The sequence below is a fragment of the Atractosteus spatula genome, chromosome 7 (assembly GCF_055471065.1).
Source record: "Atractosteus spatula isolate fAtrSpa1 chromosome 7, fAtrSpa1.hap1, whole genome shotgun sequence".
Classification (NCBI taxonomy): Eukaryota; Metazoa; Chordata; class Actinopteri; order Semionotiformes; family Lepisosteidae; genus Atractosteus; species Atractosteus spatula.
In genome coordinates, this window is record NC_142712.1 from 50294915 (window position 1) to 50363189 (window position 68275).

Consider the following 68275-nt stretch of genomic DNA (forward strand, 5'->3'; position numbering starts at 1 on the left):
TACACTCAAATAATCCGCTTTAAAATCACTTCATTAGCCATACACAATTTCTTGGATTAGGAATTTGTCTTTTCGCGTACCCCAGCTTGCTCTCCATTAATTATCACGTGTTGCGCTTAATTCGGTGTAATATCTTTGTTTTGAGCTACAAGGTTTATTTTGACAGCGTGGTCTTTAATTCATTCATTCATACAACAATAAAGAAAGATAATAGGCAGTACAGTGTGACATCTTGCCAACTTGACACGCTGCACAGGGATCGTACACCCAGAACTGATACTAGAAAAGAAGAAGATACCAGAAGACCCGATGATCCAAGAATTTAACATCCTCAAAGGCATTGACAAACACAGTGGCCCTCTTCAAGAGGTGAAACACGAACCAGACGTGGTTCATTTTAGAACAGAGAACGGGGCAGGGACGTCTTTACAAAAAGGGCTGTGGGGGTGTGGAACAAGCTATCCAGCCATCTGGTTGAAGCCGATACCCTGGCTTCCTCCTAGAAACGACTGGATGAGATGCTTGGAGTGTTAAGGTACTAAAGACCAAACGGGTCAGACGTGCCGAATGACTGGTTTCGTTTGTAATCCTTTTTTATGTTCTTATGTTTCTTTATACCTTACTACAGTACAGTTAATTTAAACTGTCGAGCCAAAACTCGCCGGGAGGGGGAGCTCTCCCCAAAGACGCCGTCCCCAAGCTCGCAGGAAGACTAATGTAAATATTTTCGTGACGTACACCTTCACAGTCATTGGCTGTCAGCAAATAGGGAGAAAAAATGTTACTGAAACATAAAGAGACTATCCACCCATAGAGAAATTCTGGGTATCAGTGGAAGGAGGAAGGCGAGTCTTCATCCGCCGCTTACAGCTTTTTTTTAGCAATAGCAGGCTTTACTGTGTAACAGGCTGTACTCTTGGGTAGGATAGCGGCACTATTTCTTTGAAATATCATTGCATTATTAACTCTTGTCTGGGAGTCTTGCACTAGTAGATACCCCCCTCTCACCGCCTGTAACTCGTCAGTTCGTGATTTATTCAGGGGTTCCTGTAGTCGCGTAATTTGTCGCTGATTTTCTAAAAAATGCAAAAGAGGAGGAAGCCGGAGCCGATTCAGCTCAACCCAGCTCCGGATGGCAACACTGTCAACGGTACCAGCGCCACGGAGTAAGTTCTAATCTTTTAAAAGCTACAATGACGTTTTCCTACTTGTTTCGGAATCGGGTGATCTGTGTGACTCTGCTCTCTGCTCACTAGCGCCGTTTATCTAAATATCCTGCTTGTTGTTTTTTTTCATTGCGAGGCTCTATTTTTTAATTTCTTGTTGTTGTTTTTTTAAATGAATACATATGACATTGGGTGACTCCCCCACCCAAATAGGGTGACATTGGGTGACTCCCCCACCATAAATAGGAGAAGCCTACGAGGACCCGAGTGGTGTCGTGACAGCAGGAGTGGTTCCGCTGAACCGCTCCATTCCCAGGAATTTTAATAGGAGTTACAGAGTGGAATGCTAAAGGGTGTCCTGGGGTTCCTGCTGGTTTCACTGAGGTTTAACTAGTCCAGAGCCCCTTTGGATCTGTGTGTTTCCTGCGTGTGTGTACATGTTACTGGATGTTTTCCTTCCCTCCTTCTCCCGCTGAGTATTTTAAAATTGTCGTTACTATTAATGTTGTTGATGCAAATCCTCAATACCTGCTTGCAACGCCTACAACTTATTGATCCACTTTGTTTTCTCTGATGGTGTGTACATCTTTCTGTTGTGTGTGTGTGTGTGTATACACTTCCATTAATGTCAAATCAGTAATCTGTGCTAAAACATATTTGCATCTATGTCCGTATTTGTTAAGGACACAAAACACCTCTCTGTAATAGAGCCAGATGTAGCTGCAGTGAATAGGTACAGTACATGAGTGGGGGTAGTGTTGTGTGGTAAGTTTGGCACTTGTTCTGTTTGTGAATGATACAGCAACCATGGCCTGTGGGGTTGTAGCTCACCCCTGGCACAGAATCTGTCTAAAGGATTTGTTAGTACTGGGAGATGCTGAGGAGCACTGGGCACAGACAGCCTGGATGTGTCCCCTAGGTCTGATGTGCAGCAGCTGGCCTGGTCACAGCAGAGTTGCGATGCCCAGTACCCCTCCATTTCTCTTTCCAGCTTTTCGCTTGGGCAAAACAGGGGATAAAAAGGTGCCCTCTGGAAAGTTGATGAACTGGGCAAAATTTTACAGCCTCCAATCCCCACACCCTCCTTCTCTGCGAGATCAGCCATTGTGGCCGAGCAGGGCTCACACCCTGCACATGGGGCATAAAGGCTCTTGTGCTGCTTGGCTTTCCTGGTTCCCATGCTTCACTGGCCACTAAGGGTGCGCAGAGGCCAGTAATCTGTTGTTCAGCTGGGCCTACAGCTTTGAGTGCTGGGCTGACATTGTACCATGAATTAAGCAGGCCTTATCGAAGGGCAGTGCTTGTCTGTCTTCAATCTACAGCGCTCTGTGCAGAAAGCATCGCTCTCCGCTTGGAACGACCCACAGATGTTTTCAAGGACAGAAGTCCAAGAAAATATGCGACAGGATGAAAAGGCAGCCTGTGTATGCAGCGCTTATTGTAATGGGTTCCCTTGTTTTGTGGTGGAGCAGACTATTGCATGGTCATACACATAAGTCCCTGCTCCTGCACAGGATAGTGTGGTGTTAGTGTCTGCTCCTGTTTGTGCTTGGTGTTTTTGAATGGCCGTGTTGTCTTTGGATCAAGACTATGTGCTTTAGTATGGCAGAGTTCTGAATGGAAACAGTAGGTGAACAGTTCAGCTCAGCCCTGGTTTGCACCCGTGAGGAAGAAGAAGGTACAGTCTCCTCCGCTCTATGGTCCACAGGTGCTGCAGACGTGTTTTGCTCAGTCTCTCAGACTGGAGCGTCTGGGCCAGGAGCCAGCCATGAAGATCACTCCCTGTGATTTTATTGAGACTGTCATAGACCATGCAGGTCTGAAGCAGGGAGCCCTGTTTTTACACCATTAGATTATTGCCTGGGGTTGAATTGCAAGGCTGCAGTTTGCTGCGTTTGCTGCTTATAGATGCTTCTCATTATAAGGTTCAGCTCTGTGTTAAATGTGAGACCTTGCGTTGTCAGTTTTGCGTCTGGCAGTACAGGGACCAGGTTTAGAGTGAAGACTTTGCATATTTGTGTGTCATGAAAATTGCGTTTCAAACATGGACAAAGTGCACATGCAAAACGCAATATGAACCGTGGACTAATGGATAACCCCATTCTTTTTGTTGTGACCATTTTATAGTCTTGGAGTGGGCGGTTGCCAGGAAGCTCTAAGGGGTGAAATAATGAATTAACCAGCCAACGAGAATTTAAAATGTTCAGGAGAGTAACAGGAATATGAAAATGACATCTTCTGCCTTCATCTGCGTGTGTAAAAACAATCGGGGTGTTGTGTATCTCACATACCAGCTCAATGCCTTAATTTCCTCCCCCTGTGACTCACGACAGTGGAGCTGCACTCACGCATTCCTCCCACATTGCTGGGGCAGGTTGCTGCGTGCAGCGCCTCTGGAATGTTGGTACGGAGTGCAGGCCGGAGTTTTGAGCTCTGGAACTCGGAACAGGGGCTTAATAGAATTCCTGCTTCTGACATGAGGAATGCTGCAAGTCTGTTGCTGCCTGTGTGTCAGGAAAGCAGGACTGATCCCCCGAACAGTCTCACAGCTGGGCTGGAGGCACGCTGCCCTTCCCTTAGACCCACAGCACTAGCCAGAGGAAGCCAGAGCATGACATAAAAAAACATTACATGTTCAAAAAGACTTTTCTTAATGCTCCAGAGTTGGTTTTAAATAGCACAGATCTTTTGCGTGCGCTCTCAATTCAAAGAGGCCTTTGCCCATCTATTTCTGATTTTGCAGTACATTCTAAATATATTCAGGGCTGTTGGGAATTTTTAACGAGGTGAGGCGTGAATCGATGCTAAGACTCTGTGGCTGCTGTCGTGTGTTGGAGACGCCTCCAGCTCCAACAAAATCACCTGTATTTTGCTACCCAGGAAAATAACCCCCTACATTCTAAAAAACTGCACAGAGGGATTTTATTCACTGACCCTTTTACCGCAAGGCAGCACCTGTCCAGCTGTGTGCAGGAAAGAGCTGGAACAATAACCTGGCAGTGACTGCTTTCTCTCCCTGGCAACTGATTAGGCCAATCTTTCTAATTAAATCTCACCTAGCAAAACAGTTGCCTTCCAGCTGGCATCACTGTTCCTGAGGACTGGCGGAGTCTAGCATGTGATTTCAGCTGTCTTGGCTCCTCTGCATTGTGTGTAGCCTCTCTCTTTACACACTCCGTCCATGTGGGAGTGGTGTCAAGTGTCTATATAACAAGCCAGCATAATCCTTCAGGGTCTGGATGGTTCATTAGAATTGTGGAGGATTTTGTTATTTTTTTTGCTCATTGGTTCCAGAGGAGGTACAGTGCCTTACAGTAGGATGATCTTTAAGCAGGCATTCTTTGCTTAGACAAATCTATTTAATTTATAAAGAGGTGGAAGCCAGTCTGTTCTCAAGAGTCCCCATGTGGTTTAAGGTTAAGAGGCATCCACTGACCATTAGAGTGATTTATATCCAACTCGCGTGTATTTGTCATATGTTTATTATGCCCTAAGATGACACTGAATGATAGTGTCTTTTTAAGGTATAAGATGACAGCAGCATATCACCCTGCAACTCACAGCTGGCAGCCCACCGGAGCTCAGCAGGTGTGAGCCTGGTCAGTACCTGGATGGGAAACCTCCTGGAGAAGCTAAGGCTGCTGATGGAAGAGGTGCTATTGGGGCCAGTAGGGGGCGCTCACCCTGTGGTCTGTGTGGGTCCTAATGCCCCAGTATTGCGACGGGGACACTATACTGTAAAAAGGCGCCATCCTTCACATGAGACTCAAAACCGAGGTCCTGACTCTCTGTGGTCATTAAAAATCCCAGGGGGTTTCTCAAAAAGAGTAGGGGTGTTATCCTGGCGTCCTGGCCAAATTTCCCATTGGCTTTTACCAGTCATGGCCTCCTTATAATCCCCATCTTTGAATTGGCTTCATTACTGTGTTCTCCTCCCCACTGATAACTGGTGTGTGGTGAGCGTACTGGCTCACTATGGCTGCCATAGTCACATCATCCAGGTGGGGCTGCACATTGGTGGTGGTGGAGGGGAGTCCCCATTACCTGTAAAGCGCTTTGAGTGGAGTGTCCAGAAAAGCGCTATATAAGTGTAAGCAATTATTATTACTGTGGTTTAGCCAGCAGACAAGTCTGTAGAGAGAAAAGTGGTCCACCTTTTACAGATCAGGACTGGTGCTGCGCACAGCGGATCACCTGCTCCATTATGTTATAGGCATGAACAGAGAAGAGAAGACAATAAGGGTATCCAAGAAGAGTATTCAAATTCCCCTAAGCATTGGCACAGTCACACCCGTGGATTTCTTGATGAAGCTGGTCCCCAGGTTGTGTTTAAGAAAAGGCTGGAGGAGATCCTAGGATCAATTAGCTGCGAGCTACCAAACAGGCCAGACAGCCTCCTCTGAGCAGTTTGTGTTGAGATTCTAACCAGCAGTCTCCTGGCTGACCCTCATACATTTCCTAGCAGGAAGGAGTTCTGCACCTGCAATCTGGGTTAATAATTAGCAGGAGCAGGAATGCTGTTTGCACTGTACACTGTGTGGCCCGTTCTGCCCTGAGACAAGCACAGCTGCAGGATTTATATATGTGTACATGCGTGTAACAGCACAGCCCCACCTGTCTCAGGGTTATCTCGAATTGTACTGAACGAATAAAAGAGTGGGGTCGTGAGAGAGGATATAAGTGTGAACACACCCTTATTGCACCCTACTCCACAAACTTGTTAGGGTAGTGCAGTAGTCAGAAGACCTTACCATGGTGGGCAAGGGCCAAAGCAAAGAATAGGAACCATTTCCATGTACTTTATCCAGTACCAGCAAGCATCAGGCACAAGGAAGAATTCACCCTAGGTAGGAAACCAGTTCATTGCAGCGCACACAGACACAAGCATGCACAAAGTCACACTAGGGACAGTTTTTCCCAGAAGCCATGTCTCTGGACTGTGGGAGGCAACTGAAGCACCAGGAGGAAACCCTCACGACCACAAGGAGAACACGCAAACTCCACACAGACAGCTCTTCAGCTCTGGAATTGAACCCAGGGCCCCTGGGTTGTGAGGCAGCAATGCAAACCACAGCACCACCATGACACCAAGTTTAGGGCCCGTGCTGTATAAAATCCATTTAGAACAATAGTGTGTTGGGGTAAAGGATGAAACAGACTTGCTGAACTTGAAAATTCTGGCAAAGCAAATTAAAAACACAGGTTAGGCACGGTAAGGCCATTGCTTACTCTGAATTAAATTCGGGGCTTCTATTTGGGGGCTCACCTCCTTCATCTCCAGGCCGTGCTGAAGCCCTGCCTGTCGCCTCCCCTGTAGCTGTACGAGCGCCAAGGCATGGCTGCGTTAGTGCAGTGTGGATTCCAGGTGGACATTCTCCTCGCTTACCCCACAGAGCTGGCCCTCCGCCTCTCCTCCCACACGCGCGCTGAAGTGTGTGTATCACACCCCACTTCACCACGCGGCGCCCCGAGCCCCTGGTCCCAGCACGATCCACGCCACCCCCGAGCCTCTCGCTGGCGCGCTCGCCCGCGGTTGCCATGGCTGCAGCGAGCTGCTGTCAAGAGGAAGCCATAACCCTTCAAGCGCTGGCGAGGCAGGGAGGCACAGAGGAACGAACTAGGGGAACGGAAATGGAAACCCCACAAGAACGACTGAGTGGGTGATGACGGGGGAGAGGTTGCCGAGAGGTTGATTATTCCTGAGAGAGGCCGAGTACTTGTATGTGTATGTTCTAGTTTCCTCTGTGATTTTTTCTTATTGTAAACCAGAATAATCTCTCATCCTTTTCGGTGGGACATTTTAGGAAACAGACTATCAGGAAACAACACATTTCTTCTTTTAAAAAAGTATTGACCCTTTCCTGCACCCTGATTTTGCCTGTTTATTTAGAGCCTGCTGGAGCGTCAGCTCACTGTGACTGCTGGAGTCAGTTACCCCCCCTCCCCCTAATGTACATGTAGAGCACACACTTCTTCAATGCTTCCAGATCCCATTGTGATGTAAATGAGCAGATCCTGGCAATACGTTGCTTAGATAGAGGGAGGGTTGCGGAGGGCTGGAGTGGCACCTTCACACGTCGCACTCTTGTCGTGTGTCTTGTGGAAGTAAACATCACCTCCTTCTACAGACAGATTTCAGCACTGGGAGCCAGCACAGCAGGATACTCCTTCATTTCCATGTTCAAACTTCTGAAGCCTCCCTCCGGACTGGATATTTCATAGCAGTCTTTGGAATTTCAATTAATGACCCCCCAGGCTTCGCCTGTACACAGCTGATAGCCTTAATAAGTATGTTCCCTGCTGTGATGTAACTGTCGTTTGTCTGAATCTAGACTAGTCCTCAGTCCTGTGCTTGCTGAGCTGTCTTCCTCCTGGCTCTGGAAGGTGAAGGCTCCTCCCAACCCGACCAAACCCATTTCCTCCTGTTGCTCCTGTTGAAGGCGATTCAAAGGCTGCTGTTCTCACGCATCTCACATCTCCAGCAGTCCTCCACGGCCACCCCCTCAGTTATATATAGAGCTAGGGGTCCTGCCAAGATTCCCTTTCCTTCCATTTCCCCAGCGCTGTGCTGAGACAGGAGAGAGGAGGAAGGGGAAGAGGGGAATGGGGAAGTCAGGAAGGTCTTCATTTCCATCGAGGCACTCTATTAACTACAGACATAAAGAGAATTGCAGCCAAAGATTAACGTTTAAACAAAAAAGGGAATAAAAATGATAACCACCTTTCAGTCTCATTCATTCCAATTCCAAATAATTCTTGGGATTTTTAAACAACCGTTTCTCAATTTTTACAACAACTCCTGACCAAGATATTTGTTTCCATTTATGCCAGCGTTGTGCGCTTGTATAGCTTCTTACTGGAGCAAAGGTCAGGGGAGGTCACACTCTGGGAACCCATAGTGCACTGCTCCATAGCAGTCACTGAGGAAATATGTGTCCATGACAACCGAGGCCACGGAGACACCATGCAGCGAAAATTAACAGTGTCCAGCACAGCGCGAGTCACTCTGGCGGGTGGACTGCGCTGACGTGAGGCGAGGGCAGGACTGGCCTTTCTGTCCAAAGTGGGCATCTGTGTTTGTGCTCCTCCCCTTCCCACTGACCAGCGGTGTAGAGGCACCAGACAAACCGGCACTCAAATGCCTTACTCTGAATCGCAGTGGCTCCAGGAATCCCAGGCACGGCACTGTGAAACATGCTGCTGGGTGACCACAGCGGTGTGGAATCCTGCTCTTCCATTCACTGGGGACTCGAAGAGGGGTTTTCAGAGATCACTGCGCCAGATCAAAATTTGTTTCCAATTTTCTGAAAAAGGATGTTGAACTTTCGCGGGACCGCAGTGCAATGCGAGAGACACGAGGATTGGATAATGGGGAACGTGTCTTGGACAAGGGAGATGTACACCAGAGGTCACTCCGATGGTCACAGAGTGGCAGTGCAGTGTGGAGAAATGGGACTTGCTTCACATACACGTGAGACCAAAGCCCAATAAACTCAGTAGTTTTCGCAATGCAGTCGTTTGAATAGGCCAGCAAACACTAATAGGATTGAACAACATGTATGTGCAGGTATGTTTATTGAACTGAATTTATCATTCCTTTATCAACGTTTTTTATTTCTGTAGCCGCTATGGAGGCTCATGTTGAGCCGGAGGCTGTCCCAGCAGGTGCAGGGCCCAAGGCAAGACTACGCCCTGGACAGGACTCTAGTCCTGTTTACTCCTGGGTAAACCACACAGGCCCATTTAGAGATGCCAATTAACCCATCCAGCTTTGGAAGAGGAGAGGAAACTTGAGCACTTAGAGGAAAAAAAAGCAAAGGTGAACACTAGTAGAACATGCAGACTCCACACAGAAGGCACTCCAGTCCAGAGTTGAACCCAGGACCATAGAGCTGTGAGATCAGTGCTAACCATCATGCCACACAAAATTAAATGAAATATTTAGAGAATATAAGTAAATAAACAAGAACCTACTGTACTTTTGGAGTAGGACCAGTTTGCACCCGTTGTTTGCCAGGATAGACTTCCAATATCCTGAACTTGAAGAAACAGTTAGAAAATGAATGGATGGAGGCTTTTGGAGTCAATGGGTGTTCATTTGGGGATTGTAAAAGTGGAGCGAGGTATGCACCGGACCAAAAAGTCCTTCCTTTGCATCATCTGGAAGTGGTTTTGTTACCATTTCCCCTGCGCAAGGGTTTGATATCTGTTGCAATGTCCTCTTGCTGCTCAGGCCCTGTTTCAACATGTGATTAACGTTGAGAGTCTGCACGAATATGTTACCAACCATTAAAGAAAATCAAGAGACCCCTCCACCTCTGTCTCCCGCAGGACGAATCTGGAGGCCCTGCAGAAGAAGCTGGAGGAGCTGGAGCTGGACGAGCAGCAGAGGAAGCGTCTGGAGGCGTTCCTCACCCAGAAGCAGAAGGTGGGGGAGCTGAAGGACGACGACTTTGAGAAGATCTGCGAGCTGGGCGCTGGAAACGGGGGCGTGGTCTTCAAGGTGTCGCACCGCCCCTCCGGCCTCATAATGGCCAGAAAGGTACGAGCCCCTGTGGTGTCACTGCCGGTCCCACACCGCTCTAAAGGCGCTGTCATTTAGAACTTCCTGCCTCACGTAAGATAAGAGATTAGATAATATCCCTTTATTTGGCCATATACAATTTCTTGCATTAGGGATTTGTCTTTTCGCACACCCCAGCTTGCATGATCCACGAGACACACAGACAGGGAGAGGAGCTTGTGGTCAGAGCGCAGGGTCAGCCATTTATACGGCGCCCCTGAAGCAGTTGGGGTTAAGGGCCTTGCTCAGGAGCCCAAAGGAGGGATTTGAACCGGCAACCTTCCAGCCACAGGCACAGATCCTTAGCCACAGAGCCAGAGTTCTTTGCCCCATTATGACATCACTTTTTATTGCCATGTGTGATGAGGGCGGTTCTCCCTGCTCCTGCCAAGATACCTGCTCCCAGCACGCACAGCGCTACTCCTTAGACAGTGGATCACTCCTCTGTGTCCACAGATCGGTCCTGTGCCCCAGCAGAGTTTGGCACTGCCTGGCTTTCATAGGGGGTGACGTCAGCTCTTTAACTGGCTCAGTGGGCTGAGCCCTGTGACACATACACATGCAGTGATCTTCACCCCCATTCCGGTAATGCAGACTCCCCCTCCCCTTGTACTCTACTTGTCTATCAACAGGAAACCTGGCTCTCCTTAAGAACCTGGACAGAGGAATTATCCTTCTCTTACTCTTCATTAAAAGCTTTTCTCTTGAGACGGTATGTTCCTTGCAAACGCAGTGTTGCAAAGGAAATTGATTTTTTTTTGTACATTATCTGTGTTTAAAGCTACTGTAGATACTCATCTCTGGCTTTCTGTTTTACAAAGAATCAGGAAGGTGGCAGAGAAGGAAAGAGCTTTTGTTTTGTTGAAGCTTTTTTAAAATCGGCACATTTTGCTCCGTTGAGAAATTCTGTCCGATAAAATGACCAGAGGTCAGTGAATGGTGAGCGATTACATGTCACGCATGAGCCGTCGTGCAGTGAGTGTGCGGGTGCTTTCTGTTCCAGCTCATCCACCTGGAGATCAAGCCTGCCATTAGGAACCAGATCATCCGGGAGCTGCAGGTCCTGCATGAGTGTAACTCCCCCTACATCGTGGGCTTCTATGGTGCCTTCTACAGCGACGGCGAGATCAGCATCTGCATGGAGCACATGGTAGGGCCGGTGTCCACCCCTCCTGAGCTCAGGCCTTGGTATGGGCCTCACTGGTTAGCCAGAATAGACAGGGCATCAGGGCAGCTCTTCTTCTGAATGTCTGTGGTGGGAAAAGTTTATGTTGATTTGACAGACACCTGTATTCACGGTCACTATCAAGGGCTAAGGCTGGTACAATAAAGTCTCCTTGTACACTAGGAGACATGATGAAACCACAGCAGTGTGTCAGGGACGTTGCAGTTTCCTCACTTACTCTCTCTCTTTCAGTTTTCTCTCCCTCTTTCAGATCGTTTCTTCTCTTCTCCTCTCTTAGTGGGATTGCTCTGATGCTCTGCTATATGTAAGGGAATGAGTAGCATCCTGGGACAGTGCTACTCCAGTCTTTCCTGACACTGTGTGTGCGTGCAGAGCTCCCAAGAGAACTAGGTGCCATCCAGCGCAGTGAAGACACTCTGACATAATGACACAGTAGTATAAGAGTGTAGGAAGAGCCTTAAATATTCTTCCATCTGTCCCGCAGGACGGGGGCTCCCTGGACCAGGTGCTGAAGAAGGCAGGGAAGATCCCTGAGCAGATCCTGGGGAAAGTCAGCATTGCAGTGAGTGGTTCAGGCTGGGATGGGGCTATAGGGCACTTCCCGGGAATTTAGATAGATGTGATCCTATATCAGGTGGAAATAGGCACCAGATGGGAAGCTATAGTGCTAGGGATTTTTTTCAACGCCCACAGAGGCCATTTCCTGCGGCATCCTACGCAAAATGAAATGAAATCAAGTCCCTAAAGCATGTACAATCATAGCTTGAGCTCTTGCATGGTGATGCTCTAGCAGATGTGCTGATGTGGCCACCCTGTCACTGTTTTTGTAGTGTTAAGGTCGCAGCCCTTAAACCCTGGGCAGTGGGCCTGCCTGTCCCATGCTGTGACAAGAATGCCTGTCAGAAAATGACAGGACGGACTGCAGTTTGCATGGCAGCAGTATCCCAGGCATTGCTCTCCATGTGCTTCTGGCATGTGCGTGGAGTTCTGTGACAGCTGTTTCTGCTTCACAAAGCATAACTGCATAAGCATAACAGTCAGTGCACTTGTATGTGCGGACTAGACAGGGCAGCTGTGTGTGGAGACTTATCCACTGAGTCCAGCCAGCTCTTCTGCACATTTGAGTAAGCTAATGTATGAGGACTCGAGCTCGAGTCATGAGCCCCCTCCTTCTCTCTCCCCTCCCTGCCTGTCCAGCGGTCCAGTGGTTATCAGTTGAGTTGATACGGAGAGGGGCTGCTGGGAAGCAGATCTGCAGTTGATCTGTCTGCTGTGTTTCCAGGTGATCAAAGGACTGACGTACCTGAGAGAGAAACACAAGATCATGCACAGGGGTGAGTCAGTGTGGACAATGGGGATACCTACTGTACTGTAATTGCGGTGTCCTAAAGCAGCCCACTGGGAGGTGTGTGATGGCTTCCTGACCTCTGACCTGCAGGATGGGAGAGTCCTGGCTCAGGTGCTGAAGGAGGCAGGGAAGATCCCCAAGCAGATTCAGGGAAAGACTGCATTGCCACGACAACAATGGCAAGAATGCAATAAAGAGAAATAGTCAATAATCCCTTTTTTAAGCTACACTATTTTAAGGGTTTTGATTTATTACTAGGGTTGAGGTATTTTAACTTACAGGCGGTAGCTAATTGTGAACCAAGACAACACAGCCTTACACATAAAAATCAACAAAGCACACATTGTTTAAGTATTAAATTCAGAGTTAGCGTATTGTCAGAGGCCATTCACCAGCGTCAACCGGCTGCAGACAGTAAGAGATAGTATTTCCCAGGATCAATACTGCTCCCCTCGAGAGTACAGAGCTTCAGGAGAGCTGAGCTGCCTCGCTGGCGTGATCGAGGTCTCGGCCTAGTCTGTTCCAGAGTGACAGCAGGTCTTGGGGCGCGAGATGTCTCCTCCCCATGGTGGATGTGTGTGTTTGAATAAGAGGAATTCTCATAATGGGTACTCCGAAGGGAGGCCATGCACCACTGACAGTTTGTAGGTATACTTTGAGTCCATTTGCAGTGCCAAGCTCGGTCTTCCATAGCCAGGATTGTAACAGCCGGGTTACCCGTCTCATCGTTAAAATAGCTGACACTTCTCATTTTCCTGGAACCAGTAAGGAAGCCCAGCCATGGCCTTAGCATCAGCTGCAATGGTGTGACCCAGCCCTGTGTATAAGACATCTGTCCTGTGGGGCAAGGTAGGGAAGGGGTCAGTGAATGTTTCTAACCGCCAAACCCTTAATATCCTTTACCCAGAATATGAAGACTCTTGTCTCTTTGTAGAAACGGCTGGATGTCATCCTTGGATCAAATTGCTATCCAATAGCCAAAGGGGTTAGATAGGCTGGATGGTCTGCTCTCGTCTGTAGCTAACTTGTACACTATGGAACAGAAGGTCGTGTGTTGTACCTGGGCCAGTGCCTACAGGCACACTGTACAGTGCAGACAGATGACAGAGAGAGCTGGGCGTTGCGACTGTAGTGTGTAAGAGGCAGCCCTGCTGTTTGACACAAGGCTATGCCCCCCCGCCACCGTGCCGTACAGCACACTGCCCTCACAGCAAGTGTCTCATAGTATCAGCTGACATTCTCCATCTGTCTCAACTCCCACTCGCCTCACAGTGTCGTGTGTGTGTTTACAATGGCTACAGAAAGGCAGAGTCAGGAGGAGTGCTCCTGGCAGTTCACATGCGCTACATAAAAAGAAGTGATCAAAAGGCACTAGAAAACACGAGCACGGGCTCAGAGCAGGCCTGCCTGTCGGTTGCCTGGTAACCACGGGGACCGTTGTGCTCTTGAGCACATGGAGGGAGGTCTCCGCACAGACCTGTGAGTAAAAACGCGCCCCATCACTCCCGCTGACCAGCAGCTCTCGTTCCTTATAGCTCTCACTTCTCGCGGGAGAGTGGGGTAGGACACCAGTGTGATTGATCGCGATTCCCTTTTGGCTGCTGGAAATGCTAAGCCGTTGCCACACAACCATGGCAACCCTTTACATCAGGGGTTTCTACAGCTGGGTGTCAGCTGCCTTGTGACATAAAGATAATACTGCACAGAATGGGGCCAACACACACCTGAGAGCTGTGAATCCTGTATCTGTCCCCTGGCTTCTGAGCCTCTCTCTGCGTTCCAGATGTGAAGCCATCCAACATCCTGGTGAACTCGCGCGGAGAGATCAAGCTGTGCGACTTTGGCGTCAGTGGCCAGCTCATAGACTCCATGGCCAACTCTTTTGTGGGCACGCGGTCCTATATGTCTGTGAGTTACCGTCTTTCCCTATCCTCTTCCCTCGTGGTTCATATTGTGGAAGTACTAGACTTCCTGACAGTTTTGGGTTAATAGTATTGCACAGTGGGAGCTGTAGGATTTAATTCTCTTACTTCCATTACAGGCTGCCTTTTTTGGGCTTCTGTACATGATGGATGCCAGCTAAAGCAGAGTAATGGATTGTTTTTTTACTTCCATTCGGCGGCTGACAGGAACTGCTCTCTATAACCATGACAGCCAAGCTGACTGACGCACTGAAGGGCTCTTTACACACAAGTGCAGCCTCATGCATATGCATTGCAATTATATAACATTGGATGCGTGTGATAATCAACAGAGACTGCCTGACAGGGACGATGACTGTGGCCTGTAATCTCTCCTGCTGTTCATAGATTTGCCTCCATTAAAGCCCTGCCATCCCTTAAAAGGATGTAAGTCTATTTTGTGTAAAGAGCCTTCCAGTAAGTAGTAAAATGAACAGTTTTCACATGGAAATAATATACCTGCATCAAACAATGAAGTACAAAGTGCTGAACACATAAAAAGAGTAGCAGTCTGGCTTTGTCCTTCCTGTAAGGTCTGTCACTGGTGCAAGTGTATTTGTATTTGGCTCTAGAAAGTATACATGGTAAAAACTTACACCCCTCCGGTGTGGGTGGGTGTCCTTGAGCACTTCATGCTACACAGTGGATTGCCGAGATTTGTTTTTCCAAATCAATTGTCATGTGCAATAACAATTTCCCAATAGGAAAATGCAGTTAGGAATGTTGATTGAGGAATTAAGGCATAAGAGGGAGACAGAACCCCCCGATGCAGAGAGAGGAGAGACCAAGGTGCAGCTGCACAGGCAGAGATGGGGGGCACGGGTGAGATACATTCAAGGAAAAGAGAAAGGCTCACTATGCTATTCACAGTCCGTTTTTTTCAGGAAGTGATGTATGATCTGTGTAATTTCTAGTGCAAATAGGACACGTCCCAAGACAGGATTTGTATAGAGCAGCCCGGATAGGTTTTATCTTACTAGATATGCTATAGGAAACGTGTGCACTAGCTGTCCCAGCGGAGCAAGCCACAGTGTGGAGCAGCAGTCAGGTGTCTGGATGTGAAACTGGAAGATTGTGGGTTAAATCCCATGTGGGCTTTGGATCAAAGCATCTGCCAAATATTTGAACAGCACCGTTATTTTGGATTTCACTGGTGGTAATGATTTGTAAAACAAAGAGCTCATTACCAAGAGAATGCCGTAAATTATACCAAACCTGCCCGTTTTTTTTTTACATTGAGATCTAAGTGGTCCGTTTTCTCGGCAGTCAGGTTTCATAAATTCGTTGCAGAACAGCTGTAGTCTGTGATTCTGCTACACCTGGAATGCAGTAACTGTTTTATGTTCTAACTCCAGCATCTCCGACAATTCCCATTCTCCCTCTCCTGTATTCCTCCCTGCTGTCCACTGTCAATCCTTCCTTCCTGTTGTTCGCTCTTCCCGTCTTTCCCTGACCATCGCTCCCATTGTTTTCTGCCTGTCCAGCCGGAGCGGCTCCAGGGTACCCATTACTCAGTGCAGTCCGATATCTGGAGTATGGGACTGTCCCTGGTGGAGATGGCAATCGGCCGCTACCCTATCCCCCCGCCTGATGCCAAGGAGCTGGAGCAGATCTTCGGTTGCCCTGTAGGGGGCGACCTGCCCTCCAGCGAGGCTTTCCCCAAACCCAGACCTCCTGGCCGCCCTGTCAGCTGTAAGTCCCCCCCAACCCTCATCCTGCACCCCCCTTTTTCTCAGCTCCTGCTCAGTTGCTGTCCTGAGTCCACCCTGGGTCAGAAGCGATACAGCCCCACAAGATGAACTTTGTGACAGAAAGCATTGGCATTTTAAGGTGTGGCAGCTGTGTTATTGATTGATTCAGCAGGAAAATTCCCTGACATTAAACACCACCTTCCTCGCTTTCCTTCCAGCATACGGCCCGGACAGCAGACCCCCCATGGCGATTTTCGAGCTGCTGGACTATATTGTGAATGAGGTGTGTAGCTTCCTGTCTGAATTTAAAGTGTGGGTACAGGTAGACTGGCCAGAAATTCTAAAAACCCCTTAGTAGTCTTTTCATATTTATAACGTATATTCTCATATACTGTAATTTTATACATCCTGTACCTCAAAACAGGAATTTTATGGGACAGCTCTGTAATTATCAAAAATATTTAACATGGAATAGATGTAACTGTCCCGTTTTCTCTTGTTCTTGGGTCATTCTTTTTTTACAGCCACCTCCAAAGCTGCCAAGTATATTTGGTTCAGAGTTTCAAGACTTTGTTAACAAGTGGTAAGTACAAGAACTGTGTCACTTCTTCGAAATTTTTTAAACATTTTCAACTCAACAGCATAAGTCATTTGGAGCTTCAGAACACACCATACAGTCTTCTCAGTTAGGGAAATCAGCCCCTGACCTATTCACTGTCTCCCATTGCTGGGTAAATCACACTCCAGTTTCTGAACTTCAGATCAAAACTACTTCAGATAGAATGCATGCTACTCTGCCCCCTAGTGGTCCAATAACAAACTCACCAATGCTGACAGTGTGGAGAGGAAGTCCTCTCATTTGCACACTCTTAATTGCAAGTTTCCAAGAAACCATAAGCAGTGTTGCCGTTTTCCAAAAATAACTTAAAGCAGTTGAGGGTTTCCAAACTGTGCGTGTTTTGGAAAATTTTGATTGCGCATAATTATAGACCGCTGATAACCTGGACATGAAAAATGGATCAGGATTTAAAAAAGCCAAAGAGCATTGGAAACACAAAGCAATTCCAGAATCCGTTTTGTAACAAACCATGGGAATATCATTTTCCAGAAAACATGCAATGCTTGTAGAAACAGGCACACGGAATAATAACTTGGACTTTGAGAACTGAAACAAAGAGGGGATCATGACATTTTTATACTGTCAGTTGTAAAGGCTTGGTTCTTTTTCAGCTTGGTCAAGAACCCAGCAGAAAGAGCAGATTTAAAACAGCTCATGGTAAGCATTTATTTCATCCTGAACTGGCCATCATTGAATGATTTAGGACAATGGGCTTTACACTCGAATGTTTCCTATTTACAATGCTATTCACTATTTGCAACGGAGACACTACTTAAAGCATTTCTGCAGCAGCTGTGGTGCATGCAGAGAACTTTCTTGTAGCGAGTGCAGTCAGTTTAAGGAAACACTCCATGTTGCTTTGCAATGGCAATATTCAGTGCATCAGTACTGTAGCACTTCAGATTTAACTTCTGCAAGAGAGTTAACAGACTTGGAATAGGGGTTCTGTAATATGTTAATAAAGCACATCCTGATTCTTTGTTATACAGTGCTTATAATACATTTAATCACATGTGCACCATGTTCCCCTTGTTTGAAATGATGAAGGGGTTCTGGGACAACATACCCCCCCCCAACTTCTAATTATAGGTTAAAGTTAAAAACTTCCAACTGGCTCTATCATTTGACATTGGGATAAAAATGGGAACTTTTGTCTTCCCCAAAACAAGTGGTATCGAGATTGAAAAAAGAAGTCAACCTATCCAGAAATGCTAAAAACCCAGTATTTAAGATTGTTGAGACTGGTTATTAAACCCCAGTAACAAAATAAAAGTTCTTAGAAATTCCACACTGAGCACAAAATCATGAACTTTGTGAAAGTCCTGTAAACCTCCATGTCACAGACTTGCATTTGAGTTCCCACAAACCGCAACATGACGCTGCCCTTCCTGCTTACTAGTCACCATAATGACTAACATACAGGTTGTGCAGCACACCACAGAAATGTTCCAATGATCTACATGTAGAATTACACAGTTTTTGTTGGTGAAACCATATTAAAATCAAAAGCAATATTCCTATTGGATTAAAAGAGATGTCGTAGGGGCCCCACATCACCGGAGGTTTTGTCAGAATATTGTGAAAAGCATGGCTGAAAATTCTTATTTATGTGAAATTGAGGTTTAACATGTTGCTGTGTACATTCTACTTTTACTGCAGGTTGAAATACACTTATCAATGCTCATTCTAACCCCAAAATATAAAAAAGTTGCAGTTCCCCTTTAAAGCACAAGTGGGAAAGGCATTTACTCACACTAACCTCTTTCTGAGGAAGTTCTCACCACTGTGTGCCTTGACTTCCTAGGTGCATGCTTTCATCAAGCGGGCGGAGGCAGAGGAGGTGGATTTTGCAGGGTGGCTCTGCAGCACGATTGGCCTGAACCAGCCCAGTACCCCCACCCACACCGGAGGGGTGTAAGAGGAAAAGGGGGCTATGCCACCCATCGCTGCACGTGTGCTTCAAATAAACGCCCCCCCCAACCTCCCGCTTATTAATGTATTTCAATCTTTTAAAGGAAAAGGGTCTTGTCAGATTGGTCAATGTAGATATTCACTGCCTCTCCTTTTCTTGAGCATCTTGTACAAGCCATATTTCTGACCATATTAATCAGGTCTGCTCTCTTCCTCAGGCATGTCAATCTGTAGCCTAGATTCAAAACCCCCCAAATCAAGGCACTGTTCTGCTTTCCCCTCTCCCTCCTACAGATGACAACGACAGACCCATTTCCTTTAAAAAAAAAAGACGCAGATGAGAATATATTGTAAAACAATTGTGTATAGTGTCTTAAGTGTACAAGACTCCCATTGTTTTTTTTTGCTATTTTAAGAAAAGTCACGCAAATATTTTAAACATTTAATGTGATCAAATAAACTGATGGTTTATCTGTTGAAGTCTCTTGGCTTGTGTAGTACAAACTCTATACTCAAGACTGAACTCCAGCTTCCAGCAGCATCTTTGTATTTCAACTAAGGACTACCAGCAGACTTTAAACTTGTATTTTACCTACTGCTTTTCACTTTTTTAAAGCGACTTAAAAAAAGAGCCAAAGTTTACAAAGTTTTTCTTCCAATAGTTTATTGATGGAAATGCTGCCCCTCACTGTCTGTATAAACTGGACTTTACTTGGCTGCAGGTTTAGTTTTCTCTGTCTTCGCAGTCTTCTTTGCCTTCTTGGGTTTCAGCATTTTGGCTTTGATCTGCAGAGGAACCAGGATATTGCCATTTTACAGAAAGTTTTTCAAGGCACTTTAAAACTTAATTTCAGCAAACTGGGAATAAAAACCATTGAAATGATGCAGAGAGAAACAAGGCTGAGTCCAGATGCTGTACCGTTTTAATTCTAAATCAATAACCAGTATACTCACGGTGGGGTCACGACGCAAGATAGCTTGGCGCTTTGCTGTCTGGGCGTAAGGGTTCAGCTTCACCATCACTCTCAGGTTCTTCAGAGGATTCTTCTTCAGCACCCTACGGTGAATCTTCTTGCTGCAGGAATAAGTGAAAATGCTTTTAGATAAACTGGCAAAACTCACAAAGACCACAAAGGAGGCAATATGTAACTCATTTCAACATTAACTACATATGCGCTCACAAAACCACAGGCCGGACAATGTTTTCTCAGTGCACTCCAGATCTTTCATGCAAGGCACAAGGCAGAAGCACACAATTTTGACTACTCAAGGAAGTCAGAATAAAATAATACCTAAGGTAATTCATTCCATTATGAAGCTGCCGGTAAGGAGATGGAATACAGGGCTCAGAACTTCCACTGAAATCACAGGTTTCAGAAACACGGACCATGAAGTGGAAACTCATCACAGCCTCTCAACAGGAGGTGAACACTTCCGTCAGCTAGCACCAGGTAAGCAGGGATGCGCTTCTGCTACACAGCTGCTAGACCATCAGCTTTGCTGGTAAGAGTAACCATAGGCATTCCATTGAAAGCTTGTGCGCTTTACGCTATGTCGGGGTTTGCAACTTGAAGACCTAAACATACAAAACAACTCTTACCTGGGAGGACGAAGGGCCTTCTGGATCTCTGGGCTCTTCAAGATTCGGCTCAGGTCTGTGTTGGTCATCTTGTGCATTGGCAGGCTAGAAAGCAATATTAAAACACTTATAAGCAAAAGCCAAAAGAGCTGTAGAAAATGGGAAACCAAAGCCCCATTCCTCTGCCATTACTGCCTAAAAAGTAGTTTAAAACCACAAAGAAATCACAGTGGAGATAACCTCAGACATCTGGAGACACCAACATGAAAATAAAAGCTCAGAACTTCCACTGAAATCATGGGTTTCAGAAACACGGACCATGAAGTGGAAACTCATCACAGTTTTTGTGGCAATATAAACACCAGAGAAGGTTGTTTTAAATCTGAAGCACCGATGAAAGGAACTATTAATATAAAAAGCCAAGCACGTTTTAAATTAGCATAAAACTGGAAATGTTATCACCCCTTCCAGAGTGGAGGAAACAATTCTGCCTGTAAACAACAAAGCAGAAAATAAATTGCCTATGTCCTATGACTATAAATAAAAAAATAAAATGCCCTATGACTAAACTACAAGAACCAGAGAAGACTTGTCTTTTGACTTTTAGTATTTCTGCAGGTAACGCTGATGAGACAACTTCTTCTGCTAGTGCCTTGCAGTCAATAGCCAGCTCCACCTCAACCCCTCCCAAAACCCTACGCCTGCACACACTCACTTGTAGTCAACCTTGAGAGAGGCAGCTTTGCGCCAGGTGCCGTACAGCTCATCCAGCTTGCGGAACGCGCTCTCTGTCCAAATGCAGAAGCGGCCCACATGGCCACCGGGGGCCAGGCGCAGCAGGTTCAGCCGGTTGACGTTCTGCAGGGTGATGCCTGGGAAAAAAATGCAACATATGAAGTTATTAAACCCTCATTACCTGCAAAGTGCACGGCCTGTACTGGGAGGAATACAGGCAGCTGTAGAACAAAACTGAACAGTTCAACAAACAGCAATGCACTCTTCTTAAAGCTTTGAGCAAAGCATGAAAAGATTCCCTTCTCAGCTACTGAGACCATTATATAATGCCCAGATGGTACACCGTAAAAAAAAAAACACGGCAACAACAGTTTTGACTAAGGGATGGCCATGTTAGCACGTTCTTACTCAATCTCTGCAAATCTCAAGACACCAAGCAAGGCTAGGCCTGGTCACCACTTCAGTAGAAGTAGAAATGACCTCCTCTCATTTGTAATCTTTATATTCCTACGGCAGTGCCGGGATTGGGGACAAAAGTGCTCAGAACTTCCACTGAAATCATGGGTTTCAGAAACACGGACCATGAAGTGGGAACTCATCACAGCTGCAGCTCTCTGAAAGAGAACACCCCAAGAACAGCCTGGGATTTCAATAACTACCTGGCAACTAGGAACATTCCTTCTAGTGCAGCATCACAACATAGGTTGAGGTTTAGGACTTGTTCAGTACAAGCGCCGAGACTGGTAATGCACGAGCTAGGCTCTGACAATGTTGCAAAACAGTACACCTTTAGTCCTGTTAATCCACAGGGGTCAATACAGTGGTCTAAGTGAACACACCAGGGATATTTCTGAAGGCCTTGGTGACTCCGTTGTCCTCATTGTACACGATGCAGGGCCCCTTGCGCTGGATACGCCGGCGGTTCCTCATTTTTCCCTTTCCTGCACGCATCCGCTGGGAAGCATACACCTGAAGAAAGCAGAACACCAGGGTCACGTCTGTGGTGGGACAACCTGTACTTCACAGTACGACCATTGACCACAATCACGCAACAGAGAAAAGCGGCATCATAGTACATAGCTGAATTGGATCTAATGCACCAACCTTTTCTGAATATCACACAAGCTTTAATTGCTTAATTTCATGCTACTGGTTAAATGCTGTAGGCTTCTCCCATTACCTTTTGAGGAATAGTACACGTACAAAATATCCTTTCTGGCCAGCACAGGAAAGAACTACAATCTAATTACAAGTGCATGTAAAGGAGAACAAGACCTTGCTTCCTACCTAAATTTTATAACAAAACATCCCTAACTGTTCAGATACCACAATAAGCAGCTGCTGACCTTTTTGATGTCGTTCCAGGCCTTTAATTTCTTCAGCAGCAGCACAGCCTCCTTGGTCTTCTTGTAGCTCTCAACCTTGTCATCCACCACCAGGGGAACTTCAGGGATCTCCTCGATGCGATGACCTGGAGAGGCAGACAGGGGTCACATACCGATGGCACACTCTGCAGTGCTCTATGCATGGATCATACACTCCGACAATCTGGGATTAGGAAACATCCCACACGTGTATCAGGATGCTAACGTATTAAGATAACAGTCACCCTTAATCACCTGTTTTCAGTTCAAATATTGCTTGATTTGAGGAACCAAGAATAGACATTGGTAAAAAGCATATTGAAGAAAGCAGTACAACCCACTGTATGCAACTCATGTCGCAACTCTAGCTATAAGAACTAGCTTATGAGCATACTATGTAGCCACACAGTTCAAATTCCCATCCTGAGCTAATTAACCAAGAGAAACTAGTCAGAATTACTTATAGATTCTAATTAAGTCCACATAACAGAGAAGGTGCCTTCTTAAATGCAGCCAGCCAAACTGCTATCAGTTTTAATTAACAAGTATATCTTGCTCAGAATGAAGTGTCATCAACCTCCTGTGCCAGCATGGTGACAGCAGGCAACTGTCGCTGTTCACAAGGTATGACGCAAATTACACCATCACAGCAAGAGAACTAACAACTTACACACACAGTCAAGGTATATATAAAACTCTCCTGCACAACGCAGATACACCAGACTAAGCATACAACTGATTTAACCCTTCTTAGTGCTTAGTGGGATTTTTTTTAGCAAATTTGGGAAATTTGTTAACCGTTAATGTGCAAAAACAGTCTTGAAAAGCAATGAGGTAAAATTCAGCATGGTACATTTCTCCAAAGTTGGAATTTGTTGTTCTGTCTTGTACCCAACAATCTATCGATGAAAAAGTGAATGGAATTACACAAAGCAATTCTGCACTGAGATCTGTTCGTTCTCAGTGCCACAAAACTTTCTCTACAGTGCGCATTACTGTAAAATGCACAGAGGGTCACCTGCAGGGACTCACCTTTGGACATGACCAGAGCAGGCAGAGCAGAGGCTGCCAGAGCAGAGCAAATGGCATAGCGCTTCTGGGTAACGTTGATCCTGCGGTGCCAGCGGCGCCAGGTCTTGGTGGGGGCAAACATGCGTCCTCCGCGGCACATCTGCGCCAGAGTCAAGGAGCAACACACACAGTGCTCGTGTGGCAAGCCTCTGGGCACATGATCTCGCCCCACATGCACTCACTGGGCATTAAAGAGTACAGCGAGATAGAACAGGCAGGGCACGTACCCTATGTGGTCTCCTTAATAAATACAGCAATACTGTCCTACACTGTGGACTTTGCTCAGACTCGATATTCGTCAGCCCTCTGAACCAGCATGGTGACAGCAGGCAAACTGTCGCTGTGCTCAGGGTAAGACGCAAATTACACCATCATTGCAAGCCGCTCCTCTCCCTAAAAGGAGAAAGTCATTTTTGAACTCCCTGACACTTTCCCTGATGTGGAGAACCTATAAATTCCCTCACTGCTGGCTGTATCTTGCGCCTGCTGCGTCGAGCTCCTATCCCAGCCACCTGACTGCAGACATGTTTTCAATACAGCTTCTCCACATCCACTGGGCTTCGGCTAGACTAGCCACCCTAGTTTACCTACCACAGGCCCACATTTTTACCAGTACAGAGCTATCTAAACACATTTATGCCATTCCCAGCTTGCAGTAAAGTGCACGGAAGTGATGGCAAGCAAGGATACATTGCCAAAGGCTCCCTGGCCGGAACGGTGCGTGCCGCCGCCGCGCACGCGGGGAATTCGAGCCACAGCTCTGCCGGTACCCCAGGATTCAGCGCTGGTCTGGTGACCTGCAACAAACCAAGAGAATCAAGCTACAACCTCAGCTTAAAACAGGGCTCTTACTATCTGAGATACAGAATGCGAAGGAAGCAGTTGGGAAACCTCAATCCTTATTTTTGTAACACGAAAAGCAAGCCTTATGTTGAACTAGCATCAGAATTTCGGCAAACTGTACATCACACTCCAGTTTTTGCCTTTATTTTCCATGTCTTTCAACTGTGTGAGATCAATCACCAGACAAGGCCATAAGAGGCTGCTGAAATGACCGATCAATTAATCAAAGTGACTACTGATGCACACTTTGGTCGTAGCATCACACCTGAGTCAAGCAGACTTTGAGAGATAGAGAGAAAGCTGAATCCTGCAAGTTTCCTACAGGCTAGCAGGAGTAGCAGGCTGCTCTAACTGGTGCACCGCTACAGTTAAGAGGCAAGTGTGGCCTGAAGGGTAAAGCTCATCAGAACTTCCACCGTTATCACGGGTTTCAAAAACACGGACCAATGAAGTGGAGTCTCATCAGCAAAGCTTTTCCTTCTAGGAGGGATCCAACCGAGGCCCATAAAATACTTTAATCATGTGGCAACAGTACCGTACACCCATGGAAACAGTACAAGAGAAAAGGGCAGAAACCACTTACCACAGTGAGGTTATGTTGGAAAAATAAGATAAGATCACTTTATTGGCCATTTTCAATTTCTTGCATTAGGAATTTGTCTTTTCGCATACCCCAACTTGCTCTCCATGAGACACACAGACAGGGAGAGAAGCTTGGGGTCAGAGTGCAGGGTCAGCCATTTTATACGGCGCCCCTGGAGCAGTTGGGGTTAAGGGCCTTGCTCAGGGGCCCAATGGATTCCCCCGCCGGCTGTGGGATACAAACTGGCAACCTTCCAGCCACAGGCGCAGATCCTTAGCCACAGGCCCACCACACCACCCCAAAATGTGGTGCTTTATTTGAAAGAATACCAATGGCAAGCATTTGTTTGGTTTTTTTTGGTCCCAAGGATGGGCGAGTTGTCTCTTTGAACAGACTGGTGTTACCAGGACTAAGCCTCCAATGCACAACACCTGTCTCTGCCCTACTCACCTGCCAGTTCACTGACGGCGTAGGGCTGGCGGTTGTTCTTGCGCATGTTGGTGTGAACGAAGTTCACAATGTCCGGGCGGATGGGAGCCTTGAAGATGGCAGGCATGACAACATTCTTGCCCGAGGCCTCTCCTTTCTCGGAGTAGACCGAAATCAACGGTCTGGCGCAAGCCTGTAGACACAGGGTACCACAATTTAACTGGGCTGTTAAGACATTGTTATAAAAAACTAAGATTACAACTCGGAGCCCTGACCAACAATGTCAAAACCCTTGGTCTTCTGCGTTATAAACCGCTGCCAAAAGTGCAGCATTTATATAGAAAACTAACGGTAGGTTGAAAGCCTGATGTCTCAACAAAAAAGTACTAAAATGACTTCACATGCAGCAATACACAGTGAACTTGCTCAGACTCGGTATTCGTCAGCCCTCTGAGCCAGCATGGTGACAGCAGGCAAACTGTCGCTGGGCTCAGGGTCAGACGCAAATTACACCATCACTGCAAAGTACACTTGTGTGTTACCCTTTAAACAAAAAAAAACACCAGCTGGTTCTTCTTGGTGATCTAGATACGTTCAACTGTAGCTCAGCTGGGTGCCACAAAACTTTCTCTACTTCTACAGGGGTAGAAACAGAACATGAATACGATGTTCCAGGGCTGTCCAAAAGACTTCCTGTAGATTTTCATGTTAATACAGCTCTTATTGGTTTAACTGGACCTATCTGACAGTTTCCCACAGCTCTTCGGGTGGTGCTACTTTTCTGAGACCTAGGCGCCAGTGCAATGTACAAACTCCGGGAGTTCAGTAGAGTACTGTTAACACACAGCAGCCTAGGAGGAAGGCTAGGATTTTCACAACAAATCAAAATGCGAAGCAACACAAAACAGAAAAACGACGTTTTCTTTAAAACTTCACTTGTTGTGAACACCCCCCCAATACGAAAAGGGATGAAGCAGTCGGCTATGTAATGTTTTGGGAGGTTAATATTATATTCGCGAAGCGTATTATTTGAGGACTCCAACACGGCATTCTATAAAAGTACGTGATTTCGGAATAAAAGTTTTAAACCAAACAACCGTGATAAAGCGTGTCACCCCCCTCCCCCACGCCGTCTCAGCCAGACACATGTCCATGCAGCAACGTTTTAAAATGGCTCCTTCCTTCACAGGGAGATTCTAAACGCCAGCTTTGTACTAAATAACGTCGCGATATCAATTTTTAGGATTCACTACACAAGGTAAACTGATATGGCTGCGTTCCAAAAGATATTTTACACGTTACTGACCATTTTTGATTAGCGACTATCTCGGCTCGCCGGGAACCACACTCCTCACACGATGGCGGCCACAGGAGAAAAGGAAGAGGAAAGCACTTCTCGGACAGTATATACATCCGACACTGACCGACTTCCGACAAGATCACTTTCTGCCACCTACGTTCCTATAATTAAATTCTTTGTCACAATTAAAGCAGCGAACGGTTTAGACTTATTTTTTTAAACACGATAACCTATTCCTTTTTTGTTTTCATGTGGTGAGAAAAGAGCTTTCCGAGAAAGCATGGACTATTTTATTTCTCAGGGCACTCTCCTGGCGTAGGAAAAATTCCGGAAATCCGAACTACTTTCAAAGAAATATTTGTTCGCTCTAAATTTATTTTATTATTTTGATTTTTACATCAAATTATTCTGGAAATACACTGAATAAATCTAATAAATATTTAAGAAAAACTATTTTCTTAGTTTCGACGTCGGGCTGGTGACGTACGTATGACGTTATTGCCCGCGCTGTTTGGATCAGGCAGGTAGTGTTCTGGGCTGTGGCTGTAGTTTAGTTTGTTCAGTTATTTTGTATATACAATAAAATATTATTGAAAAGATTACTGTATTTGAAAGACAGTAAAGATGGTAATGAAGATAATCACCGAAACGAAGAAGTTCGCTCAGTTTCTTTTGTGAGTTGTTGTTATGTGTTGCTTAGAGCATCCATTTCTGTATGTCATGGTTTTGAATACAAATCGTCTTGTGGAAAGTGTCATTTAAGTTACAGTGTTCAATTGTATAAATTCCATACCCAGAAGCTATACCTGTAAACCTTTCCTTTAATCTTGATGTTGTATATCATCCTGGACTCGTTGCGATATTGATACCTTGCTAATGGAATGTTTTCAGTGCTTTGCCGTGAATGAAAGTCGAATCGCCAAAAAAGTGCCCGACCTGGTCATGAATCGAGCTCCGATTCCTCCACGAAAACACGCCAAAGGATTTTTTATTTTTATTTTCTAAAAGCCAGATTCCGATCTTTGTTGTGTCTTAATATATTGAGTGTTTACGCAGTGTCGTGGGATCAAATAGGAAGGTTCTCTTAGAGCCTTGAGACGAGTAATTCACTCAAACTGCTCTAGTAAATGTCCGGCTGGAACTAGAGAACATGTAATAAAAATATCATTCTGTCTCTAAAAAGCTTTTATCTGTACAGCCGTTAATAAAAGGGACATAAAATATTTCAAAATTTAATTGTATTTAGATTTAAATCGACGATGAGACTTGCATTATTTGTAATAATCTCGGTTGTACATTACCTGAGATTTGCTACCCACCCGACCCAGTTTAAAACGCGCTGACAACCCACTGAAGCGCAGTTTAACTGTAAAATGGCTGTCGTAGTTCTGTTGATGTGATTTTAGTTACTACGACTACAGGTTTTACCTGGTTGTGAGTTAAGTGTTTGTGTCATACTTGTTTAAAATGTTGTTGACTTCTGAAAGCACTATTTTTCCAGGACTGAAAAGAGTGGAGAGTATAACAATTATACCATCAAGTGCCTCTGGTTCAGCTTCTCTGTAGTCCAATAGCCAGTCCTGGATGTACGTGCAACAAAACCCCACCAATCAGTCAGTGTTATTCTTGTTTAGTGCCTTTCAGTCCAGAGTATTCTCCTTTACATAAATTATACATCTGAAATGCACAGGCACAGACAACACAATAAATCCATGTAGAAATGAGAAATTCAAGAAAGAAATAAATGAGTAATTTAGGCCCGTGAAAACATGTTTTTAAGGTGAGATTTAAAAGCATCAACAGAATAATCCCTCACCCTCAGGAAAGGTCAGTATAGAGGAACCGATCAGCCCGGCTCCTAACTTGTGTGTTTTTGGGAAAAGGGATGAAACCAGACCTCCGTTCACATGGGCACCCCAGGCCAGAATGGAACCCGGGACCCTGGAGCTGTATCTATGTTAGAGGTGTTAACCACGACACTGTTGTCCTCAGGAACTGTTAGGGGTTCACAGCTCAGATTTCAGACTTCATGTAAATTCATTTGTACTTGGGTTGTGCAGACTTCCATCTGAATCTGACTTGCTGAATTCACAGGTATGACCATGTTTTAATTAATTTAATGCAATGAATTTGTTGGGTTTTTTTTCATTTAAGGGGTTATCAAGAGGAATGTAAGGACTCAGTAGATCCTGTCTTCTATGAGGTAAAACCCTTGTGTTTTGAAATGGCTGTCGTAGCTAATTCAGAATATATTACGGAGAGCCACACACAACCCATGTATTGAACTATCGAGCTGGACCCATTTATAGGATTTCAAGCAATATGTCCTTCAATAATGGCCATGACAATGACATTAGTTACATTCGTAACATTATTGAAATAGCAGGCATTATTAATAATCCTGCAGCTCAAGTGGTGTATAACATACCTATAGGTAGCATGGTTTAGCATGGTAGTTTCTGTGCCACGTGTTGCTTCTGTTTTTACTCTGTATGTATTTAATGTCTTTTTTTATCCTCGTTTGGGTTCTTGTGTTGTCTCATAGCAATGTCTCCTCTTCTGTTGGCCACTCTGAGGCCTGCACTGTTGGCCCTTTTCAGTTCATTGATTCATTCATGGATTGACTGAATATTTTCCTGTTTTTTTCCACCCACCGTATTTAATTGCCAGGATGAGCTCCAGATCCAGATCACAGGCCAAGGAAGCAGAAGCCCGCTGCGCAGCTTCTGGAGCGGGAACCAGCCTGCGTTCATCTGTGAGAGAGCGGTGCGTACTGCTGCCGGCTTCCTGGGCACCTCCACTGGTTTGCCCTGTTCAGGCCACGCGTGCTGAAACCTGCTTTAATTGGTCCTCTTTATGACACGTTGGAGTCTGCGAGATTGTCCTTTGTTTCGGAGTAGATAGATACTCTATTAATCCCGTGAGGGAAATTGCAGTGCAACAGCAGCCAGGCAAAGTCAGCACGGCACAGTACAGCGTAATGATAGATAGATAATACTTTATTAATCCCGTAGGGAAATTGATGTGTTACAGCAGTCCAGCCCAAGACAAGCAAAAACAGACATCAGAATAGTTATAAAACAAAAGACAACAAAATAAATAAATAAAAAATAAATAAATACATAGGTGTGTGCAAAATGTGATGATCATAGTCACTGTAAAAACAATAAAATATGTGCAAAATGTGCATAGGTTTATACAGACTGATTGTCCAAAAAGTACAATGGAGCAAACATGCTGTCCATAGACGAGCAAATGAAGGGCTAACAGTCCTAGCCTTGGGCAGTGTTATACACCCTGACAGCCGCCGGGAGGAAAGACCTGCGGAAACGTTCCCTTGAACACCGTAGCTGGAGCAGTCTGTTGCTAAAAGTGCTCCGCTGCCCAGTAACAGTCCCATGAAGCGGATGAGAGGTGTTGTTCATGATGGCTGTGAGCTTGGTCAGCATTCTCCTCTCAGCCACCACCTCCATGGGGTCAAGGCTTATCCCCAACACAGTGCCAGCCTTCTTGATAAGTTTATTGAGCCTATTTGCATCTTTTGTCATGATGCTGCTGCCCCAGCACACAACAACGTAGAAGATGGCCGCCGCCACCACTGATTCATAAAAAATGTGTAGCAGTGTTCCACACACACCAAAGGACCTGAGCCTCCTAAGAAAATAGAGTCGGCTCTGACCTTTCTTGTACAGGGTGTCAGTGTTACCAGACCACTCCAGCTTATCATCCAGGTGTACCCCTAAGTACTTGTAGGAATGTACGCCCTCTATGTCCTCACCCTGGATGGAAACAGGGTTCAGCGGAGACTTATTCCTTTGAAAGTTGAAGATCATTTCTTTGGTCTTGCTGGTGTTAAGCTGGAGATGGTTAAGATGACACCACTCCACAAAGTTGGTAATCAAGCTCCTATATTCCTCCTCCCTCCCCTCTCTAATACACCCCACAATTGCAGAGTCATCCGAAAACTTCTGCAGATGACATGTCTCAGAGTTGTACCTGAAGTCAGAGGTGTAAAAGGTGAACAGGAATGGAGCAAGGACAGTCCTCTGTGGAGCCCCAGTACTGCTAACAATCTGTTCGGACACACATTTCTATATAATACAGAATATGCAAAAATAAAACAGAATGTGCAGTGCACAAAGAAGATGTATTGCACAGTATAGATATATTGCACAATAAACAAGTTGTGGGGGAAAAAAGGTAAAATACTGAGAGATTCTAATCTGAGATTCTGTTTTTTTTTGTTTGGAGGTTCCAACTCCTGCCTCTGAAGGTGAAAATGCGGAAGATTGTCTTCCCAATGCGTCCTTGCTTATGACAGATGAAGAAGCGACACCCCTGCCCCTCTCTGTTCTCAAAGCCAGGTCCTGAGCATTTTGCATGCTTTATATTTTTTTACCTGTTTTTAGACAATAAGCTTTGCTTAACTGTTTTTGCAATTTACAGTAACAACACCTAAATGGGATTATCAGGGCGAGCAACAATCTCGTGAGCTACTGAATAACCCCGCTGCTGAAGTGCACCAGTGTGATCGACTTTCTTCATTTTGAAGATAATTTCTTACTTCTTATTAGAATTATTATTGCTGTTACTTCCTCCTGTGGCACAGCCTCATAGTGCTTCTTCAATAATGTAAATGCAAGAATGGAGATTCAGCAGCTCTTGAAAGGGAAGCCTACACCTGTGTCCTGCTGTTGTTTTTGCAGGCAGGTGATTTCGTGGTACGTACTGTCCCAGAACCCCAACGTGCCGCAGCTGGCGGGCGCGGGGGAGCCGGGTGCAGCCCTGTACCCCCTGTGGGTGCGCTGCGACATGTCTGACCCCGAGGGCACCTGCTGGCTGGGGGCGGACACAATCAGGAGTGGAAGCAAAGTCACTGCAGTCAACCTGCACACCGTCACCTGCAAAGGTATGGTCACGCGCTGCACCTGGGGGCTGTTGATGGCAGCACCCGAGGTCGCGCTCCGTCGGCAGAGGCCTCTGAGTGGCGCACTTGCACAGAGCTGAGTAAAAAGATTTGTTAAAAGCAAAACTCTGTTCGAAGAAGAAAAAGTCTACTTAAGTAACTTGGGTGGCACGGTGGCACAGTGGTTAGTGTTGCTGCTTCGCAGTGCTGGGGCCCTGGGTTCAATTTTGGTCCAGGGGTGATGTTTCTGTAGTTCTTTACTACTTGCTTGCATGGAGTTTGTATGTTCTCCCTCTGCTTGCTTAGGTTTTCGTCAGGGTGCTTCATTTTTTCCTCCCACAGTCCAAAATCATCCTCGTGGGTTAATTGGTCTGGTGTGAGTGTTTGTATGTGTGTGTGTCTGCCCTGCGATGGACTGACGTCCCCTCCAGGGTGTGTCCTGCCTTCTTCCTTTTTCTCCTGTGAATTTTTATTATTTCCTCATTGCTTGCTGTGCTTGGCTCTGGCTGTGCTGGATAAAGTGGGTTAGAATATGGTTTAGAATGAAGTTAAGTAATTAAAGAATGGGTATGTTCTTCTGCTTGTTCTGTTTTTGCTCTTTGCTGTGTGTCATCAAAATTGCCAAATAAGTTCACTTCAAACTATTTACTGTCAGTCTTCTTTCCACAGGTCCAGCCATGAGAAAAGAAACTTTGATTACCCTGGATGAACTGAAACAGGCTCACAAGAGCAGACACCACGCATCTACTGTAAATCCTTTCATCACTTGTTGTTATACTCATTTCAGTCAGAGCAATCGAATGATATCCTCGGGATTAAGTTGCAGTTTGGCGTTGGCCCATGAAAGGCAGCGTTGTTAAAGAGCGTGCTGTTCTGCCTGGCCTGCAGGTGGCGACCAGGGGCTGTGCGCAGTACGACCTGTTTGGCTCCACCGTGGTGGAGAACACCGTGATCGAGTCCCAGAGCAGCGTGACCGTGGACTTCACCTGGAACAGTGTCGAGAGCATCCTGCAGACACCCCCACTCACCTCCACCGCCACCCTGGTCAGCCATTTCCTCTATTTTCAGCACAAACCAATGATTATTTTCCTGGTATTCTAAAGGTGGTTTGAATGTAAGTTTTAGTGGAAATCCTGAGTGGGGAAAAATTGAAATAGTGGATTCGAATCACAGAGGCACTTCAGTAAGGACTCTTGCACTGTATTAATAATAACTTGCATTTCCTTTGCACTTTTCATGCCAGAAGCTTTCAGCTGGGGCCAAGAAGAGTAGAAGCTGAATTTACGTTCTTGTTTTTATGCAGAACATCAAGGTGGCAAGTGGAGACATGCGGAGTCCTGTGTATCAGCTGTACAAGGAGCTGGAGTTCATCCAAGTACGTAGAAAACAAGCGTGTTCAGAGACAACCTGCATCTTTTTCAAAGCCCCTCTCAGACTAAACAGCCTGCGCTACATATTTATAGTCCCTGATGTCAGAAGTATTTTTATGTAATGGTTATAGAAATGCGCATCTTTCAAACTGGTGAAAATAATTAATCTAAAATGTACTGAGGTTTATTTAAACGTGGATCAAAGGGAATTACATACTAGAGGTATTTACATTTCACTTCTTATACATATATTGACTAATTTGTTTTGCTAATTATTAATTTACACTCAAATTAATTGCTGTGCTTGTTTTTTCCTCTTTATCGCCAATGGCAGGTTTTAGCTGAAGGCTTGAGAACAGGCGTAACAGAGTGGCCTGAACCGCTTGAAACCAATCCAGCTGTGGAGCTCACCAAGGCTCTTATAGAGGGTAATTAAATGGCCACAAAGGTCTGGAAGTGAGGGCTTTTGCGTTGTACGGAGTTATTCCTGAGTGCTTTTTGCACAACTTGTAAGGAATACTCTTTAGGGCTCCAAAAAGTGGGTTGTGGGTTCACATCTCTTGTGGAATGTCAATTAAACTTGCCCCAGTAAATGCACTGCTGTATAAATGGATTTCTTCAAGAGGCCATTGTAAGTCGTGATAGGTGAAGTCTTATCTTAACGTATGTCTATACCTGAGCCACAGCAGCTCATCAGGCCAGAGCTCATCCTGGGTTCTGCTGGGTTAAGAGAACTAGAGAGCAAGTGACTCCCCCCTAGACAGGACACCACTCCACCACAGGGATCACCCCTGTCATGCTGGTCCCCTCTGGTACAGCTGGGTGGATTGGAGCCACAGGGGTAGAGTACTTCACTCAAGGTACAACAGCAGTAACTGCAGCAGGGATTTGAACCCACAGCCTCTGTTATGATTTCAAAGGCTTACTCTATGCTGACTTCATTTCCAGTAAAATAAATGTTGTCTTTTTCAATATCTTGAATATTCTTTGCTGAATGTTGTAGATCTAAGGAATAAAGTGAAGTCCGTTCAGAACCAATCAGCGAAAGAGAAAGAGGTAAGTTTAAGAAAGAATAAAATGATGCTTTTCTCCTTCAGTCTGACTACAGGTCTGAGTACTCATGCAACACTGTCGTGTTTTGTAACAGCCAAAGAAAGAGATGAATGATTCGAACACTGTGGACGGCTCAATCCGGATCGCTTTCCTCACGGAGCGGGGAGATCTGGATTTCGTAGAGCAGCTGTGGTCAAAAATGAGGAAGAGTATGTCACCTATATTAAAACAGGAACTGTGGCATTTGACCTTAGGGACTCAAGGTGTTAAGCTGATAATGCAAAACAAGGGGACTGGGTTTTTGTTTAAGTGTTTGCTCCCTAAATTAATTAATTGATGGGTTGGGCTATGGGTGTCTGGAACAAGCTACCCAGCCACATTGTTGAAGCCGATACCCTGACTTCCTTAAAGAAATGCCTGAATGAAATTTTTGGATTAGTTAACTAGCAAGATGGGTCGAATGGCCTCTTTTCCTTTGAACCTTTCTGTTCTAATGGTGATTATAAAGCTGTGTTGTATTGTAGCCTTCAAGAAGTGGAATGATAACTAAGAAGTGGGTGAAAGGGGTCAGCATGGACTTGTGAAGGTGATACAGTACTTAAGAGCATTCCTGTGTCACAGCATTCTAAAACATTGCACAGCTGCTACTTTCTATAAAACAACTCAATGCCATGGCAAGTTATAGTTTTCTTTTTCTCTCACAGGCGTGACATCTTATCAGGACATTGTGGACTGCCTAACACTGGTAATCCAGGCCTTGAAATTTGGTGACATTCAACCTTGGGTATGTATAAACACCTCGTCCTGTGATATTGATGGCTCCAAGGAGAGGCAGCTGTTAGTGGCTGATGTAAAGAAGTGTAAACTTTTTATGGATTTGATTACATGCAGGGTCTTATATAGCTCTTTACATGAAGAAATTCAAATGCTCTAATGGGCTGAATGTTCTTTTGTCACTGTAACATTTCATGTCCTTGTGACTTAAGTTGCATAGCAGTATTGTCAGAGCTGTGTGTGATGTGTTAATCCTTGTCAGATTCACAGGGGCAGCAGCAGCTCCCTCAGTAAGCTCGTCCTTCAGTCCTACCATGGTCAAATGGGCTCTGTCTCTCTCACTGGACTGACTCCAGTCCACATGCTGCTGGAGGTGGGCCTGGACAAGATGAGGAAGGACTACATCAACTACTTCATAGGTAAAGTGTCTGTGGGATGCAGGCCTATCTTTTTGCAGTCTGAACCATTTCAGGTTTTGCATGCTGCATATTATTATACAGTATGTAGGTCAATGCTATGTACAGAATGCTTTATTTTTTATGAATCTGAAAATTAAAGTTTAACCTTGCAAAATGCTGTGCAATAGGGGCTTCTTACTTCAGTTTTTGACTGCCACTGGTATATATACGACTATTGTTATACACTGATTTCCTACGTAGCGTGCATCATTATGGCTGTGACAAACATCATAAATCACTGTGCCTCAACTTTATCAATAATAAAGAATACAAAAGCAGGAGCAGAGTGAAAATAGAACAGATGTTGTTAACTGAATTTCTTTTTTTATTTCAGGGCAAGAACTTTCAACATTAAACTACCTGGTAAGTCTTGTCATTTGAAAGATGTGGAATCTGATATATATTAATTGAATAATGTAGGTTTCAGAACAGCATTGTTGATGGAGCTCTTGTTTTTTCTTCCAGAGTTATTATCTCAGCTCAGAAGTGGATCTTCAGGAGCAGGTGGAGCGAGTGAAGAAACTGCACCATCTGCTGGAGATCGTGGTGAACTGCAGCACCTTCCTGAGCCTCTCACACCAACACCTCTTCCCTCTGACACAGTGAGGACTTCTAAAGTGCTTCCTCTCACTAGCATGGCACAGCATTCATCTGTCTCTCAGTGTCAGGCCTTAATAAATCCAGCTTCAGGTAGTGAGCTGCGGGTGGACATTCAAATGCATATGCCTTTTCTTTTTTTTAAGGTCCTGCTTGCAGTTTTACAAAACACACCCATATGACGAAGACCACTCGTTTCAGTTGCAGATCAGACCCACAGTGATCAGCAGCTTCTATCAGAAGTAAGAGATCTGTTATATGGGGACTTTTGGGTTAGAGAAGCTGGTAACTGTAAAAGCGTAGAACAGAGTACTACACCAGTGCCAGAACATGCCAGTCACGTCTTCATACAGAGGTGGTGACTAATGATCTGAGTGCATGGTCTGGAGATGATGCCTTTGATACCAGAGCTTTAATCTTTTGTTTCATGAATTATTTACTGTGAGGTTTGGGTTAAGATTCTCTCGTTGTAGATGTTTCCTATATACACTGAATAAATAAAACATCTGACATGCGTCCAGCCACAGTTGCACGTTCTGGTCGCCTGGGGTCAGACCGAGGTTGCATTCGTGGTCGGTGCTGCTGAGTGGGCCTCTGTCCTGTCCTGTCCTGTTCTCAGGGAGCACCCTCAGACCTGGAGAGTGGAGGTGTCCAGTGGCCACGGGCCACAGGAGGTGAAGACCACATGGCAGCTCAGCGACAAGCCCCCAGTGGACCACGTGGCCTTCAACATGGCAGGTAACAGGCCAGGGGGCACATGTCCAAGACACTCCCTGATGGCTGTATTTCAGTGAGGGTTTTACTGTGACTAATTCCATTGTGGGCACTGAGGGCGATGCATATGCAACACAAGCCCTGTTTTAATATCAATTTAAGTCTAGGGGAAACTTTTTTTTTCTGAAACATAACATTTTAGCAGCAGGGATCATGTCTTTTTGCACGTGACCATTCTTGTTTTCCAGTCATGTTGCTGAATTGGAATACACGGGCCGGGACCGACTCGCATCCTGCTGGTGCCCCGGGCAACAGCTGTTCAATGAAGCCAACCCTTTGTCAGTCAGGCTCCTGATCTAGTTCCCAATCCCTTTAATCCATATTTAATTATTTCGAACCACTGTATTGTTGCTCTGTCATCAGAGCCTCTTCCTCTGCGCGAGCAGTTGTTTCTCTCTCTTAACAGAAGTTCTTCAACACTTCTCTGCTTCTCTGCGCTGTGATACAGCGATTCCCCTTTTCCCCTTTTTGCTTTTTCCTTTCTTATTTTGACCATTTTTTTCTTTGCCCCATTTTCTTCCGGTTTTTCCCTTTTTCTTTGTACCACTGTTCCCCTTTTATCTTTGTACTTTTTTCCCCCTTTTCTGGAAATCTGTATTTCAGCGTTGGCTCACCAGCCTCCCCTCTTTATTATTTTTCGGCTGGGAGCCTGGTTTGTTTTGAAGAAAGCTCCTCGCGAACTGTCCACTTATCCTGCCTGTATCAACTCCCACTTGTACTTCCTGATCCTGCCACCCAGCAGCGTTTCTGTGCCATCTTAAGCTGCACACCGAAACCCGCACTTGGGTTCGGCCATTGATCACACTGCAGCACAGTCCACCGCCAGCTGCAGCATACCCACCGCAGCAGTAGGTGAACTGTGGGGTTTAATGCGTTCGACCTGACCGGTAATCCTTGATTGTGTTGCAGATGTCCCCTTTGAAGTCACTGTAAATGGAGAAAATGAAGAGCCTATGTATTTCACCACAGTCATCAGCTGTAGCCAAGTCAGCTTTACTTGAATGATTTCAAAGGTATGTTAAGTTTCATTTAATTCCAATGATTAATAACTGTTGTTTTTTATTAAATAACACTGTAATGCAGCATAATATACAGGGAACGTAGTTTTCCAATTTAAAACAGTTGTTTTCACCACTTCTTGTTCCTCTGAGATATACATGTACAGTATACAGAAACATTTTAGCTTTGGAATAGCTTGACATGCACTGGTTATTGTCATTTAAAAAAAAAACTCTTGTCATTCATAGGATTTCTCCAGATCTGTTCTGTGTTCAGTTGTCTCAGCTAAAGCAAGATCTGTTTTCTAAAGCAACCAGTTTGATTTACCTCACATCAGACACCAAACCTGTAGTCACTCTTGTTGGAATCAGAATATTTTGGCAAATTTCCCTCTGCATTGTTTAGTTAAAAAAAATAGGAAAAAACGCATCACGCTGGGACTTTCAGGAATGCTACTCATGAAAAGTACCCTAAAGAAAAGCAGTATCGAGAAGCACCACCACTTGCATATATATATATATCCAGACTATATTGCTGGTTATTGTTTTTCTTGCATTATTACACAAATGTCAGAAGAGTTTTAGTGTGTCTGTTTTTTTACTGTGAAATGGAGACTTTCCCGCTGGGTTTTGTATGCAGTTGGCCACCTGACAGTGACCCTGGTGTAGCGGTCATCTAGTTGCGTCTGCGGAGAAGAAACATGAGGAACACGGCACTGAGCAGGATACAGAGGGTGCACACAGTGGGGACGACGATCTCTGTCACCATTTCCATGTGGCTGATCAGGGGATCTGAAACACAGCAGCCAGCCATTAATTTGACAGAGGGCCTCAAGGCTTCTTTTCATACATAACACATTTCATACACCCTACAACTACAGAAACAGGATTTTTTTAAATCTGTGATGTTTCGGCTTTCCTTCATTCTTCTTTTCACTTCATCACTGTGAGACTTATCACGTAAGGCTTTTTGCATCTGCCTTTGTTCACTGTGTCTTCCTGAAGACTAGCGCGTTTAACACACACGATGCTATCCAGCTCTCAAAGGGTTAATTATACATTAGCGTGTGAGTGCATGCTTACCATGAATTAGTCTTAGAATATTGGCAGCAGTAGTCCGCTGTTCCTCTGATAAAGGAAAAAAGGAATTACTGGGAAGGTCAGTTTGGAGCACATTAACCCTTTGAGGACTGTGATGGCTAATTGGTGTAGAAATCGCCTGAGGAGAAAAGGCTGCTCATTTTGACTAGCCAGCCTGCAGACAATGATGGAGATCAATGGGAAATATGCTGATTGTAAGTAATATGATCCCTACTGAAGGGCCCTCTCATTTCAAGGCATTATCAACTAAGCACCTGTGACTCTTATTGCACTGTTCATGTTCCCATCAGTCCCCAGAGGCAACATTTAGACACGTGACTGAAGAATGATTACCAAAAAGACTTCACACTTCTCCACTCTCCACACATATTTTGCATGGAAGAACAAGCCAATTAAATAAGTGACTGAGAGCAGTCCTTCCAACTAATGAATGTAAACAATTTGGATTCAACGAATTTCAAGTGCTTGCAAGATGAGAGATTATCTAATCTTTCATTTGTAGGCAGCATAATTTGGATCTGTTTTGGACTGTAAAAGCACAACTAATTGTAACGCACATACAGTAGTACACTTTTAAAAATGACAGTGCAATTCATGTGTAACAGGCAGGGAACAGCACTCTTCTATAAAATTCACAGGGTCCTCTGCAGGGCCTCAGTAGTAATTGGAATATAGAAAGCTTGGAATTCTAGGAATGGCCTGGCTTGAGAGATTGAAATAAGCATCTGGTTGTTTTTAACCAGGAAGGGTTGATTAGAAAGCCCTCAAAGAGTTTGATGTGAAAACAAACCAGTGAGCTTGTTTCAACATTTCATTTAAGATGTAGTGAAATAATGCTCGTAAAAAAACAAAACAAAAGGCACAGCACACTGAAAGAGTGGAACCACAAATACGAGACTGGCGTATGGCAGCGATGTTGTTTTGTGCCCTTCATAAAATGATCTGCGTGTTTTTCATCAAGGATTTGATGGATTGCAAGCCCAATTCTGGCTAGAATTTTCAAACTAGGTTAGGGTGCAAACAAAACAACATGCCAGCATGCTGTATGTTTCATATCGCCAACGTGAAAAACCAAAACAAGGAACCGATTGTCATTTGATCCCTAGTACCTAAACTTCGTCATGCACTGGCCAAACCTTTGGCATTTCTGCATTTTCCTGATTTTCCTTGGATTTTCTTCTAGCTGGAGGGGCAAACAAAGAAAAATCCTGTTAGATGTCTAGGACCGCGTCCATCGTTTTAGCCTCAGCTTCAGGGCTCATGGCTGGTGCCTCGTGGATGATCATGAAATTGAGCATATTTTTTAGAAAGCGATGATCGTGATACACAAATGCAGATGGTGGGGGGGAATCTCACTGACCAATTTGCATTGACTAAAGCTCAAAGGCGGGGATGGAAAACACGTGTATTAAATTAACAGCTTTGTATAAATGTACCCAACTTGTTTGTTTCCTTGTTTTCTTGCTAGTAACATCAGATGTTACTGATGTTTTGCACTCTAGTTTTTACATCTCTGATTTGGATAAAAGTTACCATGTGGAGAATCTAGTGTACAGTGCAGTATAAGTCCTGTAAGAGCATCAGGAAGACCGGTGCTAAATACCATGCTAGCCCCTCCCGCTGGGAGGCAGAATATTTCTTTTGTTTGCCCCAGCTAGTTTCACTCATCATCTATCCTTGTCCCTCTGTTCTTGTGCTTCAGCTTAAACAAGTGGAGTTTTATTTACTGACCTGCGGCTAGAAGCTGGTTGCTGGTTGAGCACGTCTCTGTGGCCTTCCGCTTCCAGTTCTCCACCTGTCGTGATCAAGAGCTCTATTGACTGCGCAGCACAGAACAGCAGTGGCATGGAGGAGTCTCTTCACTCTCGAAGGGTCATACCGCTCTCGCCATGCCCAAGGCCAATTACAAAAAGACTGATGTTGCCTCTTTTTTTTTTCCAGGTCATTCCCTATGGTAACACTATATAAAACCGCCCAGCAGTGAGTCACCTTCGTGGATATGCATGTTTTTACTAAGACTGGGGGGGAAATATGCAGCTTCTCTTGCGAACATTTTGCAGGTCTGTCCAAGCACGAAGCTGAAATGCCTGTGTTCGTTAGGAATCCCAGGCAACCAACAGAAACACAGAGCACTTACTCCAACGAGCACAGCACAGATATCCTGGATGTGTCTCTCTGCTTCGCCAATGCGATCAGTTATGGGGAAACAGAAGAAAAAACAGGCTGTGCAGCGCAAGGTGGGCAACAGTACAGCGACAGCCCTCCCCACATCAAGGCTGCTTGTATTTTTACAAATTACTCTCCAGACTAATTTAATTTTCTAGGGTGAACACTCAAACTTAATGAGTTTCCCACAGCGCTCACTTTTACTTCTTGTCTTGTATTTTTGAAGTGTAATAAAATGCCATTTGTTCTGTGCTGTTTTGTAGTTGTTTCAAAATAATTAAAAAGAAATTAGTAATAATAATAATAATTCATAATTGCTTACACTTATATAGCGCTTTTCTGGACACTCCACTCAAAGCGCTTTACAGGTAATGGGGACTCCCCTCCACCACCACCAATGTGCAGCCCCCACCTGGGTGATGCGACGGCAGCCATAGTGCACCAGAACACTCACCACACACCAGCTATCAGTGTGGAGTAGAATAGAGTGATGAAGCCACGTCATAGATGGGGATTATTAGGAGGCCATGATTGGTGAGGGCCAGGGGGAAATTTGGCCAGGACGCCAGGGTTACACCCCTACTCTTTTCGAGAAACACCCTGGGATTTTTAATGACCACAGAGAGTCAGGAACTCGGTTTTACATCTCATCCGAAGGACGGAGCCTGTTTACAGTATAGTGTCTCTGTCACTATACTGGGGCATTAGGACCGAGGTAGACCACAGGGTGAGCGCCCCCTGCTGACCTCTTCCAGCAGCAACCTCAGCTTTCCCAGGAGGTCTCCCATCCAGGTACTGACCAGGCTCACACCTGCTGAGTTTCAGTGGGCTGCCAGCTGTGAGTTGCAGAGTAATATGGCTGCTGGCATAAGGAATTAGTAGTCGATGTCCCTTGCCTAATTATTAACTTAAGTGCTTAAGAATTGTAAGAATGCGGTCTGAGCCGAGATCCGTCCCCTGGGAATGTGGGTACAAATGGGAAGTGTGCCTCTTTTGCCCCCCAGCGCAGTGCCTGCGGCTCTTACCTCCCTCTGGTTGGGGAATCCATTGGAGCTGATGATCCTTTTGTAGTACTGGACGGAGGCCTTGGGGTAGCGCGGCTTGTTCTTGTTTCTGAAGTCCACGTAGTACAGGCCGAACCTCTCGGAATAGCCCTCGTCCCACTCGAACTTGTCCAGCAGCGACCAGGCCGTGTACCCCTTCACGTTCGCGCCATCCTTGATGGCTGACAGCAGGAGGGACAGACAGACAGGTGGGAGCTGTAGCTCTTCCTGAATCTCTTTTATGGAGAGACTGTTTTTAAAAAAATCTAAATGCCTGTGGACTAAAACTAGGACTTGGGCTGGCGAAGCCCATTATCAGATAATCCTCCCAGCCACCCGAACTTCCAGGCTGAGATGTTATTTACTGTTTATATACTGTACATGTTGCCAGGTGGAAGACTGGTTTTTGCATACCTTTCAGCATCTCATTAATGTAGTCCTTATAGTACTGTATTCTCCAGTAATCGCAGAGGTCTGTACACATCATCTTTTCTGACACTCCATTCTCTGTCACGTAGACCATAGGATTCCCATACTGAGTCTGAACAAGAAATGGTCAGCGCTGAGGTGATATTGAAAATGTCATAAAACGCCCCCCCCCAAACATGGTTCGTTACAGCCTGATGCCCATAATTGACTAACTACAGTAGAATATCGTCACACTCCTCTTTTTGGAAAAAAAATCGAACGTGTCATGTGTTCTGTCTTGTATACATGAAGTACAACGCCGTGTCTGTAAGCATTCCCGGTTAAATGCATATTGTTTTCACCGTTTCTGTGACGCAGCTTTCCAAACTTTTTTTTTTTTCCGTGGTGTTAATAAACTTCCGTAGCATAAGTCTTTACTTTTAGCAATGATGTCCTTATCCAGAGCTATTCTCTGTGGAGGACCCACTCCAACATGATCTTTTGGTGATGGCAACACGTAGTTAAAGGTCCACCTTACCTTTATGGAATGGTGACCTGCAATGAGAAATAATTCTACAGGAATTATGAAACCTCTCACGAGAGCCCCTTTGGTGTGGGTTTTAACCGCGCGTGATCGGTGTGTGAAGGGGGCAGTGGCGGGGGCGCACTACCTTGATGAAGTTGAGCAGGCGCCGGAAGCCCCAGGGCACCGAGTAGAGCCACTCGGACCCAGGATCAGGCCAGCGGGGGTCCACCAGCTCGGCCAGGTCTCGGTCAGTGAAGTAGCTGGGTCCTTCGCTGGACATGTAGTTCTTCTGGGAGATGTAGCGAGTGGTGAAGTGCCCGACGCCCAAGAAGTCGCAGGTGCCCTTGATGTAGCTCTTCTCCTGGGATGAGAAGACCGGCAGCCTGGAGCTCCCCAGGCCCTGCTGTGCACTCTTCCTCCCTGCAGGAAACGATAAAGTCACCCCCGAGAAGAGGCCATTCGACGCGCCTTAGTAGTTCACTAACTTGGTAAATAATTAGAACACTGATCCAGGCAGCTTATCAAGCATGGATAATGTTCCACTGGTCTCAGACAGCAGTGTCTGTTGCAGTGCTTGTATTGCTCATACCTGAGAAGATAATTCAGTCAGCATCTATATTATTCATCATTAACAGATGAGGCTATAGATACAAAGCTCATTTGTCCAAAAATGTGCTTAAGGTACCATCGCCAGAAAAGGCTTAAAAAGGCGTAGACAAAATCGAACAAATCCGCATTGGTCTAGCTTATCGCTTGATCTACAGCACTGTAACTTGCCAACATAGTCTTTCATCACTTGAGGGTAGTCGCCGTTAAAAATAGGAGTGGCAAACCATCCGAGATAGAACTGGACGTATCTCTCGGCCGCCTCGATGTCTTTCCGGCTGGTGATGTCGACTGGTTCTCCCCAGTCCGCGGCCAGAGAGATTCCCACGAGGCCTGGAAGAAAGGACAGGACTCAGCCAGAGCATTCCAGAGCACTCCTCCTATCCTACAGAGGGCTGTGGTAGTGGCGCTTGACAGTTTTGCACAGAATGTGAGTGGTTTCGGTTTAAGGATGTAATCTGGAGCATTTACTGTTGGGCACATAGTTACAACAACGCAGGTGTCTTGACAGTTTGTCCTGATACTGTCTCCAGTTTTTCCTGCAGTACCATTGACCCAAAAATGACCAAAAAACGTGTTGGGAATACCGTCCTGAAACAGCATACCTTTCTGTTTCCTCCGCCACTGCATATCATACGTGTGCCAAACCTTTGCGTGTGCCTGAAATTAGAAGAGGAGACCAAAAGTATAAATTAGGGATTATTTCATTTGAAAACTCGCAAGGGGCAAGCTGTCATAAACTATAGAAAGTATCAGTGATTCTTACTGTATTTATTTCCTGCAGAGCTGTGCACACATTATGATTGAATGATTTGGAAGGTAGCTTGGTTTGACAGCAAGTTGCTGCTATCACCAGACCTCACCTTTATAATGTGATGAGCTGCTCTGTAAGGGCCAGTGCCCCTTAACCTCAGCCCAGGTGCGTGTTCCCCTGTTTCGTAGCCCTCCACGGCTATAGACTGCAAAGAAAAAAGGATCCACATAATACAACTTACTCAGAAAGAAAGGGGCACACTCCAGTATTTCAAGCCTGTGCATTCAAACCATATTTTCAGAACAGAGTTTGGTGTTTGACATACCCATGGATTGTTGAATGTGATCCAGTATTTCACTCGGTTTCCATACCTCTCAAAACACAGGTTGGCGTAGTCATTAAAGTAGTTGACCATGCTTACATTCTGCCACCCACCGTACTTCTCTTGTAAGACCTGTGAAAAGGCCGAACAAAATGGAGTGCTTCAGCAGGTTATTTTGAAGTGCAGAACTTTCATTTCCCGTATTAGTGAGCAGATGTGACTGCTCATTTCTTTCCAGATGTATGCTGGAATATAGGGTCTTCATGTCAACAGCACTGTGCTGTCTTGAGACAGCGGGGTCTTCACGTCCCGAGCAGCTACCATCCACTCATTCCTCTTGAATGTGACCTCATCTCAGGAAGAAAAGCCCAGTTCCAGACAAGACATGAGGTAGACCTGGGGAGTTCTGTCAGCAGGGATTTCTGCACTAGCAGGCAGCCTTGCTAATTCCTGTCCACCCTGCTTGATCCAAACAGTATTTCACTCCTCTCAGGCACTCTGAAGTACTCGCTTGACCCAGCTGCTGAACGCCTGCAAGAAAGGCTCCCTATGTAATTGACCAGGAGAGCCATGGCTGCCCCACCCCCTCTCCAGCTCTCCAGCTCTCCACCCACCTGAGGGAGGTCCCAGTGGTACAGGGTGACGATGGGGGTGATCTGGTTCTCCAGAAGAAGATTAATCAGGTCGTCGTAGTACTTTATCCCTTTCTCGTTCACGTGGTCGGCTAGAGAGAAAATGCACACTGGCCTGAAAAGCTGGCTCTTAGCACGTCTTTGACATTGTCCATCTCGCTCACAGAAGTGTCATTTTCTACCCCTTCCTACAGCACAGTGGCTTAAGAGCACAGTTTACTGCCAGTGTGCTGCATTAAAATTGTAGACCCGCTTTTATGTTGTAAAACTTTCTTGCTTACATTGCTTTCTGTAAAACCTTTAAATCATTAATGAAGACCCCACTGAAAACTGTAGTGCATTCTCTGTAGAGTAGAAGAGTTTATTGTCATACAGTATGTACATGTGCATTGGAATTCTTATCCACGCTGATCTGTTAGGACACGGTACAGCAGACAACACAGTATGACAGACAATACCAATACCATGTAGACAGTGCATTGCAAAGTAGTAAGTAATAAATAGTGGTAGTATGTACAGTTGCAAACTAACCAGAACAATAAATACATGGTAGCCCATGTCAAAAGCACACAGTGCAGAGGTGAATTGAGCTCTGAGGCACTGCACAGTTAGCTGTTAAGGATGTGCACTGCAGGCGGGTAGAAGTCGTTCTTAAGCCTAGTGGTCTGTGCTTTAATGGTGCGGTACTGCCTGCCAGAGCGAAGGAGGGACAACAGTTTGTGGCCAGAACGGTTGGTTTGGGGGAAAACTGCTATTGCTCCTGATCGTTACAAGGTGTGTCAGTACTGAAAAAAAACATTAAGTTCATTTTTCCTGCTCTGGTGCTGAATAGCTTTTTTTCCCCAATAAAACGCCGACGTATTTTTCTTACTTACATTTGATTCCTGTTGGCATGATTCTAGGCCAAGAGATAGAAAAGCGGTAGTGGTTTAATTTCAGCTCCTTCATGAGCCCAATGTCCTCCTGGGGGAGACAGGCAGAAAGAGGAAGTGGAAGACGGCAGGCTTTACAGCTCCCCGGACCACAGCAGGGGCTCCGGTCCTGGAGCTCCACAGAACCACAGTCGTCTGTAGGCGGAGGGGGGATTAGAGGGACGGACAGATTGCAGCTGAGGTCTTTCTGTTCCTTTGCTGGTTTGCCCTGTGTGGCGTGCGCTGAGGGTTATCCAGGGGCAGCTGCAGCTGGTGGGGAGCAGTGGGCCGCTCTCCCGGTCCCTTACCTTGACCTTGTAGTAGCCGTCGCAGGAGGAGTCTCCCGTCTCGTTGTGGAGCACTTTGCCCTTCTTGTGGGAGAAGACGTCCCAGATGCTCATTCCTTTGCCATCCTTGTCCCAGGCTCCTTCTGTCTGATAGGCTGAACTGCCGGCACCCCACGAAAAACCTGGGGACACGGGGGGCAAACACAGAGCAGAGCCCAGTATCAGTGGGGCTCCTCACACAGCCCCGCCCGGCTCCATAGCGAACTGATCACTTGGAGAGCGATGATGTGTGCAGAGGGCAATCTCTATTGGTTATGCTAATGTCTCACTTGCATGTGCGTAGTCTAGGTGACAGTGAATATATTCAAACATGTTTTACATAGTGCCTGATCCTAGCCAGCACAGCCTTAAAATGACTATTGCATCAAACCTGGATTAATATAACAATACAGAGCTGCTGCTCAAGCCTTATTGACCTTACTGTGTTAATTTCAGCCTGCTCCAAAGCCGATGGCATAGTCATTCACCACCTACACACCTCAGTATGCTGTGACCCATATACCAGACATGCTTGGTAGTGTATAATTGTTTTATTTTTGGAGAGGTTTTGGGGGCTGTGCAAACACCATTGTAGTTATTGGGTGAGTCTAGGTGAGTTCACTGCTCACCTTAATGATAACTTTCAAGCTTACAGCTCTGGCAAAGTCAGTCTTGCAGACATCAAAAAGCTGCATGTGTGGTCTGTGTTTCATTTAATCTCACTCTTACAGCTTGTCAGGAACAAAGCCACACAGAGATCTGACCTTGAAGCAGCTGGTTTCAGGACAGCACATCTTGTATAGTAAGCTCGCGTTCAGTACGAATTGCACTTCCGCACCTTCAACAACAAACGGACCACTGGTGCACGCAGGAGGTGAACAGGAACGTATACTGTCTCCAGGCAAGGGGCTGTGCAATAAGCACCGGCAGTTGTATGAACTGGTGGTGGTTGCAGGTGGTTGCGTGAGTTTCCCAAGAGCCTTACCAGTTGGAAAAATTCCATAATAGAAAGAGCCGCGGTCGTTCTTTGTCCAGTCGAAGTCCTCAGCCGCAGACAGACACAGCACCAGCACAAGCACATGGCTCGCCCCAAGGGCGCAGCGTGACAGCATGGTGTCCAGGGCTTGGTCACACCTGCACAGGGGGAGCACAGGCACTGTCACACTGTCACACTGTCACATGGCCTAGCCCCGGCAAAGCCCCTCGGCTCTGACCTACAGGCATGCCTCATCGCCGCCAGGCGTGAACTCGGGGTCTCTCTGAAGGTCTAGCAGCATGCTGGATAGTCCAGTTCCAGCTCCTGGAGAGCAGCAGGCCAGAAGCCTGTCATCCAGTCTCTTATCATCATCCCCCACTCTCTCAAACCTGGAGACTGTGTGTCAGCTGAGATATCCAATGAACCGGCCAAGCAATTCGCTCAGTTCGTTTTGGAAAGCAGAAGTGTCTCTAGGCCTGGAGGAGCAGGGGTGTCCACTAGAGCTACATTCAGTGCCACAGATCTTTACAATATTTATTTTCTGCCCCGTCCAAATGGGTCAAGAACATGTTTGTGGCTTCCGTGTTTCTTAGAAAAAGCTTGCATTGTAACTACTCTTGTATCAGAAATGGACTATGCAGATGTGAAAATTACTTTTAATGTCAATTAACAAACTAAACATTCCGAAGTCCTGCTGCAGTCACTGAAGACTACTGGGACGGTGGGCCACCCAGTAATCTTCAGCTCTGGTCACCCCAGGTCGAGAATCCCAGTCGATCGAAACCAAACTCACCACTTTGCTCTGCATTCCTTGTAAACCGGCACTTGAAATCAAGCAAAACTCTTCTCTCTTCTTTCCTTGTGGCTGCAGGAATGCAGTGAGAGTCGACACTTTAATGGCATTGAACTGTCTTTATAGAGGTCTTGATCAGCCAGTCAGGATGCTAGATTGTTGGCGGCACATTTTTTCAAGTTCAGCACAAATAGTAAAAGTGAACAGATGAAAGGATAACTTCAAGGGTTGCCTCCCTGGAATCTGTTATACAGGTATACTGTATTTGTAAGTCAGGAATCAGAAATGGAAGTCAGTGTACTACCAAAAGGCTTGATTTATGCAACTCTTTGCTCTATGGGCCACACAACACTCTTCTCAGGAAGTTGCAATTTATCCAACCCTCTGCAGCTAGACTTCTAACTCACACTAGACCCAGGCTACATTATCACTCCTACTCTCAGATCTCTTCATTGCTTGCCTATAAAGTCACACATTCAATATAAGATCTTGTTATTGACTTGTGAGGCTCTTAATAATCCTCATGTGTACACTCCTTCCCTTAGGCTCCATTCAGTTGAAGGTGGTCCTTTGCTCATTGTACGCAGGACTCAGTTTCAGACTGTTGTTGACTGTGCTTTTTCTGTTGCTGCTCCATGTTTATGGAATACCCTTCCTCTGACTCTTCGAGAAGCAGAGTCTTTGGCTGTTTTTAAATCTAACCTTAAAACTAATCATTTTACTATGGCCAGTGTCTGAGCGTCTGACAGCTTGACTTGCACGTGCTTATTTGTTTTGTCTTTCTAACATACATTATCATTCTGAACGGCATCCTGGGGTTTGGAAAGCTGCTTTGTCAATTATTATTGTTATTATTTGCACAGAAAGGCTCATCTTTGCTACCTAAAATGTTCAGAGAAAACATTTTTTTTTATTTTTGAGGTCAAATATCACCGCTCACCCATTAAACATGACCACTCGGAACAAAGGGTTTATAATAAAACAAGTATGTGTAGGAAAATGCTGTGGTGGATAACGTATCAGAAAATTCCATCCTCTCCGGAGTCTAGCGATCTAAAAAACAACCAAACGGACAGTGTTGTCATAAAACCTCCCCTTCTGCTCTTTCCTCCTACCTGTTACACGATCTTCATATGTCCTGGTTGGAAACTGAGCCTAGAGTACAAGAAAGTCACCTCCGGTCTCCAGAATGAGTTCACCTTCTCGATACACCTCCGCGCCCCCGCAGTGAGCACACTGCTGTCCCCCTCGCACTGCCCAGCCACCCAGCGGGCTGGCTCTATTCACACATCTCGTGACCCGAACAGAGTCCTAAATCCCCCCCTCCATTACAGCTCAATGGAGTGTGAATACATTTTGCTGGGACAGACAGATCTCTTAGAAAAGGGGGTTTCACTCAGTAAGCAAAGTTAACTTTGGTCAGTTTATCCACTTGTGTTCGAGTTGACAAAGGCAACTGAAGCTCCGTCACAGGAGAGCTGAAGGCCGAGGTCTCGCTGACTGCTCACCAAGCAGTTCAATGAAAGAGAACAGGTTTTTTTCTTGCATTCGAAATATGGAGATGCATGTTCTCAACACAGGGTTGTTTGGGATCTATACCTCATGGGCATTTTCTAATCTGCATTCTTTTTGTATGGCTCCAGCTACTGCTGTATGATAGTGGTATTATCAAGGGTATTTGCATATTAAAAACTAAGCCTTTGAAAAAATTCCATTTGGTATGCATATATTTCACCTGCAAAATTAAGAATAAAAAAAAAATAGCAAGACTAACAAAAACTAAGAAACATAAATAAAACAACACAAATACATAGAAAAACTTCTCCCCCCCAAAAAAAACAAAAACAAAGAAAAACAGCTCAAACTTGTTCTTGCCTTTTTACAGTTTTCTTGTTGAAATAAGAAAAGAATCAAAAATCTATGGTGAAAGTAATCACAGATTCATTGAATGTGTAAAACAATCAGGGATATGCACACAACATATCACCTCATTGAGCCAGCTCTTGAAACAACAGATTTCCATTCTTTAAGAATAATTTTTTTGGCCACAGCCATTGCGAACATCAGTTTTGATTGTTTGAGAGTTGTCACTGAACAGCCAAAGAGTGCTACCATAGTTCAGATCTAGGGGTATATTCTTGAGTACCACTGAACAGGGTTTTTACTGTACTCTCCTTGTTCTCTACAGTGTGAAACTAAATCTAATATGAAAAAATATAATGATAGACCAGATTAGAATTTCACACGATCTGATCAGAGATCTATTTAACTTGATAACATTTTCATTTTCATCACAGGATTGTAAAAATAAAAATCATAGCTATCCATATGAGCTGTAGCTCACCGAACAGAGAAAAAACAGGTAAAATTATCCAGAAGGAGAGGTATCTATTGAGTGCATGCTCATTGTGAGCTCAAACGCCCTTTCAAATGCATGTAGTCCCCAGATCTGTCCCTGTTCCAAGCATGAATTGTTATTATTATTAGGTGTCCTATTGTTGGAAGCTGTTTTGTAAAAAAATGCTGAATTGTTGGAGGGAAACTGTTTGCACGGCACTCCGGTGCACAGAGCACAAGCACATGCCTGGGCCGCAGAAGAATGCAGCATGTGTGCCGCCTGCGTTTAGCATATCAATGCAGAGAGGGCTCTGAGAGAGGGACAGAAGAGCTTTGCATGTTCTAGTACTCCTCCATTGAACTTACCTGAGGTATTTAAGGGGCTTTTTCCTGGCCTCACAGAGCTGAAATGAACATCTTTACTAAGGTTCCAGGATTAGCCCATCAAACCAGGTATGTGTGGAGTGCTGTGCTCAGAGCAGATTGTTGGATTCAGTGAAGCAATCACCTTACCTTTTTACCTTCTGGCCTGACCCCCTTGTACAGTATGTCCCCAAAGCAGTGCAAGTTAAAAACCTGATGCATATTTTTCTCAGATGTGCCAGGCTAAGTTGTTCCCCGCTAAGGGTAGCGGTCAGCTGTCTACAGCACAGTGACAATTCGAATTCACGATCACCAATACGCCCTTGACAGCAAAGAGGGACTACAGCTCTCATACCCTGATGATTCTTCTCAGGGGGGGGCAGGTTAAAAATTTGTCTGCAGATACAGCAATGAAATGACATTTACAACTTGCGATTTGTGAGGAATATGTAATTCACCAAACTGTTTGTCTGGGATCTCAAGTAGTCTGTTCCTAAAAACAAAATCTGATAAAGAATAAGTCAAAATATGCATTCTGTATGACACCTGCAGCTAAAAAAATAACCTTTTTAACTAAACACGTCATTTCTAAGCACTAGGGTACAGAGTTAAAGATCGGTACAGAGAAAAGGTTTACTCACAATTGTAGACCACCATATATAAATATTCCAAAGAACATGTTCAGCCCTTTTAAATTCAAAGCCTCTGACTGCTGAAGATAGCATGTGTGTGCGCTCTCAAGCAGTCGGTCTGTCTCGCTCCACAGCAAGCTGGGGTCCGTGCTCCAACGTTCCTTCTACGCGTCCAGTGGACGGGTGAGTCCCGGTGTCCATGCTGTTTTCATGTTGAAGCTCTGTGGAAAATGTTGTCCTCTTTTCTCTATCACAAATGTACACTTCAGCTCGGATTTGTAAATCAACCTAAAATGCAAAGAAATTATATTTTTTTGCTACACGCATTCCTTTTCAAGATAAGGAAATAAACTTTTATTCTTAAAAAATCTTTTGAAAATCCTTCTGGATCGTGATTTTCCACAGGTTTCTGTTAATCATGCATGCAGGAGTAAACTCTGTATACTTGGTTTGTTTAAACCCACCGGGGTGTTCCTGAAATCTGGTGTGTTGTATCACTGGGTCTTGAGAGTAATTAGTTTATTTTCTTATATATAGGAAAATTTTGACATAAGTCCAGAGATTAACAGAAATGAAAATCCTTTTTCTCAGTTCAGCCACAGTGACTCCTGCTTGACCTTTGTGACCCCCAGGTGACCCTGTACGAGCAGCGGAACTTCACAGGGCGCCGACTGGACCTGACCGCCGACTGTCAGAAACTGAGCGACAAGAACTTCCCGGAGAGATGCAACTCTGTGCAAGTGGAGAGTGGAGCGTACGTACGGCCCGGGCACCCCGTTACTGACTGGCTGGGGCCACCGGCAGCCTTGGAACACCCCCAAGCCAGCCAAGTGTTCTTGTCCCCCACTGAAACTTTAACCTTTCCAGGCAATGGAAGTGCCAGGGCTGCCTGCTCCTGAGTTGGAGCGTTTTGTCATTATTTCCTTTTCATTGATCCGCCACTTTCTTGGCTTGCTGCCTGTCCTGATCGGAGCTGTCGGGAATGAGCTGCTCATCGCTCTCTCTTCTGTCTCCCGCTCAGATGGGTAGGGTACGAGTACGAGAATTTCCGAGGCCGGCAGTACCTGTGGGACATGTCAGACCGGGGGGAGTATAACAGCTGTGACAAGTGGTGTGCATCAATGGACCACATTTCCTCTGTGCGCTCTGTCAGACAGGTGAGAAGTGGGCAGCCTTTCCACAGGTCTCTTCTACACGTGTAATCACTGTGACTTAGTTCTCCTTCAATGCAATTGTTAATGTCCTGAAATGATGGACCTGACAGGTCATATGGCTGTTGCCTTGTCAAAAGTTTTAATTAAATCACTAATTGAACTACTTCCTCACCTCCTCTGGGGTGACAACAGGAAGAACGCGGCCTGTAAATATTATATCACAGTCCCAAGCTAAAGCAAACATGAACCAGGATGAACCAATGAGGCTCTCTGCTTCCTCCCCCCACACAGGACACCTCTCCCGCCAGGGTACAGCTGTTCGAGAGGGGTGGGTTCTCCGGGAGGAAGACGGAGCTGCAGGACGACATTCCCAACCTGATGAGCCGCTACGGCATCAACCGCGCGGCGTCCATCCGTGTCCTCGGAGGAGGGTGAGCCCGCTGTCCTGTCTGTTCCTGTGCTTAGCATGATATGAATGAAGTAGGACCAGGTAATACAGAAGCCCCTCGTTAATATGAGAGGCTTCAACCTAGAACTGGGACAAACCATCAAGCACACAGGGAGGCGACAGACACACTACCGTGTTTAACAATGAGTTGACTTATCTGGCACTGTGCACCACACAAAGCCTGGTGCAGACATTCATGTTGAATCACGATTTTTATGCATTGGCCGTGGACGTGTTTAGCTAAACCCTGACTGTTTGGCCATTGTCAGGGGAGTTCAGTTTCAACAGCAGGGCTCAGTAGCATACTTTTGAACAGTTGTAGGTATAAGATTAGAGTTGCGTCTGCCGATGTGCCTTTCGCAGAGGTGTTCTTTTTTAAGGACACCAAAATTAAAAACAAATCAGTCAAGTCTTGAATATGAACCTTTTCATCGCTTCATAAATAAAATGCATAAAATGGAAGAACATCCATTCAAAAAAGGTACTCAGCTTTTTAAATTGTTTATGTTGTCCAACACCAAATCTGCTTAGCTTAGATCTCTAGCCTTTCCATACCTTTGTCGCAGTGTACAGATGTGCATCTGCAATCTTGGCCATTTCCATACTTTCACAAACCAGATGCAGTAGTCCGGTCATACCCTAATCAAGGTGGAGAAGAGGTGTGATCCAGTGAACTTTATTAGGGGTAACTGACCTGACTGTGGAGGACGATCACCTGTCCCATGAGTACGTGCCTGTTGGAATCACCCGCTTCCTTTTTATATGAGGACCGAGACAGGGAGAAGATGGAATGGAGGGAGGGATGCAGACATGAAATGATGTAGAAGTGAAGTATATTTATATCTAGGCAGGTAGAAGTGGCCGAGACTAGGGTTTGGCCTACTCCCGAATGTTTGGCAAAACTCCATTACAACAGATCTTGCTGTGAAGCAAAGTGAAAATGCCTCTGTGCATGGTGGCGATGGTGCAGTGCCGTGCAGCGAGCGGTATGAGTAACGCTCGGCCCCTTGTGTCTGGCAGCTGGGTGGTATACCAGGAACCCAACTACAGAGGCCCTCACTACGTGCTGGAGAAGAAAGACTTCAACAACTACTCGGACTGGGGTGGGCAGAACAGCACCGTGGGCTCCATCCGCAAGATCTGCTTCAGCTGAGAGACGGCCAGCCCTCCAGCGAGAACTCAGCCACACGCACACTGCAGTCCCAGAGTGCTTTTTGTAATAAAAGGCTTTTAAGAAAAAAGTTTTTTTTTCCCCAAGATCTCGTATTTATTTACAGCGCTAACAGCACAGAATTCACACACTCTCCTGCCAAGCCATCAAAGAATCCTGGCATGCCATGGCTCAGCTCAATTATACAGCACACGGCAGGGAAAGGAGTTTCCAGCACTGGGCTCAGATGAAATGTGTGGCTTCTGGTTTTCATTCCAGCACAGCTCTCAGTTACCCAGCTGACACCTCCATTTGGTCAACCAGACCACGTTATACTTACATCACAGCTGAAAACAATTAAAAGCCTCTGATTAAGCACATTACTATAGCTTTATAATGTGGGTGCTGGGGTCCATAAGTGGGAGAGAGTGTTGTTTTGTACATCATATACCTACAGTATAAATAACAGAAACCACCATCCTCCAGTTTCATCTGCACTGCAAACTGAAATTGAATAATTTAATAATAACACTTATGAACTAGAAAGAACGCCAGATCCTAGGATGTTTATACACAGCAACGCTCCGGACTTGTTTTGCTACACTGACAGTTTGTTTTCACATGTAGAATAAAAGCAGTTCAGGCCAAACCGGGAAATGGAAGCTCTATAACAGATCACATTATAGGAGGGTAGCACTGTACATCAATTCATTTACTGGGAGCTCAGGGGGAATGATTAACAGCAGCCACAGGCCTGGCTAAGCCTGAGCTGCACCACTCTTTCCACGCTGCTGCTGGCCAGGCAGAACGGCGCAGAGGGTGGAAATTCTTTCAATTAACTTCAGGAAAACAGTATAAACACACATTTTTCAAGCTCAGAGTGAAATGTGCAAACCTAAAAGAAAAATGCAGAATGACCCCAGATGGGGAAGTCAGAAGCTGGCAGGGACAACCGTCGGGAGCAGAGAGTAGGGAAGGAGGGGTGAGCATCCGTGTCATCTGTGTCAGCCCAGCGAGAGCTTGCCCTCCAGAAGAGACGTGGTGAAAAAACAGGATAAACGTCCAGAAACAGCAGGTGCAAACCCTGAAAATAGGCGAACAAATTATAATTTCAAGTATCACATTCAGTACAGCAAAGGACAGTACAGTGCATTCCGGCTGGGGTTCGGCCATCTATCTGGGAAGCAGGGGGGAGAGCTTAGTCCTCTTCCTCTTCCTCTTCGTCCTCCTCCATCTCCTGATCAATTGTTGCAGTCAGCCGCAGCTCCGTCTGATTGATCTGGCTCTCGTTGTCCAGCTGCGCAGGGCCCTGGACACAAAGTCATGGTCACAGAGTACTGGTCAAATGTACATTTCACAACTTATCACTAGTGTTAGGTTTAGGTACGTGGACACATGGTAGTATCTATTCGGCAGATTAGGCACCCATAAGGAGTACTAAACCACAAACTACAAGGACCGTTAAACACCATGTAAAACACCTAACACTATTCTGAAAAAGCATGTGAAGTTTTACAGTGTTAGAGATAAAAAAAACAGCCACATAATTTTTTGCTCCATCAGACTGACTGATTTTAGCAGTGATGGGGAGGAGGCGATATCCTCACAGTACAGCGTGTGTGTCCTCATACCTCAGTGCAGGCAAGCTGAGCAGAGCAGCCCTCTCTGTCAGTGCTGATCATAGACCTTAAGGTCAGCTCCTCCACCTGCAAGAGCAAACAAGCTTCACTCAATCTGGTCACTGTTCCTGTTGCTCACTCAAACCCCAGACACACAGAGCGCTGGACACAGAGGGCCCCGGACACACAGAGAGGGCCCTGGCCACAGAGGACGCCATACACACAGAGAGCACGGGATACACAGAGGGTCCTGGATGCAGCGAGCACCGGACACAGAGGGCCTTGGACACAGAGAGGGCCCTGGACACACAGAGAGGGCCCTGGGCACAGAGTGCCGGACACACAGACGGCGCCAGACACATGGAGCACCGGACACACAGAGGGCCCTGGACACATGGAGCACCGGACACAGAGGGCACCGGACACACAGAGGGCCAGGTTGGCTGCTTGTGTGGACTACGTTAATCATGCCCATTGCTTAAGAAAGAGTACAAGCCCCACATGGCATTCGGAGGAAAACTGGACAGACGTGAACACCTGTGCCCTGGGGGCAGTGTGTCCGACAGGGGGCACAAGTCCCTGACCTTCAGCCTGGTGAGCTGGTCCTGCAGCATGGCCTTGACCTTCAGCAGCGTCTCCTCCTCCTTCTTCAGCTCCTGCAGACGGCTCAGCATGGTCACATCCCTGCACACAGGCAAGATTTGCGTTCTTCACACAGAGAGGGAGAAACGGCAGCCCTCCACCCCTGCCCACTGCAGTGCCTGATCTGCACCTCGCGTCCCACTGAAACAACTGCCCTCTTCCATAACTGGAGCTAGTAACGAACTTTCGGGAGGGATGACAACTGCCAAGTTCACTCAGACTCGGCTGTCAGTGATTAGCAATCACTCCTGACGTCGTTTCCACTCCTAAAACACTATAAATACTGTACTAAATACGAAATACCGTACATGATCCCCTTCTCTCCCTCACACATCTTTTTGCATCCCATCTCCACCTCTGCATCTGCCCCTTGGTCACTCCCCACTCTGCAAATTTTCATGAAAGACTCCATAATCCTTTCAGTACACTTAATTTTTCGGCGTTGTTATTCCTAGTGAATCAAGATTGGCATTACTTCTGCCAGGAGCCGAGGGCACTCTGAAAACATGCATGGTTGAGGGTTCTTCGGAATCCCGTCTGTGGCTGAAGCTAAAATAACGAAATAACGCCGAGTAGTGCCTTCAAGCTGTAACTGTGTGCGCGCCCTGCTATAGACCGCTGTTCCAACCCGCACTGCGCCTGACGCTCCCGGGTCAGGATCCGCATTGAACGGACCCTCATCCTAACACTAAACAGGGGCTTTCTAACCATGGCGGGTGGGATGGAGCCAATTTCTACACGGGATCTCTGCCCACCTTACACTGCTAACTGCTTTTTGGGAGTCTGCCCCCCAAAATGGAAGTGGTAAAGACCGAATTTCTAGTGCTTTTTAATGTTGATTACAAGTCATTATTCGAATTTTAAGGAATTGCACGATGACGGCCTGCCCCTTTAACAGAGCTGCGTCACGGCGAACGATGTGCGTAGTCCACCACACTCGCTCCGAGTCTAAGCACACGTTAGCTAATGCAGGCGGAGCTTCACGCAGACCCGAGAGAAAAACAATTCTCAAGTTATCTCGGCAAAATGGGTCAATTTGACAATTCACACCGCCAGAAAAGTGGATTACCGTGCTGCAATAAAAACGCTTTATCGTAATAATGGTTCAGTGCCTGAAGGCGTAGTGTCCGCGCCAGCAGGGTATGAGTTTTCGTACCGGTTTTGAAATATCTTTTTAAAAGCATTCCTTACCTCTGAACAGCAGCAGATTGTTCACCACAAGCAAGGCCCCTGTCAGTAATGCACAGAATTCAAGAAACACTTATTTGACTGCGGTACCATAGTTTTAACAGAGATTAGTCCTTCAGTCTTCGCATTTTAAGTTACTGCTCAATGCACAGACAGACAGACCCTGAACGCTAAAAAGACACTGTACAGTAAAGGGTAAACACACTAGCGGACACTGGCTAAACCGCGCAGGAGAAGTAGGATCTGCTCGCACTGTATTTTCTCTAGTAGCCACCTAGAGGACAGTTTTAACGTCTTCAAGACAAGAAAAAAATCGGATGCAGGTCTGACACCTGGTGGCTGAAACTGGTATCAGCAGGAAAGTGGGTTGTCACGTTATTAAGTCCCTCAGTCCAAGAGGGAATTCATGTTCAATTCATGTACAGCACAGCAGGTCTCCAGCACTGGTCCTGGTGAACCCTAATCACGTTAGTCTTACAGGTCACCTTGAATCACCTGTTTTTTCATTAATGTTTTTTTTATATTACTGACCCATTAAGCAAGAAGTTTGTTCGAATAAGGGAATTCTGGTCATTGAGGGCTGAAGAATTGTAATTTATTTTCTTCATTCTCTTTGCATTATTTAATTTAGAAAACACCTTGTTTTAACTGATAACTGATTCTTCCTGGTCTTAAGAAATTGATAAAGGTGACCTATATAAAACCTGCACGATAGGAGTAGGAGTGGAGCCAACTTGTGCTACAGTACTTTGATTTAACCCGCATTGAAAGACTGCCAGCTGAGTAGCCCTGCTGTACACTATTTGTGATATCTTTACAAATAATGTGATATGTACCAATGTGATTTTTTTCTTAAAAGCAGGCCAACTATATTTTAATACCTTGGTTCATTTTGTCAGTGATACACATACTGTACATACCGTATGTGTGCATGTACACACATAAAACTCCCCCCAGTCAGAAAGATGGTTTCCTGCTAGACGTTTTTGACCAACAAAAGTGTGGTTTTACATGGCAAAGTGAGAACAGCCAATCTGTTCACATGTTGGGTTATAAGCATATGAGATACTGTACTGTACTGTACTGCTTAGTGAACTATGAGGTTCAGTGTAGCTGTGAGCTCAGAGCCTTGGCTGGTTTAATCGGTCACCATCTGGCCCAGCTGGTGACGATGTATGAAATTTACAACAGACAGGTTTTGGAAGAGTTCCTATGCTGAGGATATTCAATCTTTTATCTCAACATTAATATACAAGTGTGCATTGGTAGTTTTGCACAAGGCCATTATGACATTCCAGACAGCTGCGGTAGGATTCTGCACTAGAATTCATTGATTTCTAACTGCACTGTAATGTAGCTCTGCACTGTATTCTTACTGTATACAATATGTGTGTTATTCTTTTTCTTTCTCTTTTTCGTTTCTCTGTCTTACTGTCCTACAAAAATGTCTTAACCTCCCGAAGTGTTGGTTTGGCAATCAAGGTGACTCTGACTTTGTTATTGCAATCTCTGTGGTAGTACAGGCTCACCACCCTCACACCCCCTGTCTTCGTCTGCTTTTTGAACTAGCAGGTGTCAGTCTCATTGCAGCAGGATGTGGACTGTAATTTCTAACAAATGCAGTCCACGGTGCAGGTCTTCTCTCTGAACTCCAGGTCCCTCTTTTAGTGTGTGATTGGAAAGGCTACAACAGAACATGTATTCCACAAAGCAGCACATGGTATACATGGTATACGCACTTTTAAGATTAGAATATTATCTAGAAGTCTTATCATGCTCTGATGTTTAGTGGTTATTTAAAAAACAGATACAGGGCTGAAAAATGAGAGATTCATTTTCCTGTCGGAGTCTTTCTTTCTGAGATCAGTACAGTATTCTCTAATCATCTGGGGCAGAGTACTGTATACGAGACAAGATATCAAATGTGTCACTTTATTTTGTAATTCTCTGGAAAGAACAAACTATTGAAACATTATAATGAGGCAGAAAAAGAATTCATTAATACAAACCAGATCTGAAACTGTTCTTAATCAGTCGCTTAAAATGGTTGAAGAGCCAATTAAGGATTTTATTGGATTCCTTTCCTAAATGAATCCAGATGCTGACATGGGTAATTACACAACATGAGCAGGGCCTGGTGATGTCACCAAGCACATTCAGGCAACTGGTACCTGTCACAGAACTGAACGTCCTGAAGGACGTTTAGACATCTTTAAAGTGTGCCAGTCTTATAATAATATTATAAGATTTTTCTAAAAGTTATGTTCATTTTCGTTTTCTGTGCTTTTGAAATGCTGACGTTAAGGTTGACTTCAGTCTTCCGTGAATGCAAAGAGGCCGTGACACAGTTTCCTTTCTGAACTAAAGGAATGTCAGAGTTAGTGATTCTAGAGTACTGGGGCCACAATTTCTCTCACAGTTTTTCTCTGAGCGGAACCAAGTTCTATTGAAGTGGTAGGAGAGTGTCTTTGTTTGCAATGGGGTTCTTAATATTTTGGCAAGTGAGTGTATGTAAGCTTACTGTTGGAAATACACATGAAACTTTCATAATTAAGCCAGCTATGACCTATGTGCTATGAGCAGAACTTTAAATAGATTATTCTGTTCCTCATGAGAATCATTCCCAGTGTAAAGAACTCACTGTGAAAGAAAATGGTGCTGTCTAAGAAGCATATTCACAGTTTTGTGAGAAAGCGGATTATATTCTTTCCCAAACAGGGCATTGGACTTCTTCATTAAACGTCATTATCTTAAGTTACTTTTTGGAGGTATTTAAAGCCGTATAGCACACTTTGAAGTTCCTTTCAAGCTATGGACTTGTGCTTTGAAAAACAAGAGGGATGTTCAGCGCCCATGGGAAAATTCGTGCCTGTGAAGCTGAGAAAGAAATAAGGAGCACTGTCTGAATCTCTTTATCACCGAAGGGAGACTGAAAGGCCGACGGAGGGTGTTTATCTTAGCGCTGATGTCCCTGGGTACCCCAGTGAGTGTGTGGCTTGTCCATGGGGCACGGAGCAGGTCAGCAGGACCGTAATTCTTTATTTACGGTGTGTGGAAGCCATTTCCTTCCTCCCCCCTGACCCAGCCAGCTCTCGGAGGGATTACGTGTGTGTGGGACCCTCTTCTGCCCAGGCCGGCCCGCAGGAATGTGATTTATACAACCGCACACCAGCTCTCCACAGTGAAGGGGAAAATGTGACACTTTGCACAAAGACGCTGTTTACAGCCTCCAAACTACTCCCAAATTCCTCTCTGGCAGAAATTAGCACTAAACCTGTCATAACTCTCACACGAGCTCCTTAATCACCCCCTCTCTGTTGCATTGCAGGTCCAGGCATCTCTGAGGCCACCAAAAACTGTTCTCTTGCCACCAGACTCCTGCATCTCTCTCGGCCCTCGTGAGCAATCCACACAACCACATACAGTGCACCACACATGGGTCAGTGGTGCCGGCCTCCTGACCTGATGAGAATTTGTTCTTCCCTGACTTCTCTGGTTCAAATCAAGTATTTCAGCTTCCTCATGTATTTCCCCTACCACTCTGGACTGAGCAGAATTCAGACTATTCACCATAGCATATGGCACTTCATAAGGATGTCAGAGGCTACAAATGAGTGGGGTCATTTAGATCATCTTACTCATTTGGTTGCTATGCTGTATGTCTATGCCCAGATGTTCCAGGGAGATTCAAGGTAATCAGCTCCCACAACATGGCCAGTGAGTTTGTTCCAGACTCCTATAACCCTTTTTGTAAAGAGCTGCTTCCTGCTCTCAATCCTAAAATCAGTCCTATTCTCTCTATTTCAATTGGAAATGACCAAAACATCCACTGTTTTTTTTTCATCTGTCTCTGAAGTGTTGGTTCGTTCTCATATGCATCGCTGTGAATGCTATCAGTATCTACTTTGGTTGTTTTCCCTTGTGTTTTATTTTGGCTAGCCGATCAGGCTTCTTAAACAAGCCAGAAGTGCATTTAAAACTGCGAACAGGAGGCACTTCTGAGAGTTGTGGGTGTATGGAGCAAACTACCAAGTTGCTGATGACAACTGCAAGAAACTGCAGGATAAGGCCATTAGCCACTAAATACAAAATGGGTTAGATGACAGCCTCTTGCTTGTAACCTTACTCATTTTCTCATGTTGTCCATAACGTTATTCTCATATCCAAGTTAAAACACTAGAGACGGCAAAGGTATTGGAAAAAATCAAAACTGCAGTGTCTGTCTCATCCACAGGGTGGCAGTATATAAATCTTTCGTTTACACTCCAATCCTTCCTTAGCCTCTTCAAGGTGATGTTCAAGACAATGTAGCTTGCCTTTGATTTTGCTGTTTTGCGCATTGGTGTTTCAGAACAGGAATTTTGCCCTTGGAGACGCAAGATTAAATATGTTATTTGAGTTTTGCGTCTTTCTAGCAGGCTGGACAGGCGTGTGTTTCCCCTGCCTGTCCAGAGACGAGCTGTCTTTCACTCGCAGGGTGCGTGCGTACGAGAGAACTGCCAAAGGGGCGATCGCGGAAGACTGCCGTGCGATGCTGTGGTCTTATCTCTTGTCGTTGCGTACCATCTCAAGTTCCTGAGCGAGGGGGCAATGTCTTCACATGCACTCAATCCGCTGCCGCTTTCCGAGCTGGCAAAGTGCAGGGTGGCAGTCCAGGGCTCGGCTGTAACCTCGGGGCTGCGGCTGGGTCAGCGCAGGGAGACAGATTACAGTCCTCCTGTGCAGAAAGCTCCTTTTCACGGAGCACAGCTGTGAGCGCTCAGACTCCCTGACAGCTGACGGAAATTAAGACGTTGACTCCTAAAAGCATATGCTGTTACAAAAGGCAGTCCCCCTCCCCTACCCCGTCACACATACACACGAAAACCAGTGACGTTCTCTGAATTGATTGATGCTGTGGAGAGAAAATGGAACAAGCATCATGTCAAAATTAACCAGAGTCTCGGTCTCTAATGCCTAATAAACACAATTTTATTAACAATTATGAACAAAGATTTAAATATGAGTTGGGGAATGTGTTGTATGATGTTGTGTATGGGGACAACACTGTGGTGGCTTCACAGGCTTTTGTCGTGTTGTGTTACCAGGGTAGATTATGTTAATAGCGTGATTGATCACAGGAGGTGTTACTATGTTACTACAGGCCCATTCCCTGTATTGACACACACAGGGGATCCCAGGGGACACTGGTCCTTCTCCACACTCTGTAACCCCCTTTACTTCTGGTTCCAGCTCACGTGCTGGGAAGATAGCAGCGTTGCTGTTGTCCAGAGTAAATAACGCGGCCATAGCTCGGTAAGGCCTTAGGAAAGGCAAGAGTAACATACAAGAGACCCTCGCCTGCTTCGCAAAGTGTAGGTGGGCATGTGAGCTGCCAGGGGCGGAGGGATATGTGGAGGACAATGGTGGGGATGGAGAGAACTGAGAGCTCTGAACTATACCTTCCACTCAGAGGTCAGTCCGGCCTTCATCATCATCATCATCATCATCATCATCATCATCATCCTGATCAATGTAGCTCCTCCAGATGATGGAACTACAAAGACCTAGAAGTTGAAATGAGCAGTATGTGGAGCATTAAGACAGGATGAGTGCCTGTGGGTGATGGGAGAGCTCTTAACATAGGATTCAGTAAATACCTAGAGCTCCACTCATTAGAGATCCTGTTCACTTCCCTAGATTTATTAACATCTATTTCGTGAACAAGGATGCTGTGCACCTGTAAGACATAGCCAAGAAGAAATAGCTTTGCTGTTTTGTATGTAAGCAGCTCTTGCCTACTCATCAGTCATTCCACTTTTAAAAAACAGCTTCATGTATTAGATCTGTACTTCTAGCATCTAGACTGATTACATTTTTATTCTGACTGAGAATTTTAGAGATCAATACAGCAGTAACTCATGCAGGTCAGAAAGAGGAGGAACTCCTCATGTTTGCATTTTCTTTATAAACTCTGTTATACCAGCACTTTGCACTGAACCTGAGAAAAATGTTTGCCTGTATTTCCACTTCCATTTAGCTTAGTTGATATTAAGAATTTGTGTATTTTGTGCTTCAGCTCTACCTCTGTTCTTGCAGTCTGTTAAAAGGGATGGGCCTCTATTGGTGTACATAAAGGCGGACTCCTGAGAGAGCACACCACAGGGACAGAAATTCAGTTGTGTCCACATACACAGCTGTTTCATAGTCAGTGCTGGGCTCCCACTCAGACATCGGGGATACACAAAGGCTGTAGCTCCTATTCTGCTAGGAATTAGTTCTGCCCATAGATAGTGTGTCACACTGCCCATTTGAAGGAGATGGAAACTGTTTGGGAGTCAAAGCAATACAGATGCTTCTGAGTAATACAGTGTTATCAGCACACATACTGTCCTTGTAGAGGCAATTGGAGATCAGTTCTTCTCCTGATTAATCAGTGTTCCTGTCCTTGCTATACAGTACTTTCATGGACAAAGCAGCAACTTCAAAATTCAATCAACCAGTGGTGTTTATACAATGCCTTTTCGTGCTTTGGATAAGCACAGTAAAAGTCACACCAACAGGCATAGAGTGTATGGAAAAGGGAGAAACTGGTCTCGAAATCAACAATGGTTCCCAGGTGGATATGCAAAGCAACATGTCTTCCACACAGACTGGAAGGTGGCTGACCTAAGTGACCTACGACAGTGCCCAGGACCCTGGCAGGGGGCGGTCAGAGCTGTGTCTCGGTCGCTTGCTGTGACAGCCTGCACAGACGATCCCGGGCTCCAGGAATGCACACCTCCCATCATCGTACTTTCCCTGCTGCCTCACTGGGAGAAAGTCCTGCTGTCTCCAGCTGAAAGCTGAGCCTGTGACCGGGGCCTGGAGACCTGGGCTCTTGTTTATGGTGCGCGGAGGGGGTCTGAAATAGACTGAAACTCTAGCTCCTTGGATCACTCTCCATAGGGGGGAGCCCACCGTGCAGAAGACTCTGGAGGGTCAGAGGGGAATCCCCTGATCCTGGTGTCCCAGACAGGGCTGTGATCTCTAACACAGACATTACAGTGGGACCAGGGTGGAGCACCATGGGGCTTAGCACAAAGCCTTTCACGGCAGCACAGAAACACATGTACAGGCGATTTATATCTGCAGGCATATTCCCTAGCTGCCTTCCCCTTGTCGCCACTGGGGTTCGTATGCTGACTCCGGCTGCTCTTCTGATTTTTTTCCCTTGCTTCGTTACTGCTTTACTGGGATGAGGAAAGCAGCAGGGGAGAAGCGGAGCAAGGCTGTACTTCTTTCAGCAGTAGCTGCTGTGAAATGTGCTCTGCTTGAAGGTGTTCGGGCTGAGGAATGTGGAGCTGGGTGTGTTTGTGAAGGGGCCGGCTGGAACGGAGAGGCAGGGAGAGGGCGCGGGGGGGAAGCTGGAGGGCCTGACCTCTGGACTGTGCCGTCAGGAAGCGATGACTCAATTTTCACTCAGAGCCAAGAGAGGCCACTGCAGAGCGGACAGGCCCAGACTCCAGACTGCGCTATCAGACGGAGCGTGCGTGATATCCTGCAGTCAGGCCTGGCTCCGCTTTCTTCTGGTAGATAAGTGAGGGGCTCCAGCAATCACAGGCGAAGATAAACACATAATGTGCGTATTATAATAAGCACGTTCCTTAAAAGCGTTCCTCGGGGACTGAAATTAATCAGCTCTCCCGGAAAGAAAAAAAGATCCAGTGAAGAAGTCCAGTAGCACAACCGAAACTCCGTGCCGTTGCTTCAGAGCCTGGGGGGGTTAGAGTGCACGCTCAGTGTGGGCTGGGGACCGCATGTGTTGGCCGAGGAGGATAGAGCGAACACGCCATCTTCCCCCTTCAACAGACAGTGCAGAAATAACCTCAAGTCTCCAAGAGGGAAGGGAGCTGATTTGTCTGGGGACTGCGAGACCTCTGTTTCCTTGGCGCTGCCACTGACTTCACCTTTTCCTACTTCATCCCACGCACACAGGCCTTGTTCTCCATTGTGGAGAAAAAAGTGTTGTTTTTTTCTCTCAGTTGAGAAAATAGTCCACTTATTTTCCCGCTTTGCAGTAATTCCTCTTTACACTTAAAAGAAAAGTTGATCTTGGTATAAACCCAGCCTGCCCTTCAGCTGACTGGCAATATGAGTGTAGGTGGTTAGTTTCTTAATGTCGCAAAAACTACAAGATTCTTTTAGTACATTTCTTGGTCCCATTAATGACATGTGCTTTACATGGAAGTATTTTACTATAGTTGTTATGGTATATTAACAATATCGAGTAGTATCGATCCATTTCTTTTTGGCAAAATGGTCATCCCCGATGAACATCCCAAATATCTCTCCACCACAGATATTCAATTTATTATGAATTCAAGATCAGCTAAAGGCTAATGGTGCTATAATTTGTCCTGAATAAAACCTGTAAAGCATTCTTTGGCAAATGTTTGAGGAATGTGCAGTTTGGCTGTTCAGAAGCAGTCTTTGATCTCTATGTTTGTGATTCTGCACAGTTGTACTTTCATCTTCCCCTTGTTAGTTTGAAAAATAGAAATACAGCGTGTTTTTATTGTTATGCGTATGTTTGTGATTTATAGACAAGCTAAATCTACTCTGGTACTACAGGATTTTTAAAAAAATAAAGTGCAGGTTGCAGTGTGTGATGAGAGTACAGTGGATTTAAAATAATCAATCTGATCAAAGAAAGCTACACAACACAAAGGTGACCACAAATATCTAACAGTGCTCCATGGTGCTATATAATTGGTATCAGCCTGTTATCCTTGTGAAATCCTAATTCTTTACCCACACATTTCATCACCTATGAAAACTGATTCCCTTTGAGATAAACAGGTCATTGTGGTTTACTGAACTTACCTTTTTAAAACTGTTTTTTAAACACTAAGTCTCTGGGGCTGCAGCCTGGAATTTTGGGGTGCTGGGCCAGTCCTTTGAGACTCCTTTGAAGCCCCTCTCTGGATCCAGATTACTGATTTGCCCTCCCTGCTGGACACCCTGAGTGGACGCATATTGGATAATAAGAAAATGTTGCTAGTATCATACAGCAGGAAAGAGGGGGGCATAGAGCACAGCCTTTTAAACTGATGCCTTGGCCACATGTGGCCTTGTATAACATTATATGTTACCCGGTGTGCATGTCTCAGAGAAGCGGGCAGCAGGCTTTCTCATCCATTGCAGCTCAGAGCACTTGTCGACTTGACTGCCCCTTGTGGCTCCATAAAGTTCTACAAGCTGACTTCCGTTTTGGGCTGTCTGAAGCAGTCAAGGTCTGTCAGAACTAAGGAACTAAGGTCCGAAGTACAGAGACAGTGAACCAAGCCTGCATCAGCACAGCCTGAGGAAGAGTGGTCAGAAGGCTTTATGTGAGGCAGGAGAATATGGCTGCCCTTCCCCCTGTAGGCTGGGATATTTAGCACACATTTCTTGTATTTCAGTAACAAGAAGGGGCCGGGGGATGCTTTGGATCACCATGTAGGGGCCTTATTCTGCGTCTCCATTGCCTTTGATATGATTCGGTTTGAAAAGACAGGAAGAGGGAGCTCATATAGTCCAGCTCTGAGAACGGGTTGGCCAGAAATTTGACCACCCATGTGCTGCATTCCTGTCCCCCCCCCCGCGAGAAACGGAATGAGCTCCCCCTCGTTCAGCCCCCCCTCCCCCTCCCACAGCACAGGGCTCTGAGGTGATTAATTACACGTTCATTCTCGCCCAGCTGGGCCTTTTTCCCAATCTATTTACACACCTTTTACATTGCTCGTTTGGACTGAGCACCGGGGCTGTTATGAGCAATCTGGTCGTGTCAGGCAAATGAAAAAGAATTTTCTTCTGCTGTGGTTTTTTTTTCTTTAATGGTTAAATGGGGTTTCCACCCTCTTCTGTTAATTTTAACTTAAACAGGAATGTGCCACTGTTGAAAGACTTCTGAAAAGGCCCTTTCCATGTTTATACAGTATATATTATATATTATACCCCCCTGTCATAAATTGTGTATCCAACCTGAACTTGTGCCCTAGGCTTGCATTCAGGGGGAAGGGTCAAAGAGCAAGCCGAGGTCATACACATTTAAACTAGGTAACGGAAACATGTTGACAGATAGCTGCCTTCCACTTCTCCCCCTAGAACATTTCCCATAAAGACATTTCCAACCCTTCTTCCTCTTTCATATACCCCCTGCTTAGTCTCACCTCTTCTTTCTTTCATTTTCCTCACCTCTGTCCCTCCTACTGATGCTCTCTCTCTTTCTCCTTCACACGCCTGAAGTAGCCTCACAGCGAAGCCTAAACGTTGTGGTTTTTATGATTTTGCTTTTCTGCATCACGTTGACCTCGACTTGCACAAGGTTGTGATCTTTAACGAGCCCATCTGGAGGCGTTTGTAACGGCCCCTTCTTGCAATACTATCTACAAGCTCAGTGATACATTAATTCCGCATTAAAATCACAAAAAAGCAGGACAATACAGACATACTTACAGTACATGCATGAAGAACTTCAACAAACGAAAAAGAATGGCTTCGTATCTTTTTGTGAAGCGTTAGCGTCTTGAGCGATTTCCCACGTTCCCCATGGGGGGAAGTTGGAGTGGTGATGAAGTACTGTCCCTGCATGTGTGTGGGAGGAGCTGAACGGTGTCGATCTTCTAGGCTCCAGGATAGCATCCACAGTCTGCTCCTGAATTCACTGTGATGACTGAAAACACGAAGCGGCACAAACACCAACACAGCGTTATCTAGGTATGCAGGGCCTGACGCAGATGCTCTGGTGGAATACTCATACAGTGCCTTGCGAAAGTATTCGGCCCCCTTGAACTTTTCAACCTTTTGCCACATTTCAGGCTTCAAACATAAAGATATAAATTTTTTATTTTATGTGAAGAATCACCAACAAGTGGGACACAATTGTGAAGTGGAATG

The 68275-nt window shown here is 45.5% G+C and overlaps 6 protein-coding genes and 7 non-coding genes across 13 annotated transcripts; 3 read left to right on the plus strand and 10 right to left on the minus strand.

Moving 5' to 3' along the window:
* Positions 1-785: 785 nt before the first annotated feature.
* map2k1 (mitogen-activated protein kinase kinase 1) lies at positions 786-18925 on the plus strand. Its single transcript, XM_088922506.1, has 11 exons — positions 786-1166; positions 9498-9708; positions 10733-10879; positions 11400-11477; positions 12198-12249; positions 14047-14171; positions 15709-15916; positions 16134-16198; positions 16440-16498; positions 17146-17191; positions 18339-18925. Exons 1-11 carry the CDS (start codon positions 1084-1086, stop codon positions 18450-18452), a joined length of 1188 nt encoding a protein of 395 aa, XP_088778632.1. The 5' UTR covers positions 786-1083; the 3' UTR covers positions 18453-18925.
* A 167-nt stretch (positions 18926-19092) lies between these two features.
* Positions 19093-26442, minus strand: rpl4 (ribosomal protein L4). Its single transcript, XM_088922507.1, has 10 exons — positions 26356-26442; positions 25071-25242; positions 23885-23991; positions 23156-23294; positions 22106-22230; positions 21599-21728; positions 20740-20896; positions 20046-20129; positions 19400-19520; positions 19093-19231 (listed from the first exon to the last, which is right to left on the minus strand). The coding sequence occupies exons 1-10, from the start codon at positions 26356-26358 to the stop codon at positions 19154-19156; spliced, it is 1116 nt and encodes a 371-aa protein (XP_088778633.1). The 5' UTR covers positions 26359-26442; the 3' UTR covers positions 19093-19153.
* LOC148831332 (small nucleolar RNA SNORD18) lies at positions 19788-19858 on the minus strand. Its single transcript, XR_016091367.1, has one exon. It is a non-coding gene; the product is annotated as a small nucleolar RNA SNORD18 (small nucleolar RNA).
* LOC148831333 (small nucleolar RNA SNORD18) lies at positions 20298-20368 on the minus strand. Its single transcript, XR_016091366.1, has one exon. It is a non-coding gene; the product is annotated as a small nucleolar RNA SNORD18 (small nucleolar RNA).
* Positions 21296-21366, minus strand: LOC148831334 (small nucleolar RNA SNORD18). Its single transcript, XR_016091368.1, has one exon. It is a non-coding gene; the product is annotated as a small nucleolar RNA SNORD18 (small nucleolar RNA).
* On the minus strand, positions 22677-22775 carry LOC148831335 (small nucleolar RNA SNORD16). Its single transcript, XR_016091372.1, has one exon. It is a non-coding gene; the product is annotated as a small nucleolar RNA SNORD16 (small nucleolar RNA).
* LOC148831336 (small nucleolar RNA SNORD16) lies at positions 23474-23573 on the minus strand. The gene has a single exon (XR_016091370.1). It is a non-coding gene; the product is annotated as a small nucleolar RNA SNORD16 (small nucleolar RNA).
* LOC148831337 (small nucleolar RNA SNORD18) lies at positions 24437-24508 on the minus strand. Its single transcript, XR_016091369.1, has one exon. It is a non-coding gene; the product is annotated as a small nucleolar RNA SNORD18 (small nucleolar RNA).
* LOC148831338 (small nucleolar RNA SNORD16) lies at positions 25473-25572 on the minus strand. The gene has a single exon (XR_016091371.1). It is a non-coding gene; the product is annotated as a small nucleolar RNA SNORD16 (small nucleolar RNA).
* Positions 26443-26872: 430 nt separating the features above from the next.
* On the plus strand, positions 26873-40733 carry zwilch (zwilch kinetochore protein). Its single transcript, XM_088922513.1, has 19 exons — positions 26873-27023; positions 28504-28552; positions 29020-29115; positions 30601-30713; positions 31056-31258; positions 31925-32004; positions 32144-32299; positions 32559-32630; positions 32960-33053; positions 33629-33681; positions 33773-33887; positions 34383-34462; positions 34715-34871; positions 35245-35273; positions 35376-35512; positions 35654-35749; positions 36127-36245; positions 37191-37294; positions 40322-40733. Exons 1-18 carry the CDS (start codon positions 26974-26976, stop codon positions 37280-37282), a joined length of 1791 nt encoding a protein of 596 aa, XP_088778639.1. The 5' UTR covers positions 26873-26973; the 3' UTR covers positions 37283-37294; positions 40322-40733.
* Positions 37947-47186, minus strand: lctlb (lactase-like b). The gene is made up of 13 exons (XM_088922514.1): positions 47060-47186; positions 46057-46217; positions 45713-45800; positions 44820-44929; positions 44209-44337; positions 43993-44088; positions 43735-43789; positions 43297-43462; positions 42669-42939; positions 42004-42130; positions 41572-41771; positions 40112-40175; positions 37947-38071 (listed from the first exon to the last, which is right to left on the minus strand). Exons 1-13 carry the CDS (start codon positions 47184-47186, stop codon positions 37956-37958), a joined length of 1710 nt encoding a protein of 569 aa, XP_088778640.1. The 3' UTR covers positions 37947-37955.
* Positions 47187-50589: 3403 nt separating this feature from the next.
* Positions 50590-53930, plus strand: crybgx (crystallin beta gamma X). Its single transcript, XM_088922511.1, has 6 exons — positions 50590-50633; positions 51310-51358; positions 51808-51929; positions 52197-52332; positions 52621-52760; positions 53798-53930. The coding sequence occupies exons 1-6, from the start codon at positions 50590-50592 to the stop codon at positions 53928-53930; spliced, it is 624 nt and encodes a 207-aa protein (XP_088778637.1).
* Positions 53931-54019: 89 nt separating this feature from the next.
* Positions 54020-57674, minus strand: snapc5 (small nuclear RNA activating complex, polypeptide 5). Its single transcript, XM_088922512.1, has 4 exons — positions 57380-57674; positions 56131-56230; positions 55559-55633; positions 54020-55236 (listed from the first exon to the last, which is right to left on the minus strand). Exons 2-4 carry the CDS (start codon positions 56218-56220, stop codon positions 55126-55128), a joined length of 276 nt encoding a protein of 91 aa, XP_088778638.1. The 5' UTR covers positions 56221-56230; positions 57380-57674; the 3' UTR covers positions 54020-55125.
* Between the last annotated feature and the right edge of the window lie 10601 nt (positions 57675-68275).

Excerpts from the sequence above, each read along its gene's own strand:
- crybgx (XM_088922511.1), top strand. The coding sequence starts at position 50,590 with ATGAACATCTTTACTAAGGTTCCAGGATTAGCCCATCAAACCAG. Across the intron at positions 50,634-51,309 it reads GGATTAGCCCATCAAACCAG|CAAGCTGGGGTCCGTGCTCC; the intron begins GTATGTGTGGAG and ends CTCGCTCCACAG. Across the intron at positions 52,761-53,797 it reads ATCCGTGTCCTCGGAGGAGG|CTGGGTGGTATACCAGGAAC; the intron begins GTGAGCCCGCTG and ends TGTGTCTGGCAG.
- map2k1 (XM_088922506.1), top strand. The coding sequence starts at position 1,084 with ATGCAAAAGAGGAGGAAGCCGGAGCCGATTCAGCTCAACCCAGCTCCG. Across the intron at positions 11,478-12,197 it reads TGGGGAAAGTCAGCATTGCA|GTGATCAAAGGACTGACGTA; the intron begins GTGAGTGGTTCA and ends CTGTGTTTCCAG. Across the intron at positions 12,250-14,046 it reads ACACAAGATCATGCACAGGG|ATGTGAAGCCATCCAACATC; the intron begins GTGAGTCAGTGT and ends TCTGCGTTCCAG.
- zwilch (XM_088922513.1), top strand. The coding sequence starts at position 26,974 with ATGGTAATGAAGATAATCACCGAAACGAAGAAGTTCGCTCAGTTTCTT. Across the intron at positions 32,300-32,558 it reads TCACCTCCACCGCCACCCTG|AACATCAAGGTGGCAAGTGG; the intron begins GTCAGCCATTTC and ends GTTTTTATGCAG. Across the intron at positions 32,631-32,959 it reads AGGAGCTGGAGTTCATCCAA|GTTTTAGCTGAAGGCTTGAG; the intron begins GTACGTAGAAAA and ends CGCCAATGGCAG.
- snapc5 (XM_088922512.1), bottom strand. The coding sequence starts at position 56,220 with ATGCTGAGCCGTCTGCAGGAGCTGAAGAAGGAGGAGGAGACGCTGCTG. Across the intron at positions 55,634-56,130 it reads ACCAGCTCACCAGGCTGAAG|GTGGAGGAGCTGACCTTAAG; the intron begins GTCAGGGACTTG and ends TTGCTCTTGCAG. Across the intron at positions 55,237-55,558 it reads CTCAGCTTGCCTGCACTGAG|GGCCCTGCGCAGCTGGACAA; the intron begins GTATGAGGACAC and ends CTTTGTGTCCAG.
- lctlb (XM_088922514.1), bottom strand. The coding sequence starts at position 47,186 with ATGCTGTCACGCTGCGCCCTTGGGGCGAGCCATGTGCTTGTGCTGGTG. Across the intron at positions 45,801-46,056 it reads ACGGCTACTACAAGGTCAAG|GAGGACATTGGGCTCATGAA; the intron begins GTAAGGGACCGG and ends TGTCTCCCCCAG. Across the intron at positions 44,930-45,712 it reads CATGCCAACAGGAATCAAAT|CCGACCACGTGAACGAGAAA; the intron begins GTAAGTAAGAAA and ends TTTTCTCTCTAG.
- rpl4 (XM_088922507.1), bottom strand. Across the intron at positions 23,992-25,070 it reads CGCCGTCAGTGAACTGGCAG|GTCACCAGACCAGCGCTGAA; the intron begins GTGAGTAGGGCA and ends GGTTTGTTGCAG. Across the intron at positions 19,521-20,045 it reads AAGGCCCTTCGTCCTCCCAG|CAAGAAGATTCACCGTAGGG; the intron begins GTAAGAGTTGTT and ends TTATTCCTGCAG.